This window comes from Musa acuminata, chromosome BXJ2-7, assembly GCF_036884655.1.
Source record: "Musa acuminata AAA Group cultivar baxijiao chromosome BXJ2-7, Cavendish_Baxijiao_AAA, whole genome shotgun sequence".
Taxonomy (NCBI): domain Eukaryota; kingdom Viridiplantae; phylum Streptophyta; class Magnoliopsida; order Zingiberales; family Musaceae; genus Musa; species Musa acuminata.
The window spans coordinates 12,528,964-12,601,052 of record NC_088344.1 but is presented as its reverse complement, the minus strand read 5'-3'; the positions used below and the strand labels follow the sequence as shown (position 1 = coordinate 12,601,052).

The 72,089-nt window shown below is 41.7% G+C and overlaps 1 protein-coding gene across 1 annotated transcript; it reads right to left on the bottom strand.

Annotated features, from left to right (window-relative positions):
* Nucleotides 1-40,936: 40,936 nt before the first annotated feature.
* On the bottom strand, nt 40,937-42,256 carry LOC103991939 (probable xyloglucan endotransglucosylase/hydrolase protein 23). Its single transcript, XM_009411483.3, has 3 exons — nt 41,807-42,256; nt 41,512-41,705; nt 40,937-41,432 (listed from the first exon to the last, which is right to left on the bottom strand). The coding sequence occupies exons 1-3, from the start codon at nt 42,059-42,061 to the stop codon at nt 41,039-41,041; spliced, it is 843 nt and encodes a 280-aa protein (XP_009409758.2). The 5' UTR covers nt 42,062-42,256; the 3' UTR covers nt 40,937-41,038.
* Between the last annotated feature and the right edge of the window lie 29,833 nt (nt 42,257-72,089).

Below are 72,089 nucleotides of genomic sequence, written 5' to 3'. Positions count from 1 at the left end.
TCTCATCCTGATTCGAAGCATCCTACATCACTCAAAACGTAGATTAAATTATAAACATATATCAAGTAGTTTCATCATCAAAATACGAGATTCAACATTTTGAACTTTGGAATCTTGTCGAAAATAGATTTTCGAAGTCTTCTCTTCCAATAATCGATTGGAATGAAATAGAGAAGAAGACTTTCGCTCTTAATGCAAAGGCTATGAGTGCCTTATTTTATGCGCTTAATAAAAATGAGTTCAATCGTGTTTCGGTTTTTAAAACCGCGTTTGATATTTGGCATACACTCGAAGTGACTCACGAAGCCACAAGTAGAGTGAAAGAGTCAAAAATCAATCTTTTGATACATTCTTTTGAACCTTTCCGAATGAAACCAAGTGAGACTATTGGCGATATGTACTCCCGTTTCACGGATATCGTCAATGGTCTAAAAGGACTCGACAAAAGTTTTTTGGATTTTGAGCTCGTAAATAAGATTCTAAAATCCCTTCCTAAGAGTTGGGATCCTAAAGTCACTACTATTCAAGAGGCTAAATATTTAAATAACTTCCCTCTTGAAGAACTAATCAGGTCATTAATGACCTATGAAATGACTTGCAAGGCTCATGAAGAGCAAGAAGACATCCTTCCAAAGAACAAGAAGGATACGACACTTAGAACTTTAGATGACCACTTGAGAGAAAACTCAAGTGATGAGGACTGTGACGATGACTTGGCACTTCTAACAAGGAAATTCAAAAAATTCATTAAGAGAAACAAGTTTAAAAATGACACAAAAAATAAATTTGAACCCAAAAAGGACCAAGTTATTTGCTACGAGTGCAAAAAACTGGGACACTACAAAAGTGATTGTCCCCATGCCAAGAAAAGAACATCAAAGAAGAAAGTGCTCAAAGCAACATAGGATGACTCAAGTGCGTCCGGAGAAGAGGAGTCCAACACCGAGCAAGTTGCTCATTATGCCCTAATGGCCATCGGAGAGGAGGTAACAAATTTAATTGATGCAGATTTATCATTTGATGAATTATTAAATGCCTTCCATGACTTATTTGATGAATGTAAAATAATTAGTAGAAAATATAAATTATTAAAAAAAGAGCATGATAGTCTTATTAGTAATTTCGATAAATTAAAAACTGAATATCATGATAGTTTAGCTCCATGCCATGATATAGAAACTTTCCAAAAAGAGAACTTGCTACTTAAGGACACCTTGAAGAAATTCGAGGTTGGTAGCAAGTCTTTGAACAAGATCCTTACAAATAAGGGTTACGTTCCTAAAAGAAGTAGAATCGGATTTGTGAGAAGTCCTCACCAAAATTGAACCACCTTCATAAAAGGCCATATCTTACATGTTCGACACCAAAGCAAATGCAACTTTTATTGCAAACATGGACATAAAATGTATCATTGTCCATTTAAGAAAATTAACCCGAACAAATTGATTTGGGTTCCTAAAGGAACCATGATAAACTCTATGCAACATAATAAACAATGTAGATCAATTTTTGAGGCACCCAAAAGTAAATGGGTACCTAAAAGTTGTCCTTTCTTGTAGAGGCAGACACCATCACAAGCTAGGAGCAAAAGATAATACCTTGATAGTGGATGCTCAAGGCATATGACCTGAGATCCATCTTAATTCTCTAAGCTCACTAGCATAGACGAAGGCTATGCCACCTTCGGAGACAAGAATAAGGGTAAAATCATTGGCAAAGAAACCATAGGTAACAAATCAAACTTCTTTATTGAATATGTTTTGTTAGTTGATGGTTTAAAACATAACCTCTTGAGCATTAGTCAATTATGTGATAAAGGATATATCATCAAATTCAAATCTAATGCTTGCATCATTGAAAAACCACACAAAAATACATCTATGATTGCATTAAAATAAAATAACGTATACACCATTGACATCAATGATCTTTGCAATTAAATGTGTTTCTCAGTTTTGAATGAAGATGCTTGGCTTTGATATAGGATATTAGGTCATGCTAGCATGAAACTAATCACTCAAATATCATCCAAACAACTTGTACGAGGAATTCCTCATATCAAGTTCATCAAAGATAATGTGTGTGATGCTTGTCAATTAGGAAAACAAATTAAGGGTAGTTTCAAATCTAAGAATCAAATAAGCACCTCTAGGCCCTTACAATTGATCCATATGGACTTGTTCGGACCAATCTCTACATCAAGCCTAGGAGGTAGCAAATACGCCTTCGTCATTGTAGACGACTATTGTAGATACATATGGACTTATTTCTTGAAACACAAAAATGAATGCTTTAGATATTTCACCAAGTTTTGTAAACTTGTTCAAAATGAAATGGGTTTTATGATTTCATCAATTCGAAGTGATCACGGTGGTGAATTTCAAAACCATGATTTTCAAGAATTTTGTGAATCTAATGGATACAACCACAACTTCTCTACTCCAAGAAATCCTTAACAAAATGGAGTAGTAGAAAGAAAGAATAGAAACTTACAAGAAATGACAAGAACCATGTTGAATGAACATAGCCTACCCAAATATTTTTGGGCCGAAGTCGTAAACACTGCATGCTATATATTAAATAGAGTTCTAGTAAGACCCTTACTTACCAAAACTCCCTAGGAGTTATGGAACAATAAAAAACCCAATGTTTTATATTTTAAAGTTTTTGGATGTAAGTGTTTTATCTTGAACGAAAAAGATGCCTTAGGAAAATTTGATGCTAAATCTGATGAAGGAATTTTTCTTGGTTATTCTTTGGTTTCTAAAGCTTTTGTATCTTTAATAAAAGAACTTTCATTATAGAAGAATCTATTCATATTGTTTTCAATGAGATTTTTAAAATCAAGAAAAATTATTTTGATGATGATTTTAATTTTGATTCTTTGAATTTAAATGAAACCCCTTCTCCAACTAGGATGTATCCACTTCCGAAACATCCTTACCCAAGGATTGGAAGTATGTAGATGCTCATCCTAAGGAGCTAATTCTAGGAGACACATCTAAGGGGGTTCAAACACGTTCTTCTCTTAAAAATTTTTGTGCTAACGCCGCTTTTCTCTCCCAAATTGAACCTAAATGTATTAACGAAGCCATGAAAGATGATTTATGGATTATCGCAATGCAAGATAAGTTAAATCAATTTGAGAAAAATGAGATGTGGAAGCTTGTTCCTAGGCCAAATGACCATTTAGTTATTGGTACTAAATGAGTCTTTAGAAACAAGCAAGATAAATATAGTATCATGGTTAGAAACAAGGCTAGATTAGTGGTCAAAGGTTTCAACCAAGAAAAAAGTATCGATTACGAAGAAACCTTCATCCCTATGGCTAGATTAGAAGCTATAAGGATGCTCCTTGCCTATACTAGTAATAATAATTTTAAGTTATTTCAAATGGATGTTAAAAGCACTTTTCTTAATGGCTTTGCTTTTGAAGAAGTTTATGGTGAACAACCTCCCGGATTTGAAAATAATAGCCTCCCTAATCATATATTTAAATTAACTAAAGCTCTCTATGGTTTAAAACAAGATCCAAGGGCTTGGTATGAGAGACTTAGTACTTTTCTTATTGAAAATAATTTCACAAAAGACAAGGTCGATACTACATTGTTTATCAAGAATTTTAAAAATAATTTTCTCATTGTTCAGATTTATGTTAATGATATTATCTTTGGTTCTACGAATGAATCTCTTTGTGAATCTTTTGCGAAAACCATGAGTCTCGAATTTGAAATGAGTTTGATGGGAGAATTAACATTTTTCTTAGGTTTACAAATTAAGCAACTAAGCAATGGTATCTTTATTAGTCAAACTAAATATGTTTTAGATCTACTGAAAAGATTTAATATGGATAGCTCGAAAGCTATTAACACTCCTATGAGCACCTCCACTAAGTTAGAAGTTAATGAAAATGGAGAAAGCTTCGATCAAAAAACTTATAGGGGTATGATAGAAAGTTTACTTTACCTCACTACAACTAGACCAGATCTCATGTTCAGTGTAGGACTCTGTGCTAGGTTTCAATCGAACCCTAAGATATCTCATCTCAAAGCGATTAAAAGAATACTTAGATATCTTAAAAGTACCACAAATCTAGGATTATGGTATCTAAAAACTGAGAATTTTGAGTTAATTGCTTATGCTGATGCAGATTTTGCTAGGTGTAGACTAGATAGAAAAAGCACATTAGGAACATATTAATTTTAGGGACATTCCTTTATTTCTTGGTCATCTAAGAAACAAAACTCGGTTACACTATCAACAACCGAAGCTGAGTATATTGCAGTTAGTGCATGCTGTGCACAAGTTGTATGGATGAAAAACACCTTAGAAGATTATAAAGTCCATCTTAAAAACATTCCCATTAAATGTGATAACACAAGTGCAATTTGTTTAACAAAGAATCTCATTCAACACTCAAGAACAAAACATATTAATATTAGACATCACTTTATATGAGATTATATCACTAATCATGATGTAATCATAGAGTTCATTGATACTAAGCATTAACTAGCTGATATTTTTACAAAACCTCTAAGTGAAGAACAATTTGATTTCATTAGAAGAGAATTAGGAATGTTAATATGTCTGAATGCATGAACTTATTAAGATTATTTTTCAGACTTTTTTTATTTAATGATCAAATCACTTAATTTCCATAATGAATTTACACAATTACATGCCTTAATAAGCATGTTTTATCTTCATGATTGAATTTAAAAATCTATAGCAAAACCTTGTCTGGATGCATGAAAGTATTAAATTTCATTTTTGGATCTTCTTGATCTTAACAATCGGATTTTTTCGATACATTATTCTCTTCCGGAATTAATAAACATATGTCATATCGAGTTTGATTCACATTATTGATTTTTGACATATGGAATCAACTAGCAAATGCATCTCTCATAGACTTATCATGTGAAAAATATCTTTTGAGAAATGGATTTGATGATTCCTTCTTATATCTTTTGAGAAATAGTTTTACGTGCAATGATTTGATTCACACATATATTTTGATCCTTGTAAAAATAAAGTGTGGTTTAATATCTTATCAATTTGAACTTCATTCGAGTAAGCTCATAAATGACTTTCCTCCTTTATGCAAAAAGATAATAACAAATAAAGAGGAAGAAGTAATGAAAGTTATCTCCATGTCATGTTTTCCTTGAGATATTTGTATAATTGGTATCCTATCCCTCATTGTTGAAAAATGAATTATGTTGAGATATCAAAAGCTTGCATCGAAATATATGATAAATTGGTAATAGAATTGCTATGATTGTCATATTTGCACTATGCCATGTTTGCACTATGTTAAGATATCTAGAGCTTACATCGGTATTCTACAAATTGATATATTGTCATGTAATGAAATGCTATGATTGCTAAACACTTGAAATATTTGAATTATGTTAAGATATCAAGAACTTACATCGCAATTTTACATGTTGATATCCTACCATATGATGAATTGCTACGATTGTTATCTTTCACATTTGAAATGTAAAACCTGAAAATGGATGTCAAGCCTTGACATCATTTTCCGAGAAATACATCATGATAGGAATCATGATGGGAGTATTGATATGGTTAAACGATCTTAACTTATCAATATGTCTCTTGAATTTAAAGGCTTTGAATTCAAAATTGACTTATCTCAAGTATGGCATATAGATAGGGGGGGTTAAGGTTAACTCCGTTATCAATTGATTGTCATTATCAAAAAGGGGGAGATTGTTGAATCTCGGATTTTGATGATGAAGTCAATTGTCATTTGTTATCTAATCCATATGTTAAGATAAGTGTGCAAGATTAACTACGATGGCAGTAAGACATGCAGTAGGAGTTACGCCGGAGTCAAGATCATGATCACGTTGGGGGTTCGAGAGTTCGACGGAAGTCCGGACAGTCATCGGAGGTTCTACGGGAACAAATTCGAGAAGTCCAGGAGTTTGCCAAAGAAGCTCGTCGGAACTCGCCAAGTGGTTCGTCGCAAGTCCAGGAGTTTGCCGGAAGTTCGCCGGAAGAAGCGATTGACGCACTAGAGCAAGTTGCAGTAAATGTCTTAAAAATATCGTAGTTAGCATATAGATTAAGCTAGGAATGGGAGGTGATCCCATTAACTTAATATGAGGGCAATTGGGCCCTTGACAGACCCAAATTGGGCCGAATGGATCAACCCATTTGGATCCAGATTTCTTGGCCGACGGTGGCACCGCTTGGGTCGGCGGTGGCACCGCCCAAGAGCTCAGGAAAGCTGGCAGTGCAACCGCCTAGGTCAGGCGGTGGTATCGCCTGAGCTCAGTCTCCGAGAGGTAGTACTGCCAGGACCCCAAAAATCCAGGAGATGACTTTTTGAGCTCCAAATTCAAACCAGTTTGGGGCTTATAAAAACCCCACCCTTTCCTGTATGAAAGGGCACCGAAAATCCAATCTTACTCTGTGATTTTTAGAGCTCAAAAGTATTGTATAAGTTGAAAGTTCTCCTCTCTCTTTTCTTCCAAGTTTCGATCATTCAAGAGAGGAATGAAAATTCTATAAGGGTTGTCTCCTAAGCCCGTCAAAAAGAGTGAAACTATAAAAGGGTGGTTGGCCTTCACCTATTGAAGGAAGGCCTCTAGTGGATGTCGGTGACCTCGTTGGAGGAGGAAGCCAAAAGTGGATGTAGGTCAAGATTGACCGAACCACTCTAAAATTGGCTCTTTGGTTTGCATTTATTCTTGCTGCTTACTTTACTACAAACCTCTATATGTGCTTTACTTCCTCATTACTTTTGCTGCACTCCTTTACGAACTCGCTTTCAATTTAAGTTTCCAAAAATAATTTTACATCAGAAATGATTTCATCATACGAACATCGTTTTAAATTGTCGAAAATTTTTCGTTGCACTAATTCATCCCCTCCTCTTAGTGCTTTTGATCGTAACAGTATTGGCCACTTCAGTGTTGGCCACCTATTGTTGAGGTATTAACTGCTTAGCGCCAAGGTGTCAATCGCCTAGCACTAAGGAGTCAATTGCCTAGTGTTGAGGTATCAACTGTAGGTGTCAACCACATCCTACTCCCCAAGCTACATGGTGAAGTGAAGTTAGATTAGGTAAGTGTCATTTGGATGCCATGACCTTGTTCATTGGTGTTTTATAACCAAGTTGGTCTTGAGTAATAGTGCTCAATGGTTCGACATGGCCATGCATAGTGGTGCTTGGTTGGCTGACACGACCTCACACGATTGGAGGCATGTGATATGGGTGCTGCCCCTCCTTGGTTACTGTGAAGGATCAAGCGAGATTTGATTCTTGACAACGCATCGTAATCACCAACGATTGGGTTGACATGGCATGGTCTAGGGCCTCAATATAGCGAATGCATAGATATTCAACGAGGTTGTCATGATGATCCAAATGATCCCCCGGTCATCCGGATCATGCCTACACATCCCTCTGCATTTTGGATTGCGATATGTCACCCTCTCTTTTCATGGTGCTCTGAAGTCAAACGAGTGATCGTGCAAAGCAAGTGTCACCCTTGGCTCTTATAAATAGTGGGCCAATTGTTCTTTGCTCTCCATTATTGCCTATGATTCGATACCCCGATTCAAAAGGTTCGAGATAGCATCATCTTTGTCTTCCTGTAGCATTTTTCCAAGATTGAATAGGTCATCAATCTTATCACCATCTTCGGTGTTGGCTATGAAAATTTTTTCCTCGAATGGAACCAAGTAGATCACTTCAATGGAGGTTGCCCCCTTTAGGTGAATCCATTGAGTAGTTGGGCTCCTCCTCCAATGTTGGAGTCAACCCGAACTGAGTTGCATTGGCTTTTAACCTGAGTATACTATTCGGGAGGGCTACCATATTTCGATCGAGTTTGAGCTAATTATTTTTAGCGAGGTGATTGACCCTATGTCATGTCACAAGTTTTATGATTGACCCTATGTCATGTCACAAGTTTTACATATAAACCAATGTATTAGAGGTGATACTTTGCTTTCCTCGCTATACTTTTTTTATTAAAGCTTTCAACTTTTAGAATTTCTTGCCCACTCAAATGGTGTCGAACTTCTAACGTTTGTTTTATCTCTGGTATATAAACCAATGTGCAAGCGTTGTGCCTATGGTCGGCGGGGCTGGCAGCCCATGGGCAAAGGTGCCTGTGGTTGCTTCTCCCGCGGGGTGAGGCGCCGCAGGGCAGCGGCGCCTATCGCCGCTACTCCCGCGGGCGAACCCCCCCGTAGGGGCGGTTGCCCGGCGGGACAACACCGCTAGCGAGCAGAACTGCCCGTGGAGGCGGAGGCGCCCATAGGGGCGCGCGCCCACCTGCAACGGCAGCACTTCCCCGCGGGCAGAACCACCCGCGGAGGCAGGGGCGCCCACCTGTAGGGGCAGCGCCGCCAGCAGGTGTGCCACCTGCAGGCGAGGGTAGCACCCTCGCCCCGCCGCACAAGCCGCTGCCAGCAGGGTGGCGGCGGTGGTGGCAATAGGGGAGTAGGGCATAGGGCATTCTTGGGCAAAAAATAGTTTTACCCTTGTGAATTTCAGAAATTTCAATTATGTCTTTTTATCTAAATTATGAAAATACCCTTAGAATTCAAAAAATTCCTTACATATCTCTGATTTAAAAATATTAATTAATTAAAAGATTTAATTGATTATTATTTTTTATTATTATCTAGTAGTCATACATGATAATGATTTATACATGTGATGCTTGATGTGAGGACGAGATGGACGATCATAGGGCATAGAGATGCACGTTGCACATATAAATCTTGATGTGAGTGATTAGGCCTATTGGCTCAGGCCTGACCACATTAGGTTGTGGTTCATGATCATCTGGTGTGATTGCTTATACACATACTAGATTTGTATATATATTTGCATGCGATGTAAATATATATTAAATATGTATATGTGTGATATGTCATATTAGGAGACCAAATTATAGAAACCTCTCTCTCAATAATATTAAGTCGGTAAACATGAGGTAATTAGATTGACCCACGTGGCCTTCCATCGTTATAAGTAGGAATCGATTCCCGGTGTAGGTTGAGTTGGTCGAGTCCCTCGAGGCTCACCTATATCGCCATTCGGTATCTTGCTTACGACATAGAGATATCATCGGTGACTTGAGGACATGGTATGCTTGGTCGAGTCCCTCGATGGTATTGTTGGGAAATCATGGGGGCGACATCACATACGCAGCGGAAGAATAAGAAAACAAAATCCCCGATTCCCAAAAAGATGTTCGTCGTCGTGCGAAGATTGGTGCACAAAAATCCGCGAAACATGAAACTGCGTATAAAGTAGATTATGTTACCTAGGGAGATCGTATATCCCTGTTTCCTTGCAGATCCTTAGGAGAGGGTGAAGGAGGTCAAGCGTCCTCCTCTCTAGTAGTGATCCACACAACAGGTTTGCGACGACGCTCCTCAAAACTCCAGGCCTGCTCTCAGGTGGAGAGGGAGAGGAGAATAGGAAAGGCAAGCAAAGGCTCTAGCCTATGAGGCTCTGAATCCCTCCTATTTATAGAGGTCCCCTGTCAAACCCTAATGGGTCCTCCCCTAGTGGGTATTGAATCTGCATCCAATAAGACAAGGGCTCCATCGAATATCTCATATCCGAACCTCTACTCATTGTAATCCCTACCATATGTGTGTGACCCTCAAGGCCCAATATCGAGCTGGCCGTGAGTCATACCTGTCAGAACTCCTTCTAACTCAGTGAATTATTATCTCTGTAATAATTCACTTGACTCATCGACTATGGAAGTACTAGGCCACTACGCCGTAGTGCCCAGACGATATAAGGGAATCCAATCCATTGGACCTGTCTGTCCTCAATTACCGTGTACCTATAATCCCTCATCCATTTAATATCCCAGAGACCGTATATCGAGCTTGGTGTTGTCAGACCCATACGGTTTCTACTCGAGTCTCGCTCTAATCGGATTCTCCCGGAGAACTCTTTCTCTCTCAACCCGAATGACCCTGGCCAGGGATTTGTCTGAGCAAGAACACATGGGATATTCCTCTCATGACGCCAAGAGTGGATGATCCTCTATCGACACTCAATAGCCCTCGTAAGGTCGACTACCACTCCCAATGACTAGCTGTACTAGATCTGGGACAGCCAAACCTATAAGTCTGGTATCAAAGAGTGGAGCAGTCATACAGGACATCCTTGGTGTCTCAAGTCTAAGGACCAGATACACCACTAGGACTACGGAATCGCTGTCTGACAATAAGGCATCATCAACCATCCAGCATTCCGTAAGCGGATCAATCAGTGAACTCATTCTCCAATGAGCACCTGTACTGTATCCCTAGTGTCCCTACACGAGCAGCTATGAGACCAGCTGCATCCTTCATATGGATGGGTATACAGCACACCAGTCTATCCGGTTATCACGATGTCCCTCTCGAGTAACCTATGACCGGGATTATTTAGGATATGTGTTTAAAGGTGAATCGATCTCATTATCGTGATTTCATTACGATCTGATTCCCATTGCATAAATCCAAGGACATCACAATATATATATGCACATATGCAATAGTTATAAAGTGATATACGCCAAAATATAATAAGCAAAAAGATTCTGTATCAAGTCACACGTGCCATCACTCACGTGATTGGCTTGCTGGGCACCTATGACTAGCAATCTCCCACTTGACCTAAAGTCAATCACCTATGTGTTTGATCCCCATCAGACCCCTATGACTCTCAAAGACAATCTGAGACAACGGCTTTGTCAATGGATCTGCAATGTTATCTTCGGATGGAACTCTTTCCACTGCTACATCTCCTTGGGCTACGATCTCTCTGATAAGTTGGAACCTCCTCAGAACACTTCTGATGAGACCCGGGTTCCCTTATTTGAGTAATCGCCCCATAGTTGTCGCAATATAAGGAAGTCGACTTCTCGCTATCCGTAACGACTCCCAAATCTGTGATGAACATCTTCAACCAGACTCCCTCCTTTGCTACATCTAATGCAGCAATGTACTCCGCCTCTGTGGTCGAGTCAGTAGCGGTATCTTGCTTGGAACTCTTCCAGCACACTGCTCCTCCATTCAAGGTGTACACATACCCTGAATTCGACTTGCTATCATCGACATCAGACTGAAAACTTGAGTCAGTGTAGCCTTCAACCTTAAGGCTATTACCTCCATATATTAGTAAAAGATCCTTAGTCCTTCTCAAGTAATTAAGGATACACTTTACTGCTTTCCAGTGCTCCAAGCCTGGATCCGCCTGATACCTACTCGTGACACTCAGAGCATGCGCTATATCAGGCCTAGTACATAGCATGGCATACATGATAGACCCTATTGCTGAGGCATAAGGTATCATATCCATGTTCACCCTTTCTTGGAATTTTCCATGCCAAAACTTTTGACAATGGTTTCTATGTACCTGGACTGGGACAAGCCAAGCATCCTCTTGGATCTATCTCTATAGATTCTAATCCCCAAGATATAGGATGCTTCCCCTAAGTCCTTTATGGAGAAGTGTCTAGATAACCAAGTCTTTACTGTGGATAGCATTCCTACGTCATTCCCAATGATGAGGATGTCATCCACATATAACACCAAAAAGGTGATAGCGCTCCCACTTACCTTTCTGTATACACAAGGCTCATCTTCGTTCTTAACGAAGTCATAAGATCTGATTGCCTCATCAAATCTTATGTTCCAACTTCGGGAAGCTTGCTTTAGTCCATAAATGGATCTAAGCAACCTACACACCTTATCTTGGCAGTTCTTGGACACGAATCCCTCAGGTTGCATCATATACACCTCCTCCTCGAGGTTCCCATTGAGGAATGCGGTTTTCACATCCATCTGCCAAATCTCATAATCATAGTGTGCTGCAATAGCCAATAGAATTCTAATGGATTTTTTATCATTGCTACGGGTGAGAAGGTTTCGTCGTAGTCAACACCTTGCCTTTGACGATACCCCTTAGCCACTAGCCTTGCTTTATAGGTCTCTACCTTTCCATCTACTCCAATCTTTTTCTTAAAGATCCACTTGCAACCGATGGGTACAATACCTTCGGGCGCATCAACTAGGTTCCAAACCTTATTGGAGTATATAGAATCCATCTCAGAATTCATGGCTTCTTGCCACTTCCCGGAGTCTATACTCATAATAGCTCCTCGTAGGTTTGAAGATCAATATCCTTAACATCCTCTCCTCTAATATGTCCCACATATCTCCCAGGAGGATGGGATACTCTATCAGACTTGCGTAAAGTTGAAACTTGTGTATTAGGTACCTGAACAGACTTGGGCTGTAGAGTAGTGCTTGAGCTTGGTTCTCCAACCTCGCTCAACTCTATCATTCTCCCACTATCTCTGCCAAGAAAGTGTTCCTTCTCAAGGAACACTACTCTCTTAGCTACAAAGACCTTTTGGTCCTCGAGATGATAGAAATAATACCCACAAGTTTCCTTGGGGTGTCCCACCAATTTGCATCGCTCTATCCTTTATTCTAACTTATCGGGGTTGTGTCTTTTAATGTGGGCAGGGCAACCCCAAATCTTAACAACCTTAAGATCAAGCTTCTTCCCTTTCCATATCTCATATGGTGTAGACACTACCGACTTAGTTGGAACTCTGTTCAGAAGGTAAGCTGCGGTTTCTAGGGCATATCCCTAGAATGAGATGGGTAGGTCAGCGAAACTCATCATGGACCGTACCATATCTAATAGCGTACGATTCCTCCTTCCAAAGACACCATTGATCTGAGGTGTATAAGGAGGTGTCCATTGGGATAATATCCCATGGTCCTTGAGGAACTGAGTAAACTCTGTACTTAAGTACTCACCTCCTCGATCTGATCGAAGAGTTTTGATACTCTTTCCAATCTGGTTTTCCATCTCATTCTTATACTCTCTGAATTTCTCAAAGGCCTCGGACTTGTACTTCATTAAGTACACATATCCATACCTTGAGAAATCATCAGTAAATGTAATGAAGTAGGAGTAACCTCCAATGACATGAGTTGACATGGGTCCACAAACATCACTATGTATGAGTTCCAACAACTCAATGGCTCTCTCTCTAGTTCCATTAAATAGAGAGTTGGTTAGTTTTTCATGAAGGCAAGGCTCGCAAGTTGCAGATGACACATAGTCAAATGGATCTAGATATCCATCATTTAGCAACTTTTGAATCATTCCCTCATGGATATGACCTAGCCTACAATGCCATAGGTATACACTGTTCAACTCCTCTCGTTTCCTCTTAGACACTTACATTCATGATATGTGGAGTAGTGTCTTGCATAAACAAACTTTTATGCAATATTCCTCTCGTCAATCTCCCCTTAGCTTTCCTAGAATTTACAATAAATTGTAGATGTGATAAGCAATATTGGTATCCAATACCAATGCACTATCACAAAAATCTAACAATTGGAGATTGATCATGAATGTACCTGAAGCTTCACCAAGCTTCTTGTTTCGCCCTTTCTGCAACGTACTCTTTGCAGTTCCTCTTCTAGTGCCCATCTTTACCACAGTGGAAGCACTGGCCTTTGTCCTTTGCTGGGTCTTTCTTAGCAACCTTTGCTTTACCTGGTTTGCCCTTGCCCTTTCCCTTCTTAAGGGACCTTTCTGCTTTCCTTTTCTTTTTGGTCTCACCGGTGTAGAGAACTGGCTTCTCATTCTTAATAGTACTCTCTGCCTCCCTCAACATATTGAGGAGCTCTGGGAGAGTCACCTCAAGCTTGTTCATATTAAAATTCATTATGAACTGTGAAAAGGAATTTGGTAGGGACTGAAGCACAATGTCCACACACAAGTTATCCTCTAGGACCATTCCTAGACCTGTGAGTTTCTCTATCCACTCAATCATCTTTAGGACATGGTTCTGAACCGGTGTCCCCTTAGTCATCCTAGCGCGGAAAAGGGTCTTGGATATCTCATATCGTTGAGTCCTTCCCTATTCCTCAAACAATTTTCGGACATGTAGGAGAATGGATCTGGCATCCATCTTTTCATGTTGTCTCTGTAACTCAGGAGTCATAGAGCCCAACATATAGCACTGAGCAAGAGTGGAGTCATCAATGTACTTCACGTAGCGAGTGATCTCATCCTCATTTGCCCCTTCTTCGGGCGTAGGTATTACTGTATCAAGGACGTACACGATTTTCTCCGCTGTGAGAACAATTCTCAAGTTACGGAGCCAATCTGTATAATTTGGACCAGTGAGGCGGTTGACATCAAGTATGCCACGTAAGGGATTTGAAAGCGACATTTTCTGAAAATAAAGATGCAGCAGAAATGAATAACATGCAGATTTTGCACGAAATAAACTATCAAGATATGGACTTCTATCTTAATATGCTCCCACTATTTTACTAACGAGTCACGCGACACCCTCAGCACTTGAAACGGAAGTCTCCGGCAGACTTCTAGTGGGGATCAGGATCCAATCAGCGTCTTAGTGTAACCTCGAGGGACTCGACCAATCACACTAAGCCTAAAAGGTAGGCAACTCTTGCCGATCACAACTCCTTGTGATTCCCGTCCTGTTCGGCCTCTGAATCACCATGGCCTCGAGGGACTCGACCAACCATGATGCTCGGTTAAGTCAACACCTTCGTTACAAGATGAGTCTGATTTGATGATATACCCTCGAGGGACTCGACCAAGTATACCATGCCCTCAGGTCACCGATGACATCTCTATGTCGTAAGCAAGATAGCGAATTGCGATATAGGTGAGTCTCGAGGGACTCGACCAACTCAACCTACACAGGGAATCGATTCCTACTTATAACGATGGAAGGCCACGTGGGTCAATCTAATTGCCTCACGTTTACTGACTTAATATTATCGAGAGATGTTTCTATGATTTGGTCTCCTAATATGACATGTCACACATATACATATTTAATATATATCTACATCGCATGCAAATATATATACATATCTAGTATGTGTATAAGCAATCACACCAAATGATCATGGACCACAACCTAATGTGATTAGGCCCGAGCCAGTAGGCCTAATCACTCACAACAAGATCTATGTGTGTAACGGTGCATCTCCATGCCCTGTGATCGTCTATCTCGTCCTCGTCGGTTCCGTCGACATCTTGATGCATCTTCATGCATCGCAATCGTCCATCTCGTGGGTCCCGCTATCGCATCCACGCTCCCGCTGCGCCTCCTCATGTGATTACAACTTAATCATAGGCACACAGGCTCAACGATAAACGAGAAATATAATGGAGGCTCGCATACCTCAATAATAATAATCACAAGTACACACATCACACGGTCCATGATCATCCGTCCACACATCATAAATCACATGTATAAATAATCATCATCACGTAGGACTACTAGATAATAATAAAAATAATAATCAACTAAACCTTTTAATTAATTAATATTTTCTGAAATCAGGGACATGTAGGGAATTTCTGAATTTATAGGGGTATTTTCGTAATTAAGACAAAAGACAGAAACTGGAATTTCTCAAATTTCGAGGGGCAAAACTATCTTTTGCCCAGAAAACCCTAATGCCCTACTCCCCTTTGCTGCTATCACCGCCGCCACCCTGTTGGCGGCGGCCTGTGCGGCGGGATGAGGGCGCTGCCCTCGCCTGCAGGCGGCACGCCCGCTGGCGGCGCTGCCGCTGCGGGTGGGAGCCCCTTTCGGGCGCCGCTGCCTCCGCAGGGGGTGCTGTCCCGCCGGGCGGCCGCCCCTGTGGGGGGGGGGGGGTTTCGCCCGCGGGAGCAGCGGTGGCAGGCGTCGCTGCCCTGCGGCGGCAGACTCCGCTGCCCTGCAGCGGCAGGCGCCGCTTCCTTGCGGCGGCAAGAGCCGCAGCCCTGCGACGCCTCTGCCCGTGGGCTGCTAGCCCCGCCGGCAGCAAGCCTGCTGCAAGCAGGCCGCCGGCCGGCTGCTGCAGACGCAACCCCTGTGCTGCCTGCCTTCGGCTGCGCTTCACGCACGCAGATCGAGGGCAGCAACTGTTGCTGCCCTTTCTCGCATTTGCGTCAACGATTTTGACGTCAAAATTCTTCCTAAACATAACACACGCAATTCAAAACCAATCATTCGCACGAACAACCTGGCTCTATACCACTGTTGGGAAATCATGGGGGCGACATCACATGCGTAGCAGAAGAACAAGAAAACAAAATCCCCGATTCCCAAAAAGATGTTCGTCGTCGTGCGAAGATTGGTGCGCAAAAGTCCGCGAAACATGAAACTGCGTATAAAGTAGATTGTGTTACCTAGGGAGATCGTATATCCTTATTTTCTTGCAGATCCTTAGGAGAGGGTGAAGGAGGTCAAGCGTCCTCCTCTCTAGCGGTGATCCACACAGCAGGTTTGCGATGATGCTCCTCAAAACTCCAGGCCTACTCTGAGGTGGAGAGGGAGAGGAGAATAGGAAAGGCAAGCAAAGGCTCTAGCCTATGAGGCTTTGAATCCCTCCTATTTATAGAGGTCCCCTGTCAAACCCTAATGGGTCCTCCCCTAGTGGGTATTGGATCTGCATCCAATAAGACAAGGGCTCCGTCGGATATCTCATATCCGAACCTCTACTCATCGCAATCCCTACCATATGTGTGTGACCCTCTAGGCCCAATATCGAGCTGGCCGTGAGTTATACCTGTCAGAACTCCTTCTAACTCAGTGAATTATTATCTCTGTAATAATTCACTTGACTCATCAACTACGGAAGTACTAGGCCACTACGTCGTAATCCCCAGACGATACAGGGGAATCCAATCCATTGGACCTGTCTGTCCTCAATTACCGTGTACCTATAATCCCTCATCCATCTAATATCCCAGAGACCGTATATCGAGCATGGTGTTGTCAGACCCATACGGTTTCTACTCGAGTCTTACTTTAATCGGATTCTCCCGGAGAACTCTTTCTCTCTCAACCCGAATGACCCTGGCCAGGGATTTGTCTGAGCAAGAATACATGGGATATTCCTCTAATGACGCCGAGAGTGGATGATCCTCTATCGACACTCAATAGCCCTCGTAAGGTCGACTGCCACTCCCAATGACCAGTTGTACTAGATCTGGGACAGTCAAACCTATAAGTCTGGTATCAAAGAGTGGAGCAGTCATACAGGAAATCCTTGGTGTCTCAAGTCTAAGGACCAGATACACCACTAGGACTACGGAATCGCTGTCTGACAATAAGGCATCATCAACCATCCAGCATTCCGTAAGCGGATCAATCAGTGAACTCATTCTCCAATGAGCACCTGTACTGTATCCCTAGTGTCCCTACACGAGCAGCTATGAGACCAGCTGCATCCATCATATGGACGGGTATACAACACACCAGTCTATCCGGTTATCACGATGTCCCTCTCGAGTAACCTATGACCGGGATTATTTAGGATATGTGTTTAAAGGTGAATCGATCTCATTATCGTGATCTCATCACGATCCGATTCCAATTGCACAAATCCAAGGACATCACAATATATATATATGCATATATGCAATAGTTATAAAGTGATATACGCCAAAATATAATAAGCAAAAAGATTCTGTATCAAGTCACACGTGCCATCACTCACGTGATTGGCTTGCTGGGCACCTATGACTAGCAGGTATATCATCAAATCAGACTCATCTTGTAACGAAGGTGTTGACTTAACCAAACATCATGGTTGGTCGAGTCTCTCAAGACCATGGTGATTCGGAGGCCGAACAGGACGGGAATCACAAGGAGTTATGATCGACAAGAGTTGCGTACCTTTTGGGCTTAGTGTGATTGGTCGAGTCCCTCGAGGTTACACTAAGACGTTGATTAGATCATGATCCCCACTAGAAATCTGCTAAAGACTTCCATTTCATGTGCTGAGGGTGTCGCGTGACTCGCTAGTAAAATAGTGTAAGCATATTAAGATAGAAGTTCATATCTTGATAGTTTATTTCTTGTAAAATCTGCATGTTATTCATTTATGCTGCATCTTTTTTTTCAGAAAATGTCGCTTTTAAATCCCTTACGTGGCATACTTGATGTCAACCGCCTCACTGGTCCAAATTATACGGTTTGACTCCGCAACTTGAGAATTGTTCTCACAGCGGAGAAAATCGCGTACATCCTTGATACAGTGATGCTTACGCCCGAGGAAGGGGCAAGCGAGGATGAGATCGCTCGCTACGTGAAGTACATTGATGACTCTACTCTTGCTCAGTGCTATATGTTAGGCTCTAAGACTCCTGAGTTACAAAGACAACATGAAAAGATGGATGCCATATCCATTCTCCTACATGTCCGTAAATTGTTTGAGGAACAGGGAAGGACTCAGCGATATGAGATATCCAAGAGCCTCTTCCATGCTAGGATGACTGAGGGGACATCGGTTCAGAATCATATCCTAAAGATGATTGAGTGGATGAAGAAACTCACAAGTCTAGGAATGGTCATAGAGGATAACTTGTGTGTGGACATTGTGCTTCAGTCCCTACCAGATTCATTTTCACAGTTCATAATAAATTTTAATATGAACAAGCTTGAGGTGACTCTCCCATAGCTCCTCAATATGTTGAGAGAGGCAGAGAGTATTATTAAGAAAGTGAAGTCAGTTCTCTACACTAGTGAGACTAAAAAGAAAAGGAAAGCAGAAAAGTCCCTTAAGAAGGGAAAGGGCACGGGCAGACCATGTAAAGCAAAAGTTGCTAAGAAAGACCCAACAAAAAACAAAGGTCAATGCTTCCACTATGGCAAAGATGGCCATTGGAAGAGGAACTGCAAAGAGTACCTTGGAGAGAGGGCGAAACAAAAGCTTGGAGAAGCTTCAGGTATATTCATGATCAGTCTCTATTTGTCAAACTCTTATGATAACACATGGGTATTGGATATCGATAGTGCGTATCATATATGCAATTCGTTGCAGGTCCTAGCAAGGCCTAGGAGACTAGAGAGAGGCGAGATGGACCTCAAGATGGGCAATGGAGCAAAAGTTGCTGTAGTAGCTGTTGGTGAGGTCATCCTACATCTGCCTGGTAGAGCTTTTATTACATTAGATGCATGTTATTTTGTTCCTTCTATTATCAAAATCATTATCTCCATTTCATGTTTGATAGTCAGTGGATATAAATTAGTTTTAGAGAACAATGATTGTTCAATATTATTAGATGATGAGATCATCACAAATGGAACATTGCATAATGGTATGTTTATGCTAAACAATACTCAACATATCATGAATTTAAATGTGTCTAAGAGGAAACGAGATTAGATGAATAGTACATACCTATGGCATTGTAGGCTAGGTCACATCCATGAGGGAAGGATTCAAAAGTTGTTAAATGATGGATATCTAGATCCATTCGATTGAGTCATATGTCACTTGCGAGCTTTGCCTTCGTGGAAAACTGACCAACTCTCCATTTAGTGGAATTGGAGAGAGAGAGTCACTGAACTATTGGAACTTATACATAGTGATGTATGTGGACCCATGTCAACTCATGCCATTGGTGGTTACTCCTACTTCATTACCTTTACTGATGATTTCTCAAGGTATGGATATGTGTACTTAATGAAGTACAAGTCCTAGGCCTTTAAGAAATTCAGAGAGTATAAAATGAAGTAGAGAACTAGATTGGAAAGAGTATCAAGACTCCTCGATCAGATCGAGGAGGTGAGTACTTAAGTATAGGGTTTACCCAGTTCCTCAAGGACCATGGGATATTATCCCAATGGACACCTCCTTATTACACCTAAGCTCAATGGTGTGTCTGAAAGGAGAAATCGTACGCTATTAGATATGGTATGGTCCATGATGAGTTTCGCTGACCTACCCATCTCATTCTGGGGATATGTCCTAGAGATCGTAACTTACCTTCTGAATAGAGTTCCAACTAAGTCGGTAATGTCTACACTATATAAGATATGGAAAGGAAAGAAACCCGATCTTAAAGTTATTAAGATTTGGGGCTGCCCTGCCCACATTAAAAAACACAATCCTGATAAATTAAAATCGAGGACAGAGCGATGCAAATTTGTGAGATACCCTAAGGAAACTTATGGGTATTATTTCTATCATCTCGAGGACCAAAAGGTCTTTGTAGCCAAGAGAGTAGTGTTCCTTGAGAAGGAACACATTCTTGGCAGTGATAGTGGGAGCATGATAGAGGTAAGCGAGATTGGAGAACCAAGCTCAAGCACTACTCTACAGCTTGAGTCTGTTCAGGTACCTAACATACAAGTTCCAACTTTATGTAGGTCCGGCAGAATATCCCATCCTCCTGAGAGATATGTGGGACATATTAGAAGAGAAGATGTTGAGGATATTGATCCTCAGACCTACGAAGAGGCTATTATGAGTATAGACTCCAGGAAGTGGCAAGAAGCCATGAATTCTAAGATGGATTCTATGTACTCCAACAAGGTTTGGAACCTAGTTGATGCGCCCGAAGGTATTGTACCCATCGGTTGCAAGTAGATCTTTAAAAAAAAAGATCGGAGTAGATGGAAAGATAGAGACCTATAAAGCAAGACTAGAAGCTAAGGGATATCGTCAAAGGTAAGGTATTGACTATGACGAAACCTTCTCACCCGTAGTAATGCTAAAATCCATCCGAATTCTATTGGCTATTATAGCACACTATGATTATGAAATCTAACAGATGGATGTGAAAACTGTATTCCTCAATGAGAACCTTGAGGAGGAGGTGTATATGATATAACCTGAGGGATTCGTGTCCAAGAACTTCTCAGATAAGGTGTGCAGGTTGCTTAGATCCATTTATAGACTAAAGCAAGCTTCCCGAAGTTGGAACATAAGATTTGATGAGGCAATCAGATCTTATGACTTTGTTAAGAACGAAGATGAGCCTTGTGTATACAGGAAGGTAAGTGGGAGCACTATCATTTTTGGTGTTATATATGGATGACATCCTGATCATTGGAAATGACGTAGCAATGCTCTCCACAATAAAGGCTTGGTTATCTAGACACTTCTTCATGAAGGACTTAGGAGAAGCATCATATATCTTGGGGATTCGAATCTATAGAGACAGATCCAAGAGGATGCTTGGCTTGTCCCAATCCAGGTACATAGAAACCATTGTCAAAATGTTTGGCATGAAAAATTCTAAGAGAGGTCTCATACCGATAAGACATGAGATATTGCTTTCTAGGAGTATGTCCCCAAAGACTCCAAAAGAAAGGGCGAATATGGATATGATACCTTATGCCTTAGGGTCTATCATGTATGTCATACTATGTACTAGGCCTAATATATCACATGCTCTGAGTGTTACGAGCAAGTATCAGGCGGATCTAAGCTTGGAGCACTGGAAAGCAGTAAAGTGTATCCTTAAGTACTTGAGAAGGACTAAGGATCTTTTACTAGTATATGGATGTAGTAGCCTCAAGGTTGAAGGCTACACAGACTCTAGTTTTCAGTCTAATGTCGCTGATAGCAAGTCGAATTCGGGGTATGTGTACACCTTGAATAGAGGAGCAGTGTGCTGGAAGAGTTCCAAGCAAGATACTACTGCTGACTCGACCACAGAGGCGGAGTACATTGCTGCATCAAATGTAACAAAGGAGGAAGTCTGGGTGAAGAAGTTCATCACAGATTTGGGAGTCATGTCGGATAGCGAGGAACCGATTTCCTTATATTACGACAACAACGGGGCGATTGTTCAAGCGAAGGAACCCAGGTCTCATTAGAAATCTAAGCATGTTCTGAGGAAGTTCCACCTTATCAGAGAGATCGTAACCCGAGGAGATGTAGTAGTGGAAAGAGTTCCATCCGAAGATAACATTGCAGATCCATTGACAAAATCGTTGTCTCAAATTGTCTGAGTGTTATACGGGTCTAATGGGGATCAGACACATAGGTGATTGACTTTAGGTCAAGTGGGAGATTGCTAGTCATAGGTACCCAACAAACCAATCACGTGAGTGATGGCACGTGTGACTTGACACAGAATCTTTTTGCTTATTATATTTTAACATTTATCACTTTATATTGATTATTGCATATATGCATATATATATTGTGATGTCCTTGAATCTGGGAATCGGATCGTGATGAGATCACAATAATGAGATCGATTCACCTTTAAACACAGATCTTAAATAATCCCGGTCATAGGTTACTTGAGAGAAACATCGTGATAACCGGATAGACCGGTGTGCTATATACCCGTCCATATGATGGATGCAGCTGGTCTTATAGCTGCTCGTGTGGGGACACTAGGGATACAGTACAGGTGCTCATTGGAGAATGAGTTCACTGATTGATCCACTTTTGAAATGATGGATGGTTGATGATGCCTTATTGTCAGACAGTGATTCCATAGTCCTAGTGGTGTATTTGGTCCTTAGACTTGAGACACCAAGGATGTCCTGTATGAGTGCTCCACTCTTTGATACCAGACTTATAGGTTTGGATGTCCCAGATCTAGTACAGTTGGTCATTGGGAGTGGCAATCGACCTTACGAGGGCTATTGAGTATCGATAGAGGATCATCCACTCTCGGCGTCATGAGAGAAATATCTCATGTGTTGTTGCTCAGACAAATCCCTGGCTAGGGTCATTCGGGTTGAGAGAGAAAGAGTTCTCCGGGAGAATTCGATTAGAGTGAGACTCGAGTAGAAACCGTATGGGTCTAACAGCACCATGCTCAATATACGGTCTATAGGATATTAGATGGATGAGGGACTACAGGTACATGGTAACTGAGGATAGACAGGTCCAATGGATTGGATTCCCCTGTATCGCCTGGGGATTATGGCGTAGTGGCCTAGTATGTCCATAGTCGATGAGTCGAGTGGATTATTATAGAGATAATAATTCATTAAGTTAGAAGGAGTTCTGACAGGTATAACTCACGGTCAGCTCGATATTAGGCCTAGAGAGTCACACACATATGGTAGGCATTGCGATGAGTAGATGTTCGGATATGAGATATCCGCTAGAGCCCTTGTCTTATTGGATATCCAATAAGTCCCTGAATTATTGGATCCCATGGACGAGATCCAATAAGAGCCCATGAGAGATTATTGGATAGAGATTCATTAATCTAAAAGGCTTGGGTAATTGGATGTAGATCGAATACCCACTAGGGGAGAATCCATTATGTTTTGACAGGGGACCTCTATAAATAGGAGGGATTCAGAGCCTCATAGGCTAGAGCATTTACTTGCCTCTCCTATTCTCCTCCCCCTCTCCACCTCAGATCAGACTTAGAGTTTTGAGGAACGTCGTCGTAGCCCTGCTGTGTGGATCATCGCTAGAGAGGAGAATGCTTGACCTCCTTCACCCTTTCCTAAAAATCTGCAAGGAAACAGGGATATACAATCTCCCTAGGTAACACAATCTACTCTATACGCAGTTTTAAGTTTCGTGGATTTTGCACACCAATTTTTGCACAACGACGTACATCTCTTTGGGAATAGGGGATTTTGTTTTTCTTGTTCTTCCACTGCGCATGTGATGTCGCCCCCAAGATTTTCCAACAATGACGACTATAATTAACTGAGCATGAGACTCTTTAATTGTCATGGTCTGTCTTCTCTATTGAATCTTATATTTTGATGATGAAATCAATTAATAAATTTGATAAATTAATATGCTTTTGAGATAAGTGATATAAGAAATACTTTAATCATAGACTCGGACCATCGAAAGGCTAAACATTGAGGTAGAGGATTGGTTGAGGTTCGAACATCATGTTAGAAGGATCAGATATCATGTCAAAAGATCAAATGTCGTAGCAAAATTAACATGCCAAACGAGTAAAGAATATACTAGAGATAAAACAATGTATTGGAGGTTTGGACAAAAGGTCGTAAGATCGAAAGATATGCCAAAACTTTAATGTTATGCCAAATGAATATATTGAGTCAAGATCAAGATGATCTATTAACCAATTTGAGCCATTATTAGGCTAAAATAAAGCTCAAGCTTGAAATAGTCTTTGGGCTTGAGTTTGGGCTACAATTAGGCTTCATAAAAAGTCAAATAAGTAACCTAAACTTGGTTTAGGTGATGGTAAAACCAGGCCTAGGAAGTTGAACCACTAGTTCAAATGATGGTATCGTCTAAGTTAGCCAATAAGTAATTTTTATGTTGTTAGTTCTCTCGATGGTAGTACCACCAAAATCTCAATTGTACAATTATCATTATCATAATCTAGTACTGTATTAGATTCTGGACATTTTTTGTGATAATACCATTGAATGTCAACTATAATACCACCCAAATCTTAAAACTTATAAGAATTTAAAATTTTGGCTCTATTTTGAAGTTTATTGGGGACTATAAATACCCCACTTAGGCTTGCTATTGGAGCATCCATTCTTGAGATTGTGAAGTGTTATAAGCTCTCATGTTGAACATAGCTCGAGTCTCCTTATACTATTGAGTTTGATTACAATAGTAAGTTGCATGAGATGAGAGATCTTTTATAAAAATGAATGTGAAGGTTCTCTCTTAAGTTTGAAAATGAGAAAATTATAACAAAAGTAATTGATCTTCGCTCGTTGAAAAAAGATTGATAGTAAAAGTCGATAGCTTCAAGGGAAAATGAATCGAGAGTGGATATAAGTCAAAATGATCAAACCACTATAAATACATTATTCTCTTATGGCTTTGGCTCTTAATCATCTAATTTACTTGCAATTCCCTCTCACACTACTATTTGTTTATGTTTTTAATATACATTTCTTTTCTCGATTGAGTTTTAAAATTAATTAAAAATACTATAGTACTAATTCATTATGCATGAGATTAAGGGAAGACCCTATGAGATTGAGTTTTAATATCAATTAAAAACCCTATGACATAAGATTTCGCCATCAACCATTGGTACACGATCGAGTATCCAGCTTATGTCAAATATTCATAATTCGTGAGACATAAGACTAAGACCTATAATTGATCTTGTTACTAAGATTTATACTTGGATGTATTAACACTAATTATGAAGTATTGATATCTATTAATGATATGGTGTTTATTTTGTTACAGGTTTTGAGATGATATTTTTAAGATGTACCTACTAGTCATAGCCCCGATATAGTTCGAATGGAAATCGTAAAGTCAATTCCAAACCAAACCAGAATTGACACTGGGCGATTCGATTTAGGTTCTTGGATTTTGAGTATTGGAACCAATGATTTAATTTTGATTTTGGTTCGAATGGATAATTTCAGTTCTGATTCAAACTAGTGATTCCATATCTTATAAAAGAAAATGGTCAAAAATCCCTTTGATTGATAATTTGGGGCTATTAGACTAACTGTTTAAGCCCCAATGGTCCAACGATCGATCGTTTGAACCTTAGAGACAAATGACTAGTTTGCCCTACTAATAGCCATAAATTTTTTTTAAGGGTCCTTTGGTCATGTCATAATTAAATAAATAAAAATATAAAAAATAAATTTGATCTTTCCAATAGCTAAATAACAACTACTTTTGGTGATATTTTAGAATAAAAACCATTGAAAATCCTACAAATACATACAAGACCGTCATTTCTCCTCACACAATTAGATTAAGCACTCATAACAGTCTCATTAGCTTTCTTTATTACAATCTTCCTCATAATAATCTCTCTTTTAAGGTCTCTAATTCTGATGACAAGTTAAAACTTAATGAATCCAACCTCGTTATTCTTGTCAAGGAGAACTATATCACATCTTAGATTTATAAAAAAAATAAATTATTATTTTATTCATAATTTATAGAAGATATTTTTTTTTCATCCTTGAATTCAAATCATTATCTTTATAATAGTAAAAATTTTATTAACTAGAAAAATGAGCACATCGTCTTAGTAGAACCACAAGTGATAAAAAAAGTCTCTTCCACCTAATCCTCAGATCGATTAAAAAGTAGTAGATTATTTTAAAAATAAATATAAGATAAAAATATATCGACAACCATACATACCGGTAAGAATATCTAAAAAGTCATAAAAATAATCTTCAATATTTATAAAACATATACAAATAATTGATATCAAATGATAATATATCGATTCAACATAAAACTCAAAAAATAATGATAATTCTTATGTAATAAATAAAATCATACATCGGTCACATACAACACATACATAAAAGTCAGATAACAAAGACATAACCTAATAGTCATATAACAAAGATGTACATTATACCCAATGGTGTATTATCTCAACTACAGATAGAGAGGCATACTCCACAAGTTAGATTCCTTAATTATGGATGGAGAGATATCATACTCTTAATAGCGGATGGAGTGATATCCCTTACCCGTCCAAGTGGAGACATATTTCTCCCAATAGTGAATGAAGGAACCATCTAATCATCACATCTGATGACCTGTTAATCGTTGAAGGGAATCATCCTATCTACCCCTGGTGATGACTTAACCGAACATCATGGTTGGTCGAGTCCCTCGAGGCCATGGTGGTTCGAAAGCCGAATAGGACGGGAATCACAAAGAGTTATGATCGGCAAGAGTTGCCTACCTTTTCGAACTTAGTGTGATTGGTTGAGTCCTCCGGAGTTACATTGAAACATCGATTGGATCCCGATCCCCACTAGAGATCTGCCGAGAGTCTCCGATTCACAAACCGAAGGGAGATGTGTGTTTCGTGAGAAAACAATGGGAGTAAATTAAGATAAAAGATCATATCTTAATTGTTTACTTTTACAAAATATGCATGTTATTTATTTCTACTACATATTTTTTTCAGAAAATATCACTTTTAAATCTCTTACAAGGCATACTTGATGTCAATTGCCTCACTGGTCCAAATTACACAGATTAACTCCGCAACTTGAGAATCGTTCTCACAGCAACGCCTACGCCCAAGGAAGTGGCAAGCGAGGATGAGATCACTCACTACGTGAAGTACATAGATGATTCCACTCATGTTCAATGTTACATATTGGGCTCCATAACTCTCGAGTTACAGTGATAGCATGAAATGATAGATGTCAGATCCATTCTCTTACATCTCAGTAAATTGTTTGAGGAACAGGGAAGGACTCAGCGATATGAGATATCCAAGAGTCTCTTCTGCGTTAGGTTGACTGAGGGGACATCAATTTAGAACCATGTTCTTAAGATGATTGAGTGGATAGAGAAAGTCACGAGTCTAGAAATGGTCATAGAGGATAACTTATGTGTGGATATTATGCTTTAATCCCTACTAGATTCCTTTTCTTGGCTCATTATGAATTTTAATATAAACAAGCTTAAAATGATTCTCCCTGAGCTCCTCAATATATTGAGGGAAGTTGAGAGCATCATCAAGAAAGAAAAGCCAATTCTCTATGCTAGTGAGACGAGAAAGAAAAGAAAAGTAGAGAAGCTCTTTAAGAAGGACAAGGACAAGGGCAAACAGGGTAAAGCAAAGGTTGCCAAGAAGGACCCGACAAAGGACAAATGCCAGTGCTTCCACTGCAACAAAGATAGGTATTGGAAAAGGAACTGCAAAGAGTACTTTGTAGATAAGGCGAAATAGAAGCTTAGAAAAGCTTCAGGTATATTCATAATCAGTCTTCATTTGCCAAATTCTTATGATAACACATGAGTATTAGATACCGACAGTACTTATTACATTTGTAATTCGTTGCAGATTCTAGCAAGACATAGGAGATCAGCTAGAGGTGGGATAGACCTCAAGATGGATAATGGAGTAAAAATTGTTGTAGTGGCTATTGGCGAGGTCACCTTATATCTACCTGATTAAGCTATTGGATGCATATTATTTTATTTTTTCTATTATCAAAAATATTTATTTCTATTTTATGTTGATATAAATTAGTTTTTGAGAATAATAGTTGTTTAGTAATATTGGATGATAAGATTATTAATAAAAAATATTATATAATAATTTATTTATGATAGACATTGCTCCATATATCATGAATGTAAGTGTGTCCAAGAGAAAATCTGATGAGTTGAACAATATACCTATGACATTATATGCTATGTCATATACATAAGGGAATGATTCAAAAGTTGCTGACGAATGGATACTTAGATCTATTCAATTGAGTCATATGCAACTTGCGAACTTTATCTTCATGGAAAATCGACCAACTCTTCATTTAGTGAAACTTAAGAGAACCACTGAGTTACTGGAATGCATACATAGTGATGTATGTAGTCTCATGTCAACTTAGGCTATAGGTAGTTACTCTTATTTCATAACTTTTACTAACAATTTCTCTGAACATACGTACTTGATGAAGCACAAGTCTAAGGCCTTCAAGAAATTTAGGGAATATAAGAATGAGGTGGAGAACCAAACATAAAATAGTATCAAGACTCTTAAATCAAATCGAGAAGGTGAGTACTTGAGTATAGAGTTCACTCAGTTCCTCAAGGACCATGAGATTCTATCCTAATGAACATCTCCTTATATACCTCAGCTTAATGGTGTATCATGTTGGGAAATCATGGGGGCGACATCACATGCGCAGCGGAAGAATAAGAAAATAAAATCCCCGATTCCCAAAAAGATATTCGTCGTCGTGCGAAGATTGGTGTGCAAAAATCCGCGAAACATGAAACTGCGTATAGAGTAGATTGTGTTACCTAGGGAGATCGTATATCCCTGTTTCCTTGCAGATCCTTAGGAGAGGGTAAAGGAGGTCAAGCGTCCTCCTCTTTAGCGGTGATCCACATAGCAGGGTTGCGACGACGCTCCTCAAAACTCCAGGCCTGATCTGAGGTGGAGAGGAAGAGGAGAATAGGAAAGGCAAGCAAAGACTCTAGCCTATGAGGCTCTGAATCCCTCCTATTTATAGAGGTCCCCTATCAAACCCTAATGGGTCCTACCCTAGTGGGTATTGGATCTGCATCCAATAAGACAAGGGCTCCGTCGGATATCTCATATCCGAACCTCTACTCATCGCAATCCCTACCATATGTGTGTGACCCTCTAGACCCAATATCGAGCTGGCCGTGAGTCATACCTGTCAGAACTCCTTCTAACTCAGTGAATTATTATCTTTGTAATAATTCACTCGACTCATCGATTACGGACGTACTAGGCCACTACGCCGTAGTCCCCAGACGATACAGGGGAATCCAATCCATTGGACCTGTCTGTCCTCAGTTACCGTGTACCTATAGTCCCTCATCCATCTAATATCCCAGAGACCGTATATCGAGCATGGTGCTGTCAGACCCATACGGTTTCTACTCGAGTCTCGCTCTAATCGGATTCTCCCGGAGAACTCTTTCTCTCTCAACCCGAATGACCCTGGCCAGGGATTTATCTGAGCAAGAACACATGGGATATTCCTCTCATGACGCCGAGAGTGGATGATCCTCTATCGACACTCAATAGCCCTCGTAAGGTCGACTACCACTCCCAATGACCAGCTGTACTAGATCTAGGACAGCCAAACCTATAAGTCTAGTATCAAAGAGTGGAGCACTCATACAGGACATCCTTGGTGTCTCAAGTCTAAGGACCAGATACACCACTAGGACTACGGAATCACTGTCTGACAATAAGGCATCATCAACCATCCAGCATTCCGTAAGCGGATCAATCAGTGAACTCATTCTCCAATGAGCACCTGTATTGTATCCCTAGTGTCCCTACACGAGCAGCTATGAGACCAGCTACATCCATCATATGGACGGGTATACAGCACACCAGTCTATCTGGTTATCACGATGTCCCTCTCGAGTAACCTATGACCGGGTTTATTTAGGATATGTGTTTAAAGGTGAATCGATCTCATTATCGTGATCTCATCACGATCCGATTCCCATTGCACAAATCCAAGGACATCACAATATATGTATGCATTTATGCAATAGTTATAAAGTGATATACGCCAAGATATAATAAGCAAAAAGATTCTGTATCAATCATACATCACATGTATAAATAATCATCATCATGTAGGACTACTAGATAATAATAAAAATAATAATCAACTAAACCTTTTAATTAATTAATATTTTCTGAAATCAGGGACATGTAGGGAATTTCTGAATTTATAGGGGTATTTTCGTAATTTGGACAAAAGAAAGAAACTGGAATTTCTCAAATTCCGAGGGGTAAAACTATCTTTTGCCCAGAAAACCCTAATGCCCTTTCCCCCTTTCGCTGGTGCTGCCGCTGCCCTCACCTGCAGGCGCTGCCCTCGCCTGCAGGCGGCACGCCCGCTGGCGGCGCTGCCGCTGCAGGTGGGCTCCCCCGCGGGCGTCGCCGCCTCCGCGGGCGGTTCTGCCGGCGGGGCAACGCCCGCAGGCGGTGCTGTCCCGCCGGGCGGCCGCCCCTGTGGGGGGGGTTTCGCCCGCGGGAGCAGCGGCGGCAAGCGCCGCTGCCCTACGGCGCCTCACCCCGAGGGAGAAGCGGCTGCAGGCACCTCTACCCGCGGGCTGCTAGCCCCGCCGGACGCAAGCCTACTGCAAGCAGGCCGCCGGCCGGCTGCTGCAGGCACAGCGCTTGCGCATGCGCCGGCGGTGTGCTGCCTGCCTTCGGCTGCGCTGCACGCACGCAGATCGAGGCTGCCCTTCCTTGTTTTTGCGTCAACGATTTTGACGTCAAAATTCTTCCTAAACACAATACACGCAGTTCAAAATCAATCATTCGCACGAACAACCTGGCTCTGATACCACTGTTGGGAAATCATGGGGGCGACATCACATGCGCAACGGAAGAACAAGAAAATAAAATCCCCGATTCCCAAAAAGATGTTCGGCGTCGTGCGAAAATTGGTGTGCAAAAATCCGTGAAATATGAAACTACGTATAGAGTAGATTGTGTTACCTAGGGAGATCGTATATCCCTGTTTCCTTGCAGATCCTTAGGAGAGGGTAAAGGAGGTCAAGCGTCCTCCTCTCTAACGGTGATCCACACAGTAGGGTTGTGACGACGCTCCTCAAAACTCCAGGCTTGATCTGAGGTGGAGAGGAAGAGGAGAATAGGAAAGGCAAGCAAAGACTCTAGCCTATGAGGCTCTGAATCCCTCCTATTTATAGAGGTCCCCTATCAAACCCTAATGGGTCCTTCCCTAGTGGGTATTGGATCTGCATCCAATAAGACAAGGGCTCCGTCGGATATCTCATATCTGAACCTCTACTCATCGCAATCCCTACCATATGTGTGTGACCCTCTAGGCCCAATATCGAGCTGGCCGTGAGTCATATCTGTCAGAACTCCTTCTAACTCAGTGAATTATTATCTCTGTAATAATTCACTCGACTCATCGACTACGGACGTACTAGGCCACTACGTCGTAGTCCCCAGACGATACAGGGGAATCCAATCCATTGGACCTGTCTGTCCTCAGTTACCGTGTACCTATAGTCCCTCATCCATCTAATATCCCAGAGACCGTATATCGAGCATGGTGCTGTCAGACCCATACGGTTTCTACTCGAGTCTCGCTCTAATCGGATTCTCCCGGAGAACTCTTTCTCTCTCAACCCGAATAACCCTGGCCAGGGATTTATCTGAGCAAGAACACATAGGATATTCCTCTCATGACGCCGAGAGTGGATGATCCTCTATCGACACTCAATAGCCCTCGTAAGGTCGACTACCACTCCCAATGACCAGCTGTACTAGATCTAGGACAGCCAAACCTATAAGTCTGGTATCAAAAATTGGAGCACTCATACAGGACATCCTTGGTGTCTCAAGTCTAAGGACCAGATACACCACTAGGACTACGTAATCACTGTCTGACAATAAGGCATAATCAACCATCCCGCATTCCGTAAGCGGATCAATCAGTGAACTCATTCTCCAATGAGCACCTGTACTGTATCCCTAGTGTCCCTACACGAGCAGCTATGAGACCAGCTGCATCCATCATATGGACGGGTATACAGCACACCAGTCTATCCGGTTATCACGATGTCCCTCTCGAGTAACCTATGACCGGGATTATTTAGGATATGTGTTTAAAGGTGAATCGATCTCATTATCGTGATCTCATCACGATCCGATTCCCATTGCACAAATCCAAGGATATCACAATATATGTATGCATTTATGCAATAGTTATAAAGTGATATACGCCAAGATATAATAAGCAAAAAGATTCTGTATCAAGTCACACGTGCCATCACTCACGTGATTGGCTTGCTGGGCACCTATGACTAGCATATCCGAAAGGAGAAATCACACACTATTAGAAATGGTGCGGTCCATGATGAGTTTCACTAACCTACCCGTCTCATTCTAAGAATATGCCCAAGAGTCCATAGCTTACCATTTGAATAGAGTTCCAATTAAGTCGATAGTATCTACACCATATGAGATATAGAAAGAGAAGAAGCCTAATTTTAATGTTGTTAAGATTTAGGGTTACCCTACCCACGTTGAGAGACACAACCTCTATAAGTTGCAATCTAGGATAGAGCGATATAAGTTTGTAGGATACCCCAAGAAAACTTATAAGTATTATTTCTATTACTCCGATGACCAAAAGATCTTTGTAGTCAAGAGGACAGTATTTCTTAAGAAGGAACACATTCTTAGTAGAGATAATAGGAGCATGATAGAGTTGAGTGAGGTTGGAGAACCTAGCTCAAGTACCATTCTACAGCCGAGTTTGTTCAGGTACCTAGTACACAAGTTCCGACTTTATGTAAGTCCGGTAGAGTACTCCATTCTCTTGAGAGATATGTGAGACATATCAAAGGAGAGGATATTGATTCTCAAACCTACGATGAGGCTATTACGAGTATAGACTCCCGGAAGTAGCAAGAAGCCACAAATTCTAAGATGGATTTTATGTACTCCAACAAGGTTTGGAACCTAGTTGATGGACCCAAGGGTATCATACCTATTGGTTGCAAGTGGATCTTCATGAAGAAGATTGGAGTAGATGGAAGGGTAGAGACATATAAAATGAGGCTAGTGACTAAGGGGTATCATCAATGGTAAGATGTTGACTATGATGAAGCCTTCTCACCCGTAGCTATACTAAAATCTATCCGAATTCTATTGGCTATTGCAGTACACTATGAATATGAGATTTGACAAATAGATGTAAGAATCACGTTCCTCAATGACAATCTCGAGGAGAAGGTATATATGATACAACCTGAGGGATTCATGTCCAAAGAAAGTTCAGATAAGATATGCAAATTACTTAGGTCGATCTATGGACTAAAGCAAGTTTCCTGAAGTTAGAACATAAGATTTAATTAAGCGATCAAATCTTATAACTTCATTAAGAACGAAGATAAACCTTGTATGTATAGGAAAATAAATGAGAGCACTATTACTTTTTGGTGTTGTATGTGGATAGCATCCTAATCATCGGGAATGATGTAGGAATGCTCTCCATAGTAAAGGCTTAGCTATTTAGACATTTCTCTATGAAGGACTCAGGGGAAGCATCCTATATTTTAGGAATTCGGATCTATAGAGATAGATCCAAGAAGATACTTGGTTTATCCTAGTCTAGGTACATAGATTTGTACATCACATCTAATGTTGGTGCACTCTCCCAATAACGGATAAAGAGACATATTCCATTGGATGGATTCCTCCCGACAGCGGATGGAGAGAACCCATATCGCACTCCCAACAACAGATAAAGTGATATTCCTCACTCGTCCAACTAGGGACACGTTCCTCCCAAAAGTGGATGGAGGAACTAACTAAACATCATGTCTAACGATCTGCTAATCGATGAAGAAAATCATCCTACCTGCCCTCAATAGGGATACATAAATAATCATGATCATTCATTTACATTTATCCACTCATTCACACATCCATCCTAGAAATAATATGATAAAATATTATAATGGATCATGCTTGATGTATGATTTGCTAGACTATATCCATTGGTGGCTTTACATTGTAATTGACATATATCTCTTTTCACAAGTTACACTTCCAATGTGGACCACTAACATAGTCACACATATACTATATTATAATAATCATATCAATATCATAAACTTAAGAAAGTAAAAACCAATAATCATTTCTAAATAACACCTTCAAATAAAAATTTTAAATTTATCAAATCATAAAGATATGAGATATCAATCTCTAAATGATCCTCAATCAACCAAAACCTTAATTGGAATAGCCCAATTGACTTGAACCAAACTCAATTCAATTAGCACCTAATGAAACAAACTTCAAATCCTTATAGAATCGATCTGGAATCATCCTAAACTAGTCTAATTTAGATTTGATTAATTTTAACTAAGTCACATATATTAAAACTAGTCAAGTTAGTTTAGAATCATCCTAAACGGACTTGAACTGATCAAACCTATCTGATTCGATCAACTACTAAGCTCAAACAAATAAAGGGAGAGAAAATTGAACTATGTCGTATAGTGCTAGCTCAAACCGAACAAGCCTACTTGAGTCTTAGATGGGTCATGTATGTCACACATGTCTGTCATAAGTAATATATTAGGTTGAGATATAACACGCTAGATAGAGGAGCCATGATGTATCAAGCGTCAATCACATAGCTTGGCAGACCTAGCTTCGCGAACTAGGATGAGCTCACTCACAAGTTGAGATGAGCCTTACTACTGAAATTAGCTATGCTTGGCTTATGAGTTAGATCATGCCTAGACACATGAGTTGGGATCATATCTGACCTTATGAATTTGGTCATATCTGACCACATAAGTTGGACTTACCTAGCCACTTTGGTTGGGTCGTACCTTGCCACATATGTTGGTTCATTCATAGCAACATTGGCTAGGTCAAGGTTGGTCACATGAGTTGGGTCATACATTATCACATTGGTTGAGTTCTACATTGCCACATGGGTTAGGTCATACTTATACACATGAGCTAAGTCGTACATGACCATAAGGGTTAGATTGTACCTAGCTGCATGGGCTATGTCATACATGGCCATAAGGGATAGGTCAACCTAGTTTGACAAATCAACCTGACTCAAGTTAGACCCTAATTAGACTCCTCTTATTAAGTTAGATTTTAATATTTTAAATTTTCAAATAGTAACGTAAATCCCTGAATTTAAATTCATGATATCAAATTTGAAGCTAATTATATCATAAAATTCACACATAATTCTTAAAACATAAATATATCTAGTTAAATAAATTAAAATTACTATGTTAATTTAAAAATAAGAATTTTAATAATTAAATTAATCTTAAAATTCACTTAAGCATAAGAGACCATTATAAGTCAAATAATTATTATAAAATCATAAATCAATTATCATTTTTATTAATTTTAAAATTTTAAAATTAAAATATTATTATGCATAATAAAATTATAATAATCTTAATATCAAATATTTAAAAACATGAATCAAATCTAATTAAAAAAGAATATAGGATCCTACATCTCCTCGACTATTCTCTTATCGGAAAATTCTCTTATCAATTCTTCAGGCAATGTGAGAAATGAGGGAGAAGAAACCCTTTTTAATAGTATAAAATGATATTTTTTGAAAAATAAATAATAATTTAATTTTTATTTTTAATTTTTTAATTTATTTTTATTTTACTTTCACACACAAAAATAAACATTTCTTATGATTTACATACAAAAATAGAATATAAACTATTATTTCCTAAAAATCACATCACTCATTAGGAAATAAATTAATTAATAATTTAAATAATTGATAAAATTTCTAACATATCCACATAATTAATAAAAATCAATTTTAATAATTTCCTTAACCATACTATATAAAAAAAGAAAATTAATAATTTAAATAAAATAATATATTATTTATATTAATTAATTTATATTAAGAAAAAAATTAACGATGATTACACTTTAAAAGCTGAGTCATGCTAACTTAAAAAAAGCCAATGCTTTAGCATCAAATTAGAGGAAGTCAATATTAAGTCGAACATCTTCAAGTCTCAGGTCCAAAATATAAACTTTATTTTCTATTTCCACAATGATTGTAAGAAAAATATTAAAAACTCCTCTCTCAAACTATTGAGAAACTAAAATAAGAGATTGTTTGTGAAGAGAACAAATATTCATTTAACATATCAATTAATAATTTTATAAATTAATATCAAATTATAATTTCACTAGATTCATTACATGTATTTGAAAACATCCACTTTTCAAAGTAAAAAAATGGGGGATCGGTGGTTGGAATCAAAACCAGAACCAATCCCATGAGGTTCAATGCTTATTCCCAAAAGTTAGGAATCAAAATAGTTAGTTTGGAAATCAGTTACTTGGGATAGTTTCTACACATTGTCATCGATTAAAGAGAAACGGAAATATTACCAATAATAAAATATTACTGAAAAGTGACTGCCTCACACAAATGAGGTTTGTTGTATTACTAATTGAATGTAATTTTTATGGGAATTCAATTATAAAGAATGCAAAATATCTTCACATATTATTCAATTATAAGAAGCACATAGTCAAATTACTTTATATGTGTTATCACTATATTATTCAATTATAAGAAACATCTAGTCGAATGAGGTTTGTTGTATGACTGATTGAAGTATAAGGAATGCAAAAGTCCTTTACATATTATTGGAGTATAAGGAATACTTAGTCGAATTACTTTATATGTGTTATCACTATATTACTAGATAAACTCACTTCACATCCACATAACTTTGTTATTCTAATCTTTTATGTCATGTGAAAGAAAAAAAAGATGATGACAAAGTAAAAATTAAGCTAATAATGTTTAAATAAAGAACACTTTATTTAATTATTTTACCTATCCTTGTACTTAAATATTAGAACACTTTGTTATCTTAATCTTTCTTTATCTATCATTATACAACTAACATTATTGCATCCCGATGTCTTGTAAGCATATAATCATGTCATCTTAAATAATTTTCTCTCACCTTGTTATCTATCGAAATGATACATAATTATTCATAGATAAAAGTATTTCTTTTTCTATCTTTTCAAATAACTCTACACATCTAACTCAATATTTTGATCTAGGAAATATAAATCTTTTTCTATATATTATTTCTTAATTGATCAATAGTTAGATCCATAAAATATTATTGGTCTCACAACTATCATATAAATTATTTTTTAAATTTCAAAGATATCCAATGGTCACACAAAATCGAAACACTCATCATCATGTTTACCGTCCTAATTTTACTCTATGAATAATATATTTATCGATCTTTCCATCTTATTAAATAATTATTCTAAGGTTTAAAATTTTTAGTCAAAGAAACTTTTTGCCTATCCAATTTAACTATGTTTTACTATCTATTCCTATTGCTAAGATTACTAAAATTATATCTCATATATTTAGTCTCTAAGAATTACATTAAATTAATAATCCTAAATCAAATTGATGATCAATTTTGATATTATCAATATGATTAGTTCAATTAACCCTAAGCTTTTGTCTTATTAACTAGTTTAATTATCCCTAGATTAACTTACTGAATGAAATAGATACATTCTTATCTAGATTCAAATGTAAAGTTTTAGGTGAGTTGAATATTAGATTTTAACGATGAAATTAATTGATAAGTTTATGATCTAATCTATATTTTGAGTAAACATGACTAGCTTTGATCAAAGAGAGGAAAATTGATTGAAGCAAGAGGAATTGAATGTTGTGCCGGAGTTGAACATATTAGGAGATTGGATGTCAGGTCAAAGGATCGATTGACGTGCCGGTAGAAGGACTTCGTGTCATAAGTTCGGGCATCGAGCCGAAGGATCGGACATTGCACCAAGGAGATCGAAAATTACGAGAGTCAACATGCCGATTAGGCAATATATCGAAAGAGAGGATGATGTGCCGAAGGATCGGATGAAGTATCGAAAAAACCAATGACATACCAAACAATATATGATTCGTGCTTTGAAATAATTTATCTAGATTAAGTTTGTTTAGATCTAATTGAGTCAACATTGGGGTGAAACAATGTCAACTCAATTAGGGACCAATTGGGTCTGAATTAGGGCTAAATTGGTTTTATTATTTGGTCTATTTAATGTCCTATAGTAGGGTCTGGCAGTGGTACCACCCTAACATAGTCTCCCAAATTGTGTTAGGTGATGGTATCGCCCAGACACAATCAGGCGTGGTACTGTCTGTTATTTGGCTCATTCAATGTCTTGTAGCAAGGTCTGTTATTTGGCTCATTCAATGTCCTGTAGTAGAGTCTAGCGGTAGTATCACCCAAACTAGGCAATGACATAGTTTTTCAGACTGTGTCAAGCGATGGTATTGCCCAGTATTAGTATGTCAAGCGGTAGTACCGTCAGACTGGATGGTGATATCACCCAATGTCAAAAAGTACTAGCAGTGATACTGCCAATATACTGAAATCCCGAGGATTTAAATTTTTGGCTCAAATTTTGAAGTCATTTAGGGCCTATAAAATCCCTACTCATTCTTACATGATTAACATATGAACTAAGAGCATAAATGGGGAAAAATACTATTATAATCTTGAAAGTTTCTCTCCAGTGTAATTTCTATTTAAGGGAGGGTTGAGTGGTTATAAAGATTATCTCATAAACCTGTGAAAAGAAAAAAAAAGTTGTAAGAGGATAGTTAGTCTATACCCATTGAAGGAATACCGTTAGTAAACACTGATGGTCTCAACGGTAGAAAAATCAAGAATAAATGTAGGTCACGACTATCGAACAATCATAAATTCTGCCTCAATCACTTACAAAAATTTACAAGTTTAAACTCTTTTCGGATAAAAGCCTCATCGAACGGATCTTTGAATCAACATTATTTTTGTCCGAAGAAGGGCTGACTGTGCTACTCCTATTTATATAAATTTTTTTATATGGCATGCCAACAATATGCCAGGAAAAAATAGGTCATTACGCAACAATTAATGCAGAAAGATGAGCACTGATTTATGTTTACATGAACAATATGGAAGGAAGAAATAGCTTATCAAGCAACAATTGATGCAGAAAGATGAACATTGATGCAGAAAGTTTATCTCTCTTCTGCCGCCTTCCAAGTCAAGTAATCTCAACCATCTGAACATCTAAAATAACATCAGTTAGAGAGAGAGAGAGAGAGAGAGAGAGAGAGAGAGAGAGAGGAACGAAACGTGAATTTTCAATTTGTACAACAGAAATACTTGGAAAATTAATTCCCAATGTAGCTAAGACAGAACTCAGTGTCTATGTTGATTGTAACATAACCAATAATCTATTGTTGATTATTATCAAGATGTCATGGGGTTTTCATTTGAAATGATTAATTAGTATAGAAACAAACAAGTTAATATGATGTTTAGCATCCGTACTTATGTTTGACTTCATCATATATGTATTTGATTAAGTTGTCTTTTAACATGCATCTTAAGAGTAATACTTAGTTTAAAGAGTAATACCTAATCAGATTAGATAAGAATTAGACCTAATTAACTGAAACGATGGCCTAATATTATTGTTCTAAATCTAGTTCCTTATTATCATAACTCCTAAATTAACAGAAAATTCCTAACATCACTAAATCATGATTCCAATCATAATTTCATGAATATCTTAATGATGTCTTCCAAAAAATAGAAACATATATAAAAAATTCCCCTCTATTTCTTTTCTCTTCTTCTTAATTTTTTTTTTTGTTTATTTAATAGAGAGGATCAAGTCGGTTGCATGAGGCGGTAAAAATTATTCTCTTAAATAATTATTTGCAATTAGGTAAAGAATAGTTATTGTATTTTTTTCTCTTAACAAAAAGTTTAATTTACATCCCAAAGTCAGAATGTAGCTAAGGATAATCGATCTTCGAAATTCCAATTGTGCTAGTTCAATTACACTAGTAGAATCTTGAACAAATTTCTTGAACATAGATATCTATGTTCTCAAATGGTCCAACCTATCTTAAACTCGAATCATCATGTATTTCAAATCTCACATGGTGTTCAACTTAAGTGTCCTCATCTTCAAAACAGTGCAATTAGTATCGTATAGTATACATATAAACATATTTCCATTGCATGGTATTTATTACATGGTATCCAGCTCCTATGAATGAGCCTTATCTCGACTCACATGGACAAAAATTCTTATACCACAAGATCAAGATGATCATTTTGGGGTTATATTAACACCAAAGCATACACCACAAGAGGTCAATTTTGTTCCAGGAAGATTAATTGCCTTGTAATCAATCCGTCACCTTTTTATGTTAGTTATTACAGTGTCCATCCGTCAGGAGAAATCGCATGAATTTACAACCAAGGGGCGAGGAGGCTGCCATGTCATCGAAGACTTCCTTTGGCCACACAGCTTCCCTATCGTTCTACAAAAAAGTGAACCAACCCAACCTGAAAACAAAAAAAAGGAAGAGTGTAGATGATGAATCTTTCTCGGTGTTATTTCTGTTCTAGATTTCGATTGGACTTCACTACATGAGTTTAGTACTAGTTCTCATCAAGCAAGGAAAAGAAGAGCAAGTGCTCCCTACCAGTTTAGTGTGTAGATCATGTCGGGGGTCAGCATAGTACTGACCTCGATGAACAACCCCTCGTAGACCGGGTTACAACCAGTCGTCGTCTGATAGCAGAAGATCAAAAGAGAATGCATGTTAGTGCAAGAAAGCAAAAGAAAGAAGAGAGAATTCACGATACTGACTGACAGTCCAATATGTGAAGAAATGAGTCCCGTTGTCCCCCTCCCGTTTATGATTAACCTGGACATCCAGAATATACATGTAGAGGTGGGTGATACATATCTATCGACACACCATCTGCAACATCACAAAAACAAGAAAAAAGCTGGTCATTACATGCCATCCAGCTGTTCATGTAATATTTGGGCCCTTTTTCCCCTTTGCTAAGGATTGATTCGGATTTCGGTGTAGTCAGTCAGGCTCGGACCACCCCCTCCGTTCAACCCATTCGGACTAGTCGGGTCATTGGGCTCCTCCAAATTTGATCTTGATGGCCTTGTAAAGTTTTCGATTATTCTTTTATAGCATTACCGTAGCTTTTTGGCCCTCGTAAGTTGTATAACCATGAGAGACAGAGATAAAAAGAGAGATAAAGAGAGAGAGAATATGGAATATTTATCAGCAGCCTACATAAGAAGATTAAAATCAATCAAAGAATAACAGTGCTTCCTCTCTCTCTCTCTCTCTCAGGCAATGGAGCACTCTGGCGGCAGGCCCTGAGGGAACCTCTTGAGGTCACTACAGTAGTTGTAGACCATGTAGTTCCTCTGCACCCACTGCATCCTCTGTTGGCCTGTCAAGTCCAGCTCCTGGTTCCACCACCCGCTGTTGCCGGGAGCCGCGTTGGAAGCACACCTGGAGGCGGCAGAAGATGGAACGCAAGCGTCAGCCCTGAAGTCTCTGTACGACGCCGTGAACGGCGCCTTGGACCAGTCGGTCTTCACCAGCCCACCTCTGGTCGCCCAGTCGTCGGCATTCCAGAGGCTGGAGTAGATCCTCATGGGCTGGTTCTTGGGGAACGCGATGCCCCTCGACTCCAGGTTCTTGAAGTCTCGGATTGGCGTGCCGTCCACCATGAAGCTGAAAGGTTGATGCAGATTCATGGTGAGCATAACTGTAATGGAATGAGAGTAGGCAGCATATCGAGTGGAATACGCACATGACATGTCTTGGGTTCCAGAGGATGGAGTAGGTGTGGAAATCCTTGGTGGGATCGAACCAGAGCTTGAACTGCATCTCCCTGTTCCCCTTTCCCTGGGTGAACACGTTGGTGTGGAGAGTGTACGGATCGCCGCTGAGGTTGCCCAGGAACTCGAAGTCGATCTCGTCGTGCGTCGGCCCTTGCGAGGACAACTGCACACAGCAAGCAACACAACGAATCAGTTCTCCACCTCCAACCCAGGGCTTCAGAGTATCCAACGATTCACGATGAGGAAAGGGCAACTAGGGCGCACATAGTAAGCCGTGACGGTGCCGGCGGAGTTACCGGGCACGAGCTTGATCTGCATGTCGATCTTGCCAAAGAGGTACTCGTTCCTGGACTGGAATCCCGAACCGGTCGTCTTGTCGAGGGTAAGGGTGAGGAGCTGGCCGCCCTCGAGGATCTTCGCGCGGCCGTCACCCCAGGTGATGTCGAAGTCCCGGTAGAAGTTGCCTGCCGTGGCGATGGCCGCCAAGGAGCAAGCTATCAGGAAGAACCGTATCACCATGATACCAACAACGGCAGTGGAGCAAAAGTAGCTGAACCAATGCCCGAATTAACACAGTGATAGTAGCAGTAGTAGGATGTGGTGAGGAGTGAGGTTGAATGGTGCGTTTATATAGGATGGGAGGTTGCCACAGATCTATGGGTTGGCAATGGGCAGGAGATAGCAATGGTGGGGCTTCGGAACGCGGACTGCTGCTGCTGCTGCTGCTTGTGCGCTGAGTTTGATAAGGTGAGTGGGGAGGAAGGTGGGGAGGGGTATGGCGAGGCCAGCTTGCATTGTAAAGTTGATGCAACCCGGCCGACAGGGCGAACAAAAGCCAGCTGCTTGATCCGTGCAATGCGTGTTTGATTTGCTCACTGCTCAAGATCGGGCCGAGGAGGAGAAGAAAGGAAGATGGAAGCCAACGTGACGGAATTTTCCAGCTGTAGCGTGTGGTCCGGCTGTTGGTGCGTAGCTGTTGGTCACTTGCGGCAGTGTCGTGGTACGGAGAGGCCTGTAGAGGAATCCGCGCGAGGGGAGGGAAGAGACAGGGAAGGTGACGACTGCCACATGAATGACCAAATCCGAGTTCAATCAGGAACGAGTTGAATCGAGTCGGATTGAGCGACGGTAACGAGCCTAATCCGCTCAACCAAGACTCGACTCGGTGGGCTGACCTGATTTGACCCGCTTGATTTCTTCCAGCGGAATCGAAACATGGATATGAGATTGTGTGGTGAGTTTTGTTAGTGTCAACAACATTAAGCCGTGGCCTCGGAGCCAACACGGTTGGGTTCGTGTCCGAATGAGCGGGGATCTTTCTGGACTACCCTTGAGAGTGCTGAGGTAGCCGACTACGTTGGTCCGGTCTCAACGGGACAGTCATTTCTTCTGGAAGGGAACTCCTCGCCTGGGCGCTATTGGGAAATCTTGGGGGCGACATCACATGCGCAGTGGAAGAACAAGAAAACAAAATCCCCGATTCTCAAAGAGATGTTCATCGTCATGCGAAGATTGGTGCGTAAAATCCGCGAAACTTAAATCTGCGTATAGAGTAGATTGTGTTACCTAGGGAGATTGTATATCCCTGTTTCCTTGTAGATCTTTAGGAGAGGGTGAAGGAGGTCAAGCGTCCTCCTCTCTAGCAGTAATCTACACAGCAAGGCTACGACGACGCTTCTCAAAACTCTAGGCCTGCTCTGAGGTGGAGAGGGGGAGGAGAATAGAAGAGGCAAGCAAAGGCTCTAGCCTATGAGGCTCTGAATCCCTCCTATTTATAGAGGTCTCCTGTCAAACCCTAATGGATCCTCCCCTAGTAGGTATTGGATCTACATCCAATAATCCAAGCCTTTTAGATTAGTAGATCTCTATCCAATAATCTCTCATAGGCTCTTATTGGATCTCGTCCATGGGATCCAATAATTCAGGGGCTTATTGGATATCCAATAAGACAAGGGCTCTATCGGATATCTCATATTCGAACCTCTACTCATCGCAATACCTACCATATGTGTGTGACCCTCTAGGCCCAATATCGAGTTGGCCGTGAGTCATACCTGTCAGAACTCCTTCTAACTCAGCGAATTATTATCTCTGTAATAATTCACTTGACTCATCGACTACGGACGTACTAGGCCACTATGCCATAGTCCTCAAATGATATAGGGGAATCCAATCCATTTGACCTGTCTGTCCTCAGTTACTGTGTACCTATAGTCCCTCATCCATCTAATATCCCAAAGACCGTATATCGAGCATGGTGCTGTCAGACCCATACGGTTTCTACTCGAGTCTCGCTCTAATCGGATTCTCCCGGAGAACTCTTTCTCTCTCAACCCGAATAACCCTAGCAAAGGATTTGTCTGAGCAAGAACATATAAGATATTCATCTCATGACGCCGAGAGTGGATGATCCTCTATTGACACTCAATAGCCCTCGTAAGGTCGACTACCACTCCCAATGACTAGATGTACTAGATCTGGGACAGCCAAACCTATAAGTCTGGTATCAAAGAGTGGAGCACTCATACAGGACATCCTTGGTGTCTAAAGTTTAAGGATCAGATATACCACTAGGATTACAGAATCGTTGTCTGACAATAAGGCATCATCAATCATCCAACATTCCGTAAGCGGGTCAATCAATGAACTCATTCTCCAATGAGCACCTGTACTGTATCCCTAGTGTCTCTACACGAGCAGCTATGAGACTAGCTGCATCCATCATATAGACGGGTATACAGCACACCAGTCTGTCCGATTATCACGATGTCCCTCTCAAGTAACCTGTGACCGGAATTATTTAGGATCTGTGTTTAAAGGTGAATCGATCTCATTATCGTGATCTCATCAAGATCCGATTCCCATTGCACAAATCCAAGGACATCAAAATATATATATATATATATATATATATATATATATATATATATATATATATATATATATATATATATATATATATATATATATATGCAATAGTTATAAAGTGATATATGCCAAAATATAATAAGTAAAAAGATTATGTATCAAGTCACACGTGCCATCACTCACGTGATTGGCTTGCTGGGCACCTATGACTAGCAATCTCCCACTTGACCTAAAGCCAATCACCTATGTGTCTGATCCCCATCAGACCTCTGTGACGCTCAAAGACAATCTGAGACAACGACTTTGTCAGTGGATCTGCAATATTATCTTCGGATGGAACTCTTTCCACTATTACATCTCCTCGGGTTACGATCTCTTTGATAAGGTGGAACCTCCTCAGAACATGCTTAGATTTCTGATGAGACGTGGTTCTTTCGCTTAAGCAATCGCCCCGTTGTTGTCGTAATATAAAGAGATTGACTCCTCGCTACCCGGCACGACTCCCAAATCTGTGATGAACTTCTTCACCCAGACTCCTCCTTTGCTACATCTGATGCAATAATGTAATCCGCCTCTGTGGTCGAGTCAGCAGTTGTATCTTGCTTGGAACTCTTCTAGCACACTGCTCCTCCATTCAAGGTGTACACATACCCTGAATTCGACTTGCTATCATCGACATCAGATTGAAAACTTGAGTCTGTGTAGCCTTCAACCTTAAGGCTACTACCTCCATATACTAGTAAAAGATCCTTAGTCCTTCTCAAGTACTTAAAGATACACTTTACTGCTTTCCAGTGCTCCAAGCTTGGATCCGCCTAATACCTGCTAGTGACACTCAGAGCATACGCTATATCAGGCCTAGTACATAGCATGACATACATGATAGACCCTATTGCTGAGGCATAAGGTATCATATCCATGTTCGCCCTTTCTTCTGGAGTCTTTGGGGACATACTCGTAGAAAGCGATATCTCATGTCTAATCGGTATGAGACCTCTCTTGGAATTTTCCATGCCAAACCTTTTGACAATGGTTTCTATGTAACTGGACTGGGACAAGCCAAGCATCCTCTTGGATCTATCTCTATATATTCTAATCCCTAAGATATAGGATGCTTCCCCTGAGTCATTCATGGAGAAGTGTCTAGATAACCATGTTAGGATCGGAGCGGCACTAAGAGGGGGGGTGAATTAGTGCAGCGGATTAAAACTTCGATTTTAACAAGTTCTTTCGTACGATAAGAACGGAACTTGAAAAGTTTAACTTGAAAGCGTATTCTTAAAGTTGCGCAGCAAGGGTAATAAGGAACTAAAGCAGTAAGAAGATTTGCAGTAATGTAAATGACAATAATAAAATGCAAACCAGAGATTACACCGATTTTTAGAGTGGTTCGGTCATATGACCTACTCCACTTGCGATGCCCCTCTTCGATGAGGCTCCCACCTTCCACTAGCAAATCTCTTGAAATGGAAGGGTAAAGTTTACCCCTCTTACAACCTTTTACAAGCAGTTCAACCTCTTACAAATTTTCAATAAGAAAGAAGGAGGAGAACTCTCTAGCAAATTGAAAACAAGACTTGCTAAGACTTTCTAAGACTTTTCTCTCAATCAAAATGCATCTCAAAAGTTGTTACCTCAGCTGAGATTTGAGGGGTATTTATAGGCCTCAAGAGGATTCAAATTTTGGGCTGCAAAATTTGAATTCTCTTAGGGTTCCCGGTGCTGGAGGTGCCACCGCCCAGCCAAGCGATGCCACCGCCCAGCGCTCGGGTGCTGGACGGTGCAACTGCCCAGCCAAGGAGGTGTCACCGCCCAGCACTCGAGTGCTGGGCGGTTTCACCGCCCAGCCAGGCGGTGCCACCGCCTGGCTCTCCGATTCATTTGTTTGGCTTAATTTTAGCCCAAACCAAATCTGACTTTGGGCCCAGTTGGCCCCTAACCAGGATATAGGATTATCTCTTAATCCTAATCCTAATTACAGGTGAACTACATAACACAAAAAAACATCCTAAGCAAGTTTTGTAACCGCGAACGTCGAGTCTTGTTCCGGCGAGCTTTCCGACGAACTTCTTCCGACGGACTCCCTGCAAGCTCCCAATCTTTGTGATGACTTTAACGAGTAGCCGAGCCTTCTCGGTGATCTCCGCGAGCCTTCGACGATTTCTTCGGCGAACTTCCGACACGTTCCCGATTTCTTCTCGGTTGGTTCCGGCAGCATCTCCGGTGATTCTTCGGTCTCTTAAACGTCCATCGAGCTCGACTCCGGTATCCTTGCTTTATGTTTTCTGATTATCATAGTTAATCCTGCACACTTAACTCAATAATATGGATTAGATCAATTAAACCATCAATTGATTATATCATCAAAATCCGAGATTCAACAAACCAAGCCTTTACTGTGGATAGCATTCCTACATCATTCTCAATGATCAGGATGTCATCCACATATAACACCAAAAAGGTGATAGCGCTCTCACTTACCTTCTTGTATACACAAGGCTCATCTTCGTTCTTAACGAAGTCATAAGATCTGATTGCCTTATCAAATCTTATGTTCCAACTTCGGGAAACTTGCTTTAGTCCATAAATGGATCTAAGCAACCTACACACCTTATCTGGGCAGTTCTTGGACACGAATCCCTCAGGTTATAACATATACACCTTCTTGAGGTTCCCATTGAGAAATGTTGTTTTCACATCCATCTACCAGATCTCATAATCATAGTGTGCTGCAATAGCCAATAGAATTCCGATGGAATTTAGCATTGCTACGAGTGAGAAGGTTTCGTCATAGTCAACACCTTGCCTTTGACGATACCCCTTAGCCACTAGCCTTGCTTTATAGGTCTCTACCTTTCCATCTACTCCGATCTTTTTCTTAAAGATCCACTTACAACCGATGGGTACAATACCTTCGAGCGCATCAACCAGGTTCCAAACCTTGTTGGAGTACATAGAATCCATCTTAGAATTCATGGCTTCTTGCCACTTCCCGGAGTCTATACTCATAATAGCCTCCTCGTAGGTCTGAGGATCAATATCCTCAACATCCTCTCCTCTAAAATGTCCCACATATCTCTCAAGAGGATGGGATACTCTATCAGACCTACGTAAAGTTGAAACTTGTGTATTGGGTACCTGAATAGACTCGGGCTGTAGAGTGATGCTTGAGCTTGGTTCTCCAACCTCGCTCAACTCTATCATTCTCCCACTATCTCCGCTAAGAATGTGTTCCTTCTCAAAGAACACTGCTCTCTTAGATACAAAGACCTTTTGGTCCTCGAGATGATAGAAATAATACCCACAAGTTTCCTTGGGGTATCCCACAAATTTACATCGCTCTGTCCTTGCTTCTAACTTATCGGGGTTGTGTCTTTTAACGTGGGCAGGGCAGCCCCAAATCTTAACAACCTTAAGATCAGGCTTCTTCCCTTTCCATATCTCTCATATGGTATAGACACTACTGACTTAGTTGGAACTCTATTCAGAAGATAAGCTGCGGTCTCTAAGGCATATCCCTAGAATGAGATAGGTAGGTCAGCGAAACTCATCATGGATCATACCATATCTAATAGCGTACAATTTCTCCTTTCAGAGACACCATTGAGCTGAGGTGTATAAGGAGGTGTCCATTGGGATAATATCCCATGGTCCTTGAGGAACTAAGTAAACTCTGTACTTAAGTACTCACCTCCCCGATCTGATCGAAGAGTTTTGGTACTCTTTCCAGTCTGGTTCTCCACCTCAATTCTTATACTCTTTGAATTTCTCAAAGGCCTCGGACTTGTACTTCATTAAGTCTACATATTCATACCTTGAGAAATCATCAATAAAGGTAATGAAGTAGGAGTAACCACCAATGGCATGAGTTGACATGGGTCCACATACATCACTATGTATGAGTTCAAACAGCTCAGTGGCTCTCTCTCTAGTTCCACTAAATGGAGAGTTGGTCAGTTTTTCACGAAGGCAAGGCTCGCAAGTTGCATATGACTCATAGTCAAATGAATCTAGATATTCATCATTTAGCAACTTTTGAATCATTCCCTCATGGATGTGACCTAGCCTACAATGCCATAGGTATGCACTGTTCACCTCATATCATTTCCTCTTAGACACACTTACATTCATGATATGTGTAGTGTCTAGCATAAACAAACCTTTATGCAATATTCCTCTCGCCAATCTGCCCTCGGCTTTGCTAAAATTTACAATAAATTGTAGATGTGATAAGCAATACTGGTATCCAATACCAATGCACTATCACAAAAATCTGACAATTGGAGATTGATCATGAATGTACCTGAAGCTTCTCCAAACTTCTATTTTGCCCTCTCTACAAGGTACTCTTTGCAGTTCCTCTTCCAATGCCCATCTTTGCCATAGTGAAGACACTGGCCTTTGTCCTTTGTGTTGAATCTCATATTTTGATAATGAAGTCAATTGTCATTTATTATCTAATCTATATGTTGAGATAAGTGTGCAGGATTAACTACATTGAAAATAAGATATACAATAGGAGTTACGCCGGAGTCAAGACAATGATCACGTTGGGAGTTCGAGAGTTCGACGGAAGTTCGGACAGTCGTCGGAGGTTTTGCGGGAACAAATCTGAGAAGTCCATGAGCTTGCCAAAGAAGCTCGTCGGAACTCGCCAAGTGGATCGTCGCAAGTCCAGGAGTTTGCTGGAAGTCCGTAGAAGCATCACCGAGGGTTCATCGGATGATCGACGGAAGTTCGCCGGAAGAAGCGATTGACGCACCAGAGCAAGTTGCAGTAAATATCTTAGGAAAAATTGTAGTTAGCACAATAATTAAGTTGGAAATGGGAGGTGATCCCATTAACTTAATCTTGGGGCAATTGGGCCCCTAAAAAAACCCAAATTGGGCCGAATGGATCAACCCATTCGGACCCTGATTTTTGCCAAGCGGTTCAACCGCCTCAGTCAGGCGGTGGCACCGCCTGAGCTCAGTCTTCGAGCTCTGGTAGGAGGTGCAACCACCCCTGACAGAGGTGGCACCGCCTAGGCTCAATCTCCGAGCTCTGGCTGAGCGGTGCAACCGCCTCAGTCAGGAGGTGGCACCGCCTGAGCTCGGTCTTCGAGCTCTGGCAAGAGGTGCAACCGCCCCTGACAGGAGGTGGCACCGCCCAGAGGCTCAGTCTTCGAGCTCTGCCAGGCGGTGCAACCGCTCCAGTCAGGCGGTGCAACCGCCAGATCCCGGAATTCCGGGAATTGACAATTTTTAGCTCTAAATTCAAACTGGGTTGGGGCCTATAAATACTCCACCCATTCAGCACTGAAAGGTAACATATACACACCGAAATCCTGATCTTATTCTGTGATTCTTAGAGCTCAAAATTGTTGTAAAGGCTAAAAGTCCTTCTCCCTCTTTTCTTCCAAGTTCTGACCTTTAAAGAGAGGAGAGAAAATTCTGTAAGGGTTGTCTCCTAAGCCCGTCAAAAGGAGTGAAACTGTAAAAGGGTGGTTGGCCTTCGCCTATTGAAGGAAGGCCTCTAGTTGACATCGGTGACCTCGTCGGTGGAGGAAGCCAAAAGTGGAGTAGGTCAAGATTGACCAAACTACTCTAAATCTCGGTTTGCATTTACTTTGAGCATCTTATCCTTACTGCAAATCTCCTCAAAAGCTTACTGCTTTCTACGCATATACGATCGGGTTTCAAGCTTTACACTTTTCGAATCGACGTTTAGACATAAATCAGTTTTATCGTACGATCATCATATTTCAGTTTGCGTTTACGTTTTGATTTCTATCATAACTGCAAACTGCCTTTATATCCTTACTTTAACTGCATCTCACTTAATCAAGTGATTTACGAATCAGCATTTAGACGTAAATCAGTTTTTTTCGTACGAATATCATATTTCAGTTTACGCCTACTATCTGATTTGAACCATAACTGCAAACTGCACTTATATCTTTGCTGCATCTCTCTTAATCAAAAGTTAAAGTGATTTACGAATCGACTTTCCTACCGAAATCACTTTTATCGAACGAACGCGATTTTTATCGTAGAAGGTTTTCCGCTGCACTAATTCACCCCCCCCCCCCCCTCTTATTGCTCTTGATCCTAACAATTGGTATCAAAGCGGGGTTAACTCTCAAACGGATTAAAACCCAAGAGAGATGGCATACGCCAGAAACCAAGAGGGTCATTCTATTACACGTCCACCCATGTTCAATGGGACGGAATACACCTATTGGAAGACCCGAATGAGGATCTTTCTTATTTCTATGGATTTTGAACTTTGGAATCTTGTCGAAAATGGATTTTCGAAGTCTTCTCTTCCAATGATCGATTGGAATGAATTGGAGAAGAAGGCTTTCGCTCTTAATGCAAAGGCTATAAATGCCTTATTTTGTGCGCTTGATAAAAATGAGTTCAACCGTGTTTTGGTTTATAAAACTACATTTGATATTTGGCACACACTCGAAGTAACTCACGAAGGCACAAGTAGAGTGAAAGAGTCAAAAATCAATCTTTTGTTACATTCTTTCGAACTTTTCCGGATGAAACCGAGTGAGACTATTGGCGACATATTTACCCATTTCACGGATGTCGTCAACGGTCTAAAAGGACTCGGAAAAAGTTTTTCGGATTTTGAGCTCGTAAATAAGATTCTAAGATCCCTTCCTAAGAGTTGGGATCCTAAAGTCACTGCTATTCAAGAGGCGAAAGATCTAAACAACTTCCCTCTTGAAGAACTAATCGGGTCATTAATGACCTACGAGATGACTTGCAAAGCTCATGAAGAGCAAGAAGACATCCTTCCAAAGAACAGGAAGGATATGACACTTAGAACTTCAGAAGACCACTTGAGAGAAAACTCAAGTGATGAGGACTGTGACGATGACTTGGCACTTCTAATAAGAAAATTTAAAAAATTTATTAAAAGAAACAAGTTTAAGAATGACACAAAAAATAAACTTGAACCCAAGAAGGACCAAGTTATTTGCTATGAGTGCAAAAAGCCGGGACACTACAAGAGTGATTGTCCCCAAGTCAAAAAGAGAACATCAAAGAAGAAGGCGCTCAAAGCAACATGGGATGACTCGAGCATGTCCGAAGAAGAGGAGTCTAACACCGAGCAAGTTGCTCATTACGCCTTAATGGCCATCGGAGAGGAGGTAACGAATTTAATAGATGCAGATTTATCATTTGATGAATTATTAAATGCCTTCCATGACTTATTTGATGAATGCAAGATTATTAGTAGAAAATACAAATTGCTAAAAAAGGAGCATGATAGTCTTACTTGTAATTTCGATAAGTTAAAAACTGAATATCATGATAGTTTAGGTTCATACATAAAATGTCATGATCTAGAAACTCTCCAAAAAGAAAACTTGCTACTTAAGGACACCTTGAAGAAATTCGAGGTTGGTAGTAAGTCCTTGAACATGATCCTTGCAAACAAGGGTCACGTTCCCAAAAGAAGTGGAATCGGATTTGTGAGAAGTCCTCACCAAAATCCAACCACCTTCATAAAAGGCCCCATCTTACATGTTCGACACCAAAACAAATGTAACTTTTGTTGTAAACTTGGACACAAAACGCATTATTGTCCATTCAAGAAAATTAGTCCAAACAAATTAATTTGGGTTCCTAAAGGAACCATGATAAATTCTATGTAACATGATAAACAATGTAGATCTATTTTTGAGGCACCCAAAAGCAAACGGGTACCTAAAGATCATCCTTTCTTGTAAAGACATAAAACATCTTAAGCTGGGAGCAAGAAATAATATCCTGCTCTTTGAATTCTCGATATTCATGACCCGAGATCCAAAAAGAACTCGTGATGCTCTCTAGCCTAAATAACAGAAGAGGATTAGAAGGTTAAAATTACAAATGTGATATAGATACAATCCTATTTGATCTCTCAGAATTGGAAACCTATGATTCTCACTTCACATATCCTCTAGATTTTCAAACTCATTGATTTCATCCGTTCGTTACTTTTAAATCCAACTATATCATGAACTTACTAAGTTTGTCATGAACTTGCAAGGCTTACCAACCTGAACAATCTGTCATAAATATGTACACGACATTTAGAGTATGCACGTCACAAGATCTATCTAGATCATGCAAAATTTCTTATCTTATAATGAAAATTCTTACGTAATTACGTAAGTAAAGTTGATTACTCTGAATGAAAATTCTTCTCAAGTCAAAAACATTCAAATCAGATCACACTGTGGTCAGAATAAGTGCTCACCACCTGCAGGCGGTGGCACCGCCCCAACTAGAGGTAGCACCTCCGGCTGTCACGTGTTGCAAGTGGTTGCACCGCCCCAGCCAGCGGTGTAACCGCCCGCAATTCTGCCTCTTTTTAACCCAAGCTAGGGCCGACGGTGGAACCGACCCCAACTCACTCCCTTCCCCTCTTTACTCTTCCAAAGCTTCGCCACCTCCATTTCACCCCTCATAGCATCCCAAATACTCCTCATTTTGAAGCAAAAGATCAACAATCTCTCCTTCTATTGAAGATCTCACTAAGGTATTCTCTAAGAACCCCTTAAATTCTGTTTTTGATTCATTTACTCTTGCTCATTACTATCCTCTTAAATAGTAGTAGTTATGGGGTCTAGAAGATCCTCAAGGGACAAAGGGAAGAGGAGATTAGTGGAAGATTTTGATCTTACCCTTTTCGATTCAAAATATCATGCTGAAAAGTTTTCCTCTTTCGAACTTAGGAGTGTCAATAAGGGAAAACATGTAGATTTAAATGAACTAAGAGACTTAGAGACAATCCAATGGTTTGCAAACTTAGATCTACTCTCTATTTTACAAATTAGTGAACCCATCTATCCAAGACTTGTTAGATTGTTTTACAACAATATACAAGTAGATGAAGAAGAAAGAATGTCTACCTATCTCTTAGGACAACACATCTCCATTACGGATAAATTCATTTGCGACATGATAGGCATTCCCATAAAAAATAGAGGACTTTACTTTAGAGGATCATGGGATGATGAAACTGTTGGGACAACATATGTTGAAGCCTTAGGAACAATTTTCGCCAATCCCAACTTAGCATTTGTTCCTAAAAGTTGTGAACATCTACTGTCACTAAACACTAAGGTACTTCATCATATCCTAACTAGCATCATTCTCCCTAAACAATACCATCATGATGAAGTAAGCCAATTAGAATTAGGAACTATGTATTGGATCATGAAAGGACATGACATCTGTCTTGGTTATCTTATCCAGCAAAACATGTTAGAACTATCTAAGAAAGACATGATGCTTCCATATGGTGATATAATCACTAGAATACTGAAAGCCTACGATATTCCAATACCACCGGAAGAAGAAGTAATAAAAGTAGATAGGTTTAGCATAATAAACAAAAATCTACTTCACCGATTAAGATGTGTTTATAGAAACGGTAACTGGGTTAGAATGCCTAGAAGAACCGATCCTCCTCAACCTGAACCAGAACCGGAAACACCAGTCTTTAGGGGTATTCAATCTCCTCTGATTTGTCCCTTTGAAGAAACACATTCATTTGAGCAAGTGCATACATCATCTGTCGAAGATATTAGGATTCGGATGGACCGATTTGAACAAAGACAAGAACGGCTTGAACATCGACAAGATTAAATCCTATCTGAGCTGCAGCAAATTCATCGACAATTTGACTCTTTATTTAGGCACTTTAATTTTTCACCTCCTGAATGAGCTTGTACGTGTATATATGAACATAATCACCTATTGTTTTTATAAACTTTTTATGTTACTCATCACAATGCCCTGCGCCTTGATCTTTGATATGGTTACCTGATGTATTTGTTTGTGAGCAGAGTTATGAACATCACTCATTGTTTAATCTCGTTACTCACTATCGGATTTTACATTGAAATTAAATGTTTTGGTTTCCATGATAAATATGATTTGAGAAAATGATATACCAATGCAGTTCATGCGTCATATTGCCATAATATTAAACATCAACTAGCTGATATTTCTACAAAACCTCTAAATGAAGAACAATTTGATTTTATAAGAAGAGAATTAGGAATGTTGATGTGTCCGAATACATAAACTAGTTAAAATTATCTTTTGGACTTTATTGAATGATCAAATCACTTGATTGTCATTACATGCCTAAATAACATGTTGGAAATTATGTGTTGAATACAAAAATTTTCATAACAATAAGCATGTTTTGTCTTCATTATTTGTATTTGAAAATCAATAGCATAGTCTTGTCCGAATGCATGAAAGTGTTAATTTCATTTTCGGATTCGCTTAACAATTGGTATCCTAACAATCGGATTTTCTCATACACTTATGAAAAATATTTTTCTGAAATGGATTTGATGAAATGATTCCTACTTATAAATTCCATCTTGAAATATGGATGATAGTGTTTTTACTTGCAAAGATTTGTTTCACATACATATCTTGATCCTTGTAAAAATGAAGCATGATTTAATCTCTCATCGATTTTAACTTCACTCAAAGTAAAATCACAAATAGCCTTCCTCCTTCATGCAAAAAGATTATAACAAATAAAAAGGAAGAAGTATTCAAAGCAATCTATGTATCATGCTTTCCTTTATATGCTTGGAAAATAACATGTAAAGGCATGAACAACTATCACACTTATGCTCAAAATTCGCTTATTGTTCTCCTACTATCACAATTATCATGCTTTTTGTTGATGACAAAGGGGGAGAAATATATGAGTATTAATGTCATGCTTGCATCACCAAGAGATATATGAATTGATGCTATAATTTGCATTATGCCTTGTTTGTATCATGTAATGATATCAAAATCTTACTTCGCAGTTTTACATGTTGATATCTTACAATATGATGAATTGCTACTATTACCATCATTCAAACTTGTTATGTAAAATTTGAAAATGAATGTCAAGCCTTGACATCATCTTCAGAGAGAAACATCATGATGGGAATCATGATGGGAGTATTGATAAGTTTAAATGATTTTAACTTATCAATATGTCTCTTGAATTCAAAGGTTTTGAATTCAAGAATGACTTATCTCAAGTATGGCATATAGACAGGGGGAGTTAAGATTAACTCCATTATGTTGAAGTCAATTGTCATTTGTTATCTAATCTATATGTTGAGATAAGTGTGCAGGATTAACTACGATGAAAATAAGATATGCAACAGGAGTTGCGCCCGAGTCAAGACAATGATCACGTTGGGAGTTCGAGAGTTCGACGGAAGTTCGGACAATCGTCGGAGGTTCTATGGGAACAAATCCGAGAAGTCCATGAGCTTGCCAAAGAAGCTCGTCGAAACTTGCCAAGTGGATCGTCGCAAGTCCAAGAGTTTGCCGGAAGTCCGCAGAAGCATCACCGAGGGTTCATCGGATGATCGACGGAAGTTTGCCGAAAGCTCGCCGGAAAAAGCGATTGACGCACCGGAGAAAGTTGCAATAAATATCTTAGGAAAAATCGTAGTTAGCACAATGATTAAGTTGGAAATGGGAGGTGATCTTATTAACTTAATCTTGGGGCAATTAGGCCCCTGAAAAAACCCAAATTGGGCCGAATGGATCAACCCATTCGGACCCTGATTTCTGCCAGGCGGTTCAACCGCCTCAGTCAAGCGGTGGCACCGCTTGAGCTCAGTCTTCGAGCTCTGGCAGGAGGTGCAACCGCCTCAGTCAGGAGGTGGCACCGCCTGAGCTCGGTCTTCGAGCTCTGCCAGGAGGTGCAACTGCCCCTGACAGGAGGTGGCACTGCCCAGAGGCTCAGTCTTTGAGCTCTGCCAGGCGGTGCAACCGCTCCAGTCAGGCGGTGCAACCGCCAGATCCCGAAATTCCGGGAATTGACAGTTTTTAGCTCCAAATTCAAACTGGGTTGGGGCCTATAAATACCCCACCCATTCAGCACTGAAAGGTAACATATACACACCGAAATCTTGATCTTATTCTGTGATTCTTATAGCTCAAAATTATTGTAAAGGCCAAAAGTTCTTCTCCCTCTTTTCTTCCAAGTTCTGATCTTTAAAGAGAGGAGAGAAAATTCTGTAAGGGTTGTCTCCTAAGCCTGTCAAAAGGAGTGAAACTGTAAAAGGGTGGTTGGCTTTCGCCTATTGAAGGAAGGCCTCTAGTTGACGTCGATGACCTCGTCGGTGGAGGAAGCCAAAAGTGGAGTAGGTCAAGATTGACTGAACCACTCTAAATCTCGGTTTGCATTTACTTTGAGCATCTTATCCTTACTGGAAATCTCCTTAAAAGCTTATTGCTTTCTACACATATACGATCGGGTTTCAAGCTTTGCACTTTCCGAATCGGTATTTAGACTTAAATCAGTTTTATCGTACGATCATCATATTTCAGTTTGCGTTTACATTTTGATTTCTATCATAACTCCAAACTACCTTTATATCCTTGCTTTAACTGCATCTCGCTTAATAAAGTGATTTACGAATAAGCATTTAGACGTAAATCAGTTTTTTCGTACGAATATCATATTTCAGTTTGCACCTACTATCTGATTTGAACTATAACTGCAAACTGCACTTATATCTTTGCTGCATGTCGCTTAATCAAAAGTTAAAGTGATTTACGAATCAACTTTCCTACCGAAATCACTTTTATCGAACGAACGTGATTTTTATCGTAGAAGGTTTTCCGCTGCACTAATTCACCCCCCCACCCCCCCCCCCCCTCTTAGTGCTCTTGATCCTAACACTTTGTTGGGTCTTTCTTAGTAACCTTTACTTTACCTGGTCTGCCCTTGCCCTTTCCCTTCTTAAGGGACCTTTCTGCTTTCCTTTTCTATCTGGTCTCACCAGTGTAGAGAACTGGCTTCTCTTTCTTAATAGTACTCTCTACCTCCCTCGACATATTGAGGAGCTCTGGGAGAGTCACCTCAAGCTTGTTCATATTAAAATTCATTATGAACTATGAAAAGGAATCTGGTAGGGATTGAAGCACAATGTCCACACACAAGTTATCCTCTAGGACCATTCCTAGACCTGTGAGTTTCTCTATCCACTCAATCATCTTTAGGACATGGTTCTGAACCGGTGTCCCCTTAGTCATCCTAGCGCGGAAGAGGCTCTTGGATATCTCATATCACTGAGTCCTTCCCTATTCCTCAAACAATTTGTGGACATGTAGGAGAATGGATCTGGCATCCATCTTTTCATGTTGTCTCTGTAACTCAGGAGTCATAGAGCCCAACATATAGCACTGAGCAAAAGTGGAGTCATCAATGTACTTCACGTAGCGAGCGATCTCATCCTCGCTTGCCCCTTCTTCGAGCGTAGGCATCACTGTATCAAGGACGTACACGATTTTCTCCGTCGTGAAAACAATTCTCAAGTTACGGAGCCAATCCGTATAATTTGGACCAGTGAGGTGGTTGACATCAAGTATGCAATGTAAGGGATTTGAAAGCGACATTTTCTGAAAATAAAGATGCAGCAGAAATGAATAACATGCAGATTTTGTAAGAAATAAATTATCAATATATTGACTTCTATCTTAATATGCTCCCACTATTTTACTAACGAGTCACGCAACACCCTCAGCACGTGAAACGGAAGTCTCCGGCAGACTTCTAGTGGGGATCAGGATCTAATCAGCATCTTAGTGTAATCTCGAGGGACTCGACCAATCACACTAAGCCTAAAATGTAGGCAACTCTTGCCGATCACAACTCCTTGTGATTCTTGTCCTGTTCGGCCTCCGAATCACCCTGGTCTCAAGGGACTCGACCAACCATGATGCTCGGTTAAGTCAACACCTTTGTTACAAGATGAGTCTGATTTGATGATATACCCTCGAGGGACTCGACCAAACATACCATGTCCTCAGGTCGCCGGTGACATCTCTATGTCATAAGCAAGATAGCGAATCGCGATATATGTGAGTCTCGAGGGACTCGACCAACTCAACCTACACCGGGAATCGGTTCCTACTTATAACGATGGAAGGCCACTTGGGTCAATCTAATTGCCTCACGTTTACCGACTTAATATTATCGAGAGAGATGTTTCTATGATTTTGTCTCCTAATATGACATATCACACATATACATATTTAATATATATCTACATCGAATGCAAATATATATACATATCTAGTATGTGTATAAGCAATCACACCAGATGATCATGGACCACAACCTAATGTGATTAGGCCCGAGCCAGTAGACCTAATCACTCACATCAAGATCTATGTGTGCAACGATGCATCTCTATGCCCTGTGATGGTCCATCTCGTCCTCGTTGGTTCCGTCGACATCTCGATGCATCTTCATGCCTCGCGATCGTCCGTCTCGTGGGTCCCGCTATCGCATCCACGCTCCCGCTACGCCTCCTCATATGATTACAACTTAATCATAGCCATGCAGGCCCGACAATAAATGAGAAATATAATGGAGGCTCGTAGACCCCAATAATAATAATCATAAGTACACACATCACATGGTCTATGATCATCCGTCCACAAATCTTACATCACATGTATAAATAATCATCATCATGTAGGACTACTAGATAATGATAAAAATAATAATCAACTAAACATTTTAATTCATTAGTATTTTATGAAATTAGGGATATATAGGGAATTTCTGAATTCATAGGGGGTATTTTCGTAATTTGGATAAAAGGATAGAATTTGAATTTCTAAAATTCATAAGGGTAAAACTATCTTCTTGCCCAAGAATGCCCTACTCCCCTACTACCGCCGCCGCCACCCTGCCGCCACCCTGCTGACGGCGGCCTGTGCGGCGGGGCGAGGGCGCTGCCTTTGCTTGCAGGCGGCACGCCCGCTGGTGGCACTATCGCTGTAGGTGGGCGCCATCGCGGGGGCCGCCGCCTCCGCGGGCGGTTCTGCCCGCGGGGCAATGCCCGCAGGCGGTGCTGTCCCGCCGGGCGGCCGCCCCTACGGGGGGATTTCGCCCGCGGGAGAAGCGGCCGCAAGCGCCTCTGCCCGCGAGCTGCCAGCCCTGCCGGACGCTAGCCTGCAGCAAGTAGGCCGCCGGCTGGCTGCTGCAGACGCAGCCCCTGTGCTGCCTGCCTACGGCTGCATTGCATGCAAATCGAGGGCAGCAACTATTGCTACCCTTTCTCGTTTTTGCGCCAATGATTTTAACGTCGAAAGTTTCTTCAAAACACAACACACGCAGTTCAAAACCAATCTATTGCACGAACAACCTGGGTCTGATACCACTGTTGGGAAATCGTGGGGGTGACATCACATGCGCAACGGAAGAACAAGAAAACAAAATCCCTGATTCCCAACGAGATGTTCGTCGTCGTGCGAAGATTGGTGCGCAAAATCCACAAAACTTAAAACTGCGTATAAAGTAGATTGTGTTACCTATGGAGATCGTATATCCCTGTTTCCTTGCAGATCTTTAGGAGAGGGTGAAGGAGGTCAAGCATCCTCCTCTCTTGCGGTGATCCACATAGTAGGGCTATGACGACGCTCCTCAAACCTCCAGGCCTGCTCTGAGGTGGAAAGGGGGAGGAGAATAGGAGAGGCTCTGAATCTCTCCTATTTATAGAGGTCCCCTATCAAACCCTAATGGATCCTCCCCTAGTGGGTATTGGATCTGCATCCAATAACCTAAGCCTTTTAGATTAGTAGATCTCTATCCAATAATCTCTCATGGGCTCTTATTGGATCTCGTCCATGGGATCATTAATTTAGGGGCTTATTGGATATCCAATAAGACAAGGGCTCAATCGGATATCTCATATCCGAACCTCTATTCATCGCAATGCCTACCATATGTGTGTGACCCTCTAGGCCCAATATCGAGCTGGCCGTGATTCATACCTGTCAGAACTCCTTCTAACTCAGTGAATTATTATCTCTGTAATAATTCACTCGACTCATCGACTACGGACGTACTAGGCCACTAAGCCGTAGTCCCCAGACGATACAGGGGAATCCAATCCATTGGACCTGTCTATCCTCAGTTACCGTGTACCTATAGTCCCTCATCCATCTAATATCCCAGAGACCATATATCGAGCATGGTGCTGTCAGACCCATACGGTTTCTACTCGAGTCTCGCTCTAATCGGATTCTCCCGGAGACCGTATATCGGGCAGGCCGCATAGAGGTGGACTCAGGAAGCATGCGGCCGAGGAACACGGCTCTGGCGGGCGGGCCGCGTAGAGGTGGACTCGGGAAGCATGCGACCGAGGAACATGGCTCAAGCGGGCGGGCCGCGCAGAGGTGGGCTCGGGAAGCATGCAGCCGAGGAACACGGCTCAAGCGGGCGGGCCGCGTAGAGGTGGGCTCGGGAAGCATGCATCCGAGGAACACAGCTTAGGCGAGCTGACCACGCAGAGGTGGACTCGGGGAGCATGCGGCCGAGGAACACGGCTCAAGCGGGCAGGCCACACAGAGGTGGACTCGGGAAGCATGCGGTCGAGGAACATGGCTCAGGCGGGCGGGCCAAGTCTTCATCTGTGCGGGAGCCCAGGGGACGTCCCCTGGCGTGGAGTTGCCGGCTCTCGAAAGTCGGGATTGAGAAGATTGCGCTTCGGTATTCGCTCCGCGCACCCTTTGTCTACCACGTTAGGCCTCATTTATGGCGGGGTGACGTTTGGCCTGTCTGATGCGACGTGCTTCGCGGGAAGGGCGACGATGGGCTGTCACCCACTCCCCAATAGGCAAAGGGTCGCTACCGGCAGGATCTTCTCTATAAATAGCACGAAGATGGTTTCCCGCACACCTCCTACTAGTGATCTATTTCGTTGCTCCTTCTGGACCCCATCGCCTCCATTTGAGTCGGCCCTTCTACCTTACCTTCTAAAGGTCAGTAAGGATGGCCTCACCTTCCTCCTTTACTTTACCCTCTTCTCCTTCCCCTTCTAGTAATGTGGGGGAAAAGACATCGCCGCTGAGCCCCTACTCGTCCTCTAACGAGAAGGTGACTCGGGCCCTGGAAGCTCTGATGTCGCTGCACGACCTTGACTCCACAATGAGCGAGTCGTTATTGGGCAACCTCTGGGAGCGCTACAGCATCCCGGAGGACTTTGTTCTTCTCGCCCCCGAGCTAGGGCAACGGGCGTATGACCTGATCCCCAAGGGTTTTGCCTTAACCCTGGATGCCCTTGAGTTGGGGTTACATTTCCCTTTGCACCCAATCATTAGCTCCTGCATTTCCTAGTGGCGCATTTCTCCATCACAGATGGCGCCGAACTCTTGGCACTATCTGGTGGCATTCTTGGGGGAGTGTCACTACGCAAACATTACCTTGACTCAGTCCCTTTTCCTGTCTTGCTTCCGGCTTTCCAAGGGGTCGGGGGGTTATTATCTATCAGCCTAGTCGGGCTTCCGAGTTAGCGAGGCCCCTTCCAGCAACAAGGGATGGAAGGGACGTTTCTTTTATATTTGCTATGCGAGGGGTTGGAGTTTCGGGCTCCGATGGGTGGCACGCATGATCGATAACACCGCCCCGACTCTGAACGACGACGAGTACAGGGACCTTCGAAGGCTTAAGGAGATTCTTCCCGCCTCCCAAGTCGTCCAGAACATGATCGAGCAGTGGCTGATCGAGGCGGGTCTCAGCCCGATGCCTCGAGGTATGCCCGTAGGGGGTAGTGTTAGGGTTTTTTGGAAATCATTCAGAGTACTAACCAATGTCGGTGTTTTCGTGCAGAAATGGTGAATCTCATATCCGTGCGCGAGGGGCGGGCTTCATCGGTTTCGTCTTTTCGCCCACCGATCGAGCCGAGGATTGGCTTAAAGGACGCGCCGGTGGAGGTCGAGGGCGGCCGGCCTCGGGAAAAGATGAGGGTCTGCATCGCGAAGGGATCCAATGTGGCGGCAGCCCTGTCAGGAGGAGCCTCTACCGAACCGACCGATCGAAGGAGCCTCAAGCGCGCTGAGGCTAGTTCCAGTAGGAAGGGGGGGGGGGGTGCGGGGGTGCTAAGGCGCCACGGGAGCCTTCCGTCCGTGAACTCTACCGCCTCCCCGTAGGCATGAAGGACGAGCCTTATCAGGCTCAAGCGATGGGTGACCTCCCGGAGGGCCAAGCCTCCGACCTATTAGTGGCCCGTTGGGGGAACTTGTCCCGTGGGGACCGGGTATGGGCCAACGGGGATTCCGCGGCCTTGTTTGCCCGAGGAGGTCTCCATCCCGACATGGCTCAGGAGTTGTACATCTTATCCTCCGGAGCCCTTCTTGGCAGGTCTGCCAAGTCGTTGCTGTAGGTAATGTTGGGAAATCAGTGGGGGGCGACATCATATGCGCAGCGGAAGAACAAGAAAACAAAAATCCCCAATTCCCAAAAAGATGTTCATCGTCGTGCGAAGATTGGTGTGCAAAAATCCGCAAAACACAAAACTGCGTATAGAGATTGTGTTACCTAGGGAGATCCTATATCCCTGTTTCCTTACAGATCCTTAGGAGATGGTGAAGGAGGTCAAGCGTCCTCCTCTCTAGCGGTGATCCACACAGCAGGGTTGCGACGACGCTCCTCAAAACTCCAGGCCTGCTCTGAGGTGGAGAGGGAGAGGAGAATAGGAAAGGCAAGCAAAGGCTCTAGCCTATGAGGCTGTGAATCCCTCCTATTTATAGAGATCCCGTGTCAAACCCTAATGGGTCCTTCCCTAGTGGGTATTGGATCTGCATCCAATAAGACAAGGGCTCCGTCGGATATCTCATATCCGAACCTCTACTCATCGCAATGCCTACCATATGTGTGTGACCCTCTAGGCCCAATATCGAGCTGGCCGTGAGTCATACCTGTCAGAACTCCTTCTAACTCAGTGAATTATTATCTCTGTAATAATTCACTCGACTCATCGACTACGGACGTACTAGGCCACTACGCCGTAGTCCCCAAACGATACAGGGGAAACCAATCCATTGGACCTGTCTGTCCTCAGTTACCATGTACCTATAGTCCCTCATCCATCTAATATCCCAGAAACCGTATATCGAGCATGGTGTTGTCAGACCCATACGGTTTCTACTCGAGTCTCGCTCTAATCGGATTCTCCTAGAGAACTCTTTCTCTCTAACCCGAATGACCCTGGCCAGGGATTTGTCTGAGCAAGAACACATAGGATATTCCTCTCATGACGCCGAGAGTGGATGATCCTCTATTGACACTCAATAGCCCTCGTAAGGTCGACTACCACTCCCAATGACCAACTGTACTAGATCTGGGGACAGCCAAACCTATAAGTCTGGTATCAAAGAGTGGAGCACTCATATAGGACATCCTTGGTGTCTTAAGTCTAAGGACCAGATACACCACTAGGACTACGGAATCGCTGTCTGACAATAAGGCATCATCAACCATCCAGCATTCCGTAAGCGGATCAATCAGTGAACTCATTCTCCAATGAGCACCTGTACTGTATCCCTAGTGTCCATACACGAGCAGCTATGAGACCAGCTGCATCCATCATATGGACGGGTATACAGCACACCAGTCTATCCGGTTATCACGATGTCCCTCTCGAGTAACCTATGACCGGGATTATTTAGTATATGTGTTTAAAGGTGAATCGATCTCATTATCGTGATCTCATCACGATCCGATTCCCATTGCACAAATCCAAGGACATCACAATATATATATGCATTTATGCAATAGTTATAAAGTGATATACGCCAAAATATAATAAGCAAAAAGATTCTGTATCAAGTCACACGTGCCATCACTCACGTGATTGGCTTGCTGGGCACCTATGACTAGCAATCTCCCACTTGACCTAAAGCCAATCACCTATGTGTCTGATCCCCATCAGACCCCTGTGACGCTCAAAGACAATCTGAGACAACGGCTTTGTCAGTGGATCTGCAATGTTATCTTCGGATGGAACTCTTTCCACTGCTACATCTCCTCGGGTTACGATCTCTCTGATAAGTTGGAACCTCCTTAGAACACTTCTGATGAGACCCGGGTTCCCTTATTTGAGTAATCGCCCCGTAGTTGTCGCAATATAAGAAAGTCGGCTCCTCGTTACTCGGCACGACTCCCAAATCTGTAATGAACTTCTTCACCCAGACTCCCTCCTTCGCTGCATCTAATGCGGCAATGTACTCCGCCTCTGTGGTCGAGTCAGCAGTGGTATCTTGCTTGGAACTCTTCCAACACACTGCTCCTCCATTCAAGGTGTACACATACCCTGAATTCGACTTGCTATCATCGACATCAGACTGAAAACTTGAGTCAGTGAAGCCTTCAACCTTAAGGCTATTACCTCCATATACTAGTAAAAGATCCTTAGTCCTTCTCAAGTACTTAAGGATACACTTTACTGCTTTCCAGTGCTCCAAGCCTGGATCCGCCTGATACCTGCTCGTGACACTCAGAGCATGCACTATATCAGGCCTAGTACATAGCATGGCATACATGATAGACCCTATTGCTGAGGCATAAGGTATCATATTCATGTTTGCCCTTTGGAATTTTCAATGCCAAACCTTTTGACAATGGTTTCTATGTACCTGGACTGGGACAAGCCAAGCATCCTCTTGGATCTATCTCTATAGATTCTAATCCCTAAGATATAGGATGCTTCTCTTAAGTCCTTTATGGAGAAGTGTCTAGATAACCATGTCTTTACTGTGGATAACATTCCTACGTCATTCCCAATGATCAGGATGTCATCCACATATAACACCAAAAAAGGTGATAGCGCTCCCACTTACCTTTCTGTATACACAAGGCTCATCTTCGTTCTTAACGAAGTCATAAGATCTGATTGACTCATCAAATCTTATGTTCCAACTTCGGGAAGCTTGCTCATCAAATCTTATGTTCCAACTTCGGGAAGCTTGCTTTAGTCCATAAATGGATTTAAGCAACCTACACACTTTATCTGGGCAGTTCTTGGACACGAATCCCTCAGGTTGCATCATATACACCTCCTTCTCGAGGTTCCCATTGAGGAATGCGGTTTTTACATCCATCTGCCAGATCTCATAATCATAGTATGCTGCAATAGCCAATAGAATTCTGATGGATTTTAGCATTGCTACGGGTGAGAAGGTTTCATCGTAGTCAACACCTTGCCTTTGACGATACCCTTTAGCCACTAGCCTTGCTTTATAGGTCTCTACCTTTCCACCTACTCTGATCTTTTTCTTAAAGATCCATTTGCAACCGATGGGTACAATACCTTCGGGCGCATCAACTAGGTTCCAAACCTTATTGGAGTACATAGAATCCATCTCAGAATTCATGGCTTCTTGCCACTTCCCGGAGTCTATACTCATAATAGCCTCCTCGTAGGTCTGAGGATCAATATCCTCAGCATCCTCTCCTCTAATATGTCCCACATATCTCTCAGGAGGATGAGATACTCTATCAGACCTGCGTAAAGTTGAAACTTGTGTATTAGGTACCTGAACAGACTCGGGCTGTAGAGTGGTGCTTGAGCTTGGTTCTCTAACTTCGCTCAACTCTATCATTCTCCCACTGTCTCCGCCAAGAATGTGTTCCTTCTCAAGGAACACTGCTCTCTTAGCTACAAAGACCTTTTGGTCCTCGAGATGATAGAAGTAATACCCACAAGTTTCCTTGGGGTATCCCACAAATATGCATCGCTTTGTCCTTGATTCTAACTTATCGGGGTGGTGTCTTTTAACGTGGGCTGGGCAGCCCCAAATCTTAACAACCTTAAGATCAGGCTTCTTCCCTTTCCATATCTCATATAGTGTAGACACTACCGACTTAGTTGGAACTCTATTCAGAAGGTAAGCTGTGGTTTCTAGGGCATATCTCCAGAATGAGATGGGTAGGTTAGCGAAACTCATCATGGATCGTACCATATCTAATAAAGTACGATTTCTCCTTTCAGAGACACCATTGAGCTGAGGTGTGTAAGGAGGTGTCTATTGGGATAATATCCCATGGTCCTTGAGGAACTGAGTAAACTCTGTACTTAAGTACTCACCTCCTCGATCTGATCGAAGAGTTTTGATACTCTTTCCAGTCTGGTTCTCCACCTCATTCTTATACTCTCTGAATTTCTCAAAGGTCTCGGACTTGTACTTCATTAAGTACACATATCCATACCTTGAGAAATCATAAGTAAATGTAATGAAGTAGGAGTAACCTCCAATGGCATGAGTTGACATGGGTCCACATACATCACTATGTATAAGTTCCAACAACTCAGTGGCTCTCTCTCCAGTTCCACTAAATGGAGAGTTAGTCAATTTTCCACGAATGCAAGGCTTATAAGTTGCATAAGACATATAGTCGAATGGATCTAGATATCCATCATTTAGCAACTTTTGAATCCTTCTTTCATGGATGTGACCTAGTCTACAATGCCACAGGCATGCACTGTTCAACTCATCTCGTTTCCTTTTGGACACATTTACATTCATGATATGTGGAGTGGTGTCTAACATAAATAAACCATTATGCAATGTTCCTTTCGTGATGATCTTATCATCTAATAATATCGAACAACCATTATTCTCAAAAACAAATTTATATCATCTAACTGTTAAACATGAAATGGAGATAATGTTTTTGATAATAGAAGGAACAAAATAACATGCATCTAATGCAATAAAAGCTCCACTAGGCAGATGTAGGGCGACCTCGCCAACAGCTAATACAGCAACTTTTGCTCCATTACCCATCTTGAGGTCCATCTCGCCTCTCTCTAGTCTCCTAGGCCTTGCCAGAACCTGTAACGAATTGCATATATGATAAGCACTACCGGTATCCAATACCCATGTGTTATCATAAGAGTCTGAAAAATGGAGACTGATCATGAATGTACCTGAAGCTTCATCAAGCTTTTGTTTCGCCCTTTCTGCAAGGTACTCTTTGCAGTTTCTCTTCCAATGCCCATCTTTACCACAGTGGAAGCACTGGCCTTTGTCCTTTGTTGGGTCTTTCTTAGCAACCTTTGCTTTACCTGGTTTGCCCTTGCCCTTTCCCTTCTTAAGGGACCTTTCTGCTTTCCTTTTCTTTCTAGTCTCACTAGTGTAGAGAACTGGCTTCTCTTTCTTAATAGTACTCTCTGCCTCCCTCAACATATTGAGGAGCTCTGGGAGAGTCACCTCAAGCTTGTTCATATTAAAATTCATTATGAACTGTGAAAAAGAATCTGGTAGGGACTGAAGCACAATGTCCACACACAAGTTATCCTCTAGGACCATTCCTAGACCTGTGAGTTTCTCTATCCACTCAATCATCTTTAGGACATGGTTCTGAACCGGTGTCCCCTCAGTCATCCTAGCGCGGAAAAGGCTCTTGGATATCTCATATCGTTGAGTCCTTCCCTGTTCCTCAAACAATTTGCGGACATGTAGGAGAATGGATCTGGCATCCATCTTTTCATGTTGTCTCTGTAACTCTGGAGTCATAGAGCCCAACATATAGCACTGAGCAAGAGTGGAGTCATCAATGTACTTCACGTAGCGAGCGATCTCATCCTCGCTTGCCCCTTCTTCGGGCGTAGGCATCACTATATCAAGGACGTACACGATTTTCTCCGCTATGAGAACAATTCTCAAGTTACGGAGCCAATCCGTATAATTTGGACCAGTGAGGCGGTTGACATCAAGTATGCCACGTAAGGGATTTGAAAGCGACATTTTCTGAAAATAAAGATGTAGCAGAAATGAATAACATGCAGATTTTGCAAGAAATAAACTATCAAGATATGGACTTCTATCTTAATATGCTCCCACTATTTTACTATCGAGTCACGCGACACCCTCAGCACGTGAAACGGAAATCTCCGGTAGACTTCTAGTGGGGATCAGGATCCATTCAGCGTCTTAGTGTAACCTCGAGGGACTCGACCAATCACACTAAGCCCAAAAGGTAGGCAACTCTTGGCGATCACAACTCCTTGTGATTCCCGTCCTGTTCGGCCTCCGAATCACCATGGCCTCGAGGGACTCGACCAACCATGATGCTCAGTTAAGTCAACACCTTCGTTACAAGATGAGTCTGATTTGATGATATACCCTCGAGGGACTCGACCAAGCATACCATGCCCTCAGGTCACCGGTGACATCTCTATGTCGTAAGCAAGATAGCGAATCGCAATATAGGTGAGTCTCGAGGGACTCGACCAACTCAACCTACACCGGGAATCGGTTCCTACTCATAACGATGGAAGGCCACGTGGGTCAATCTAATTGCCTCACGTTTACCGACTTAATATTATCGAGAGATGTTTCTATGATTTGGTCTCCTAATATGACATGTCACACATATACATATTTAATATATATCTACATCGCATGCAAATATATATACATATCTAGTATGTGTATAAGCAATCACACCAGATGATCATGGACCACAACCTAATATGATTAGGCCCGAACCAGTAGGCCTAATCACTCACATCAAGATCTATGTGTGCAACGGTGCATCTCCATGCCCTGTGATCGTCCATCTCGTCCTCATCGGTTCCGTCGACATCTTGATGCATCTCCATGCATCACGATCGTCCGTCTCGTGGGTCCCGCTATCGCATCCACGCTCCCGCTGCACCTCCTCATATGATTACAACTTAATCATAGGCACGCAGGCCCGACAATAAATGAGAAATATAATAGAGGTTCGCAAACCTAATAATAATAATCACAAGTACACACATCACACGTTCCATGATCATCCGTCCACACATCATACATCACATGTATAAATAATCATCATCATGTAGGACTACTAGATAATAATAAAAATAATAATCAACTAAACCTTTTAATTAATTAATATTTTCTGAAATCAGGGACATGTAGGGAATTTCTCAATTCCTAAGGGTATTTTCATAATTTGGACAAAAGACAGAGACTGGAATTTCTCAAATTTCGAGGGGCAAAACTATCTTTTTCCTAAAAAACCCTAATTCCCTCTTTCTGCTGCCGCTACTACCGCCGCCACCCTGTTGGCGGCGGCCTGTGCGGCGGGGCGAGGGCGCTGCCCTCGCCTGCAGGCGGCACGCTCGCTGGCGGCGCTGCCGCTGCAGGTGGGCTCCCCTTTCGGGCGTCGCTGCCTCCGTAGGCGGTGCTGTCCCGTCGGGCGGCCGCCCCTATGGGGGGGGTTTCGCCCGCGGGAGTAGTGGCGGCAGGCGCCGTTGCCCTGCGGCGCCTCTGCCCGTGGGCTGCCAGCCCTGCCAGCAGCAAGCCTGCTGCAAGCAGACCGCCGGTCGGCTGCTGCAGGCACAGCGCTTGCGCATGCGCCGGCGCTGTGCTGCTTGGCTGCGGCTGCCGCTGCCGCTGCAGGCATGCAGATCGAGGGCAGCAACTGTTGCTGCCCTTCCTCGCTTTTGCGTCAACGATTTTGACGTCAAAATTCTTCCTAAACACAATACACGCAGTTCAAAACCAATCATTCGCATGAACAACCTGGCTCTGATACCACTGTTGGGAAATCAGTGGGGGGCGACATCATATGCGCAGCGGAAGAACAAGAAAACAAAAATCCCCAATTCCCAAAAAGATGTTCGTCGTCGTGCGAAGATTGGTGCACAAAAATCCGCAAAACACAAAACTGCGTATAGAGATTGTGTTACCTAGGGAGATCGTATATCCCTGTTTCCTTGCAGATCCTTAGGAGAGGGTGAAGGAGGTCAAGCGTCCTCCTCTCTAGCGGTGATCCACACAGCAGAGTTGCGACGACGCTCCTCAAAACTCCAGGCCTGCTCTGAGGTGGAGAGGGAGAGGAGAATAGGAAAGGCAAGCAAAGGCTCTGGCCTATGAGGCTGTGAATCCCTCCTATTTATAGAGATCCCGTGTCAAACCCTAATGGGTCCTTCCCTAGTGGGTATTGGATCTGCATCCAATAAGACAAGGGCTCCGTCGGATATCTCATATCCGAACCTCTACTCATCGCAATGCCTACCATATGTGTGTGACCCTCTAGGCCCAATATCGAGCTGGCCGTGAGTCATACCTATCAGAACTCCTTCTAACTCAGTGAATTATTATCTCTGTAATAATTCACTCGACTCATCGACTACGGACGTACTAGGCCACTACGCCGTAGTCCCCAAACGATACAGGGGAATCCAATCCATTGGACCTGTCTGTCCACAGTTACCATGTACCTATAGTCCCTCATCCATCTAATATCCTAGAGACCGTATATCGAGCATGGTGTTGTCAGACCCATACGGTTTCTACTCGAGTCTCGCTCTAATCGGATTCTCCCGGAGAACTCTTTCTCTCTCAACCCGAATGACCCTGGCCAGGGATTTGTCTGAGCAAGAACACATAGGATATTCCTCTCATGACGCCGAGAGTGGATGATCCTCTATTGACACTCAATAGCCCTCGTAAGGTCGACTACCACTCCCAATGACCAGCTGTACTAGATCTGGGGACAGCCAAACCTATAAGTCTGGTATCAAAGAGTGGAGCACTCATACAGGACATCCTTGGTGTCTCAAGTCTAAGGACCAGATACACCACTAGGACTACGGAATCGCTGTCTGACAATAAGGCATCATCAACCATCTAGCATTCCGTAAGCGGATCAATCAGTGAACTCATTCTCCAATGAGCACTTATACTGTATCCCTAGTGTCCCTACACGAGCAGCTATGAGACCAGCTGCATCCATCATATGGACGGGTATACAGCACACCAGTCTATCCGGTTATCACGATGTCCCTCTCGAGTAACCTATGACCGGGATTATTTAGGATATGTGTTTAAAGGTGAATCGATCTCATTATCGTGATCTCATCACGATCCGATTCCCATTGCACAAATCCAAGGACATCACAATATATATATGCATTTATGCAATAGTTATAAAGTGATATACGCCAAAATATAATAAGCAAAAAGATTCTGTATCAAGTCACACGTGCCATCACTCACGTGATTGGCTTGCTGGGCACCTATGACTAGCAGGTAAGCATCTCACCATCGGCTTCCTGCCAGCATCCGGGGGTATTGTCCTGACTCCTTTCTTTGCAGGGCCATCACTACGCTATGGCGCTGATGGACCGCTTGCGCGATGCTGGTCAGGTCATTGGTGACCTGAGTGACCGCAACGTTGATCTGCGTAGGCAGGTAGAGGAGATCTGTGTGGGAGCGGGTCCTGAGGCGGTGGCTGCGGCCGAGCAGCCATGTCAGATCTGGAGGCGGAAGCGACGTGTCTTCAGTCTGAGCTCAAGGCGACCGAGGAGCAGAACAAAGAGCTCCAGTCGTACCTGAAGGCGGCTCGGGCCGAGATCCTCTTGGCGAAGGGGGAATCGGTTGCGCTGACCTAGAGGCTGGAGGAGGCGCGCGCCGAGGCACGCGGGGCTTCCGAGGCCCTGGCTGACGAGATTTGTGAGAGGCCGGAGAAGGACAAGAAGCTGATCGAGGCCTACAAGGAGTTCTCGGGCTTCCAGCTCGGTCTGATCCGGACAGGGCAGGTTACCTATGAGTATGGGTACCAGATTGCCCTGGCCCACTTCCGAGCACGCCACCCCGACCTCGAGGTTGCGGACGATCCCTTCGCCTCCTTTCCTGATGACATGGTTGTCGACATGCCTGAAGAAGTCCCTTTTGACGACAGTGTCGAAGCCCCTGAGAAATAGGGTAGTCCTATTGTAATTTTTTCTAATGGGGTTGGTCTGGTGCCAGCCGATGCTGTAATGTGTTGTCTGGTCCTGTAACCGGATTTTTGTTTAAATGAAATTTGTTTGTTCAGACTTCTTCCTTGTCTTTCTCAATTTCACTATACGAAAAAT

Coding starts and splice junctions, on each gene's coding strand:
- LOC103991939 (XM_009411483.3), bottom strand. CDS start 42,061: ATGGTGATACGGTTCTTCCTGATAGCTTGCTCCTTGGCGGCCATCGCC. Junction 41,706..41,806: donor GCACCGTCACGGCTTACTAT/GTGCGCCCTAGT, acceptor TGCTGTGTGCAG/TTGTCCTCGCAAGGGCCGAC. Junction 41,433..41,511: donor TGGAACCCAAGACATGTCAT/GTGCGTATTCCA, acceptor TCAACCTTTCAG/CTTCATGGTGGACGGCACGC.